This window comes from Castanea sativa, chromosome 11, assembly GCF_040712315.1.
Source record: "Castanea sativa cultivar Marrone di Chiusa Pesio chromosome 11, ASM4071231v1".
In the NCBI taxonomy this organism is placed as follows: domain Eukaryota; kingdom Viridiplantae; phylum Streptophyta; class Magnoliopsida; order Fagales; family Fagaceae; genus Castanea; species Castanea sativa.
Window position 1 is genome coordinate 1,214,952 of NC_134023.1, and position 72,089 is coordinate 1,287,040.

General features: G+C 33.4%; 4 protein-coding genes across 4 annotated transcripts; all 4 read left to right on the top strand.

Annotated features, from left to right (window-relative positions):
- The first annotated feature begins 5,048 nt into the window (after window positions 1-5,048).
- On the top strand, window positions 5,049-24,688 carry LOC142617084 (E3 ubiquitin-protein ligase RGLG4-like). The gene is made up of 12 exons (XM_075789777.1): window positions 5,049-5,223; window positions 5,305-5,582; window positions 19,198-19,282; window positions 19,787-19,927; window positions 20,012-20,125; window positions 20,287-20,384; window positions 20,480-20,559; window positions 21,370-21,475; window positions 21,597-21,724; window positions 23,356-23,527; window positions 24,051-24,107; window positions 24,204-24,688. Exons 2-12 carry the CDS (start codon window positions 5,328-5,330, stop codon window positions 24,288-24,290), a joined length of 1,323 nt encoding a protein of 440 aa, XP_075645892.1. The 5' UTR covers window positions 5,049-5,223; window positions 5,305-5,327; the 3' UTR covers window positions 24,291-24,688.
- A 4,538-nt stretch (window positions 24,689-29,226) lies between these two features.
- Window positions 29,227-34,143, top strand: LOC142615495 (E3 ubiquitin-protein ligase RGLG4-like). Its single transcript, XM_075788236.1, has 9 exons — window positions 29,227-29,336; window positions 29,490-29,562; window positions 31,341-31,425; window positions 31,800-31,940; window positions 32,023-32,136; window positions 32,299-32,342; window positions 32,458-32,537; window positions 33,809-33,914; window positions 34,012-34,143. Exons 1-9 carry the CDS (start codon window positions 29,227-29,229, stop codon window positions 34,141-34,143), a joined length of 885 nt encoding a protein of 294 aa, XP_075644351.1.
- Window positions 34,144-44,209: 10,066 nt separating this feature from the next.
- LOC142615500 (E3 ubiquitin-protein ligase RGLG4-like) lies at window positions 44,210-48,400 on the top strand. Its single transcript, XM_075788238.1, has 9 exons — window positions 44,210-44,316; window positions 44,444-44,498; window positions 45,558-45,642; window positions 46,025-46,165; window positions 46,249-46,362; window positions 46,526-46,614; window positions 46,711-46,790; window positions 48,066-48,171; window positions 48,269-48,400. The coding sequence occupies exons 1-9, from the start codon at window positions 44,210-44,212 to the stop codon at window positions 48,398-48,400; spliced, it is 909 nt and encodes a 302-aa protein (XP_075644353.1).
- An 8,128-nt stretch (window positions 48,401-56,528) lies between these two features.
- Window positions 56,529-60,626, top strand: LOC142615222 (rust resistance kinase Lr10-like). The gene is made up of 3 exons (XM_075787941.1): window positions 56,529-57,319; window positions 59,211-59,231; window positions 59,334-60,626. The coding sequence occupies exons 1-3, from the start codon at window positions 56,599-56,601 to the stop codon at window positions 60,449-60,451; spliced, it is 1,860 nt and encodes a 619-aa protein (XP_075644056.1). The 5' UTR covers window positions 56,529-56,598; the 3' UTR covers window positions 60,452-60,626.
- The last annotated feature ends 11,463 nt before the right edge of the window (window positions 60,627-72,089 follow it).

The window sequence follows — 72,089 nt, forward strand, 5'->3', positions numbered from 1 at the left end:
TTTGTTTTTCTCTTCCATTTAAATATTACCTTTTATCTCTCAAACAAAATTTATCGATTCCCCCCCACCATCCAATTAATAGCAACAACACCTTCTCCTTCCACAAAAATCCTATACATTCACAAAATACGAGTCTGTAACTTTTCCCCCACCGTTCTTCAATACTGAATTGATTGGTACCATTCCAAACCAATCCAAGCTTCAAGCTTGGATAAATTTCATACAACTCACATCATGACCAAATCCTCAGGAGTTTGGCAATAACTTCATCGTGTTGAGCTTCATTGTGATAGCTTCATTAGAGAATTTTTGTAACCCAATTTTTGAGAGTTTGGTAAGTGCCTCATCCTTAGAAGTTCGGCAAGTAGCTCATCCTTGGCTCTTCGATCTCTAATCTTCCTAGAGAATTGTGTCTGGCCTAAGTTCGTGGTCCAAGGTTTGATTCCTTTGGAGAAGTCAGTCACCAGAATGGGCCAGTTAATATTGTGACTATTTTCATTCAGGGCCCAACATTACTTGGGTTTAAAACTACTTCCCTATAGACTTGATAATGTACTTGTATTGGATTTCAAGCTCAAAAGCTTAATATTGAGTTAAAGCTTAGCTTGATTATTAAATCAAGCCAAGTTAAGACAAGCTCAAGCTTTTGGACTATCTGACAAATTCAAGCTTAAACATAGTTTGTAAGCTTGGATCAAGCTCAATCCAAGCTTGAGCAATTTATATTTGGTGTCAAGTCAAAATTGAACATTCAATACTCCACAAAACTCAGCTCGTTTATGTTGGCGCAAGCGCCCACGCATAGTGGTTTATTCACGGGAAGTACTCATTGGCCAGAAGTGGACCAAACGAAGGGTGAAAATGGAGTTACCACCTAATCATTTAAGTCTAGGAACCATATTAGGCCTTTTGGGTCACTCATTTACATGCATAGGTCTGCATACTAGATTATGGGTCTGGAGTTTGAGTATAATTTGAGAAGGTGTTAGGCACCCAAGATTGCCCGACTTATGGACTAGCCTTCATAATATGTTTCTAGACCATATTTAATTAAATAGTTTATTAAGAAAGCTCTAATCCTTAACCTAAAGATACATTATTCACTTAAATATAATAACACACATAACATGTTAAAGATCACATAACAACTAAAAAGAAACACATTAAAACCACAATCAAACATGGAAAATAATCAAACACAGTTAATTAACTTAATTAGAGTCAAACAGAATCACACATAACATGTGAAAATGATTAATTAAATAATAACAAGATTTTTGCCATAATCTGGATTTAGGGTGCGTACACATACTCAACTATGTGTACGCATGGTTGAAACCATGCGCACGCATCCTTCGCATAGAATCCAAAAGAATCACATTTTTACAAATTTAATCAAAGGCATTAACACAAATTAAAGAAGCATGTTAGAAACTGTAAATACTAAACTAACATAAAACAAATAAAACAAAGCATCAACATAAACAAACAGACACGAAACAAACCAAATAATATATTAAACAACATTAAAAGCAAGAACATGTCAAACTAACCTAGGGATTGAAATAACAATATAAGAGCAAAAAAAGAAAAGAAGAAAGAAGAAAAGATCATAAACAACCTAAAACCAAATTAATACATATCAAAAGAATTAAAATCAACAAACAAATTAGATATAACAAATCAAAGAAACTACAATAAGAAACTCATGTGAATCATATTAAACAAAGGAGAGGTTCATGGAAAGAACACTCACCTTGCATAGGATCATGGGTTTGAGGTTGTTTAATCAACTCCTTGTTGGAAATATTTTAGTAAATAAAAATTATTGATACAACAAATAATATCCTAAGTAATTAGCAAGAATATAAAATAAGAATAGATTAAAACAATCTTACAATGCTATGGAATCATGCTGTAAAAGCGTTGTCTTTAAAGGTTAATTCGTGTCACCCAGTGTAAAACTTGGTGCAACTGGTTCTTTTGGCCAAACAAACCCCCAGGATTATACTATAATGTCAACTTTCATGATGGACGTACTTCCACTAATGGAAGTTCAAGAACAACCCTTTATTGTCTTTCCTTTAAACAAAAATATAATTATAGAGAAATATGTGGGAGAGTAAGAGATTAGAAATTGTTTATGTAGAAATATAAAGTAATATAAAAGACTTATAGGAATGGTGTAGTGATAGGTATTATATAGGCTATTCATGACAATAATGGTTTGTTGTTATTGGTTATTTAATAACTCATAAAAGCTCAATAGCTATATTATCCATTATTGTTTAGCGACTATTTTTCTCATAATTTCCCAACGTCTATTTTACTCATAAATCCCCAATGGCTAGAAAATAAATAATAATAAAAATGTTTGGAACACACACCTACACAAACAATCTCCCACATGCATGTTTTAAACACAAAATAGGAAAGACAAGCAATCAAAGAAAGCATGCGTCAAAAGAAAGGGAAGAAAAAGAAAGAGAAGAAAGTTCCGTTCTCTGGCTCCCTACTTTTTGTTAGAGTATTCATATTGGTGGAGTCATAAATTTAGCAATATGGTTCTATAAAAAACTATTTTATCTATTTTACTTTCTCACTTTATAAAACGCCCAACATAAGTGGTTTTATTTTAACTTTCAATACAATAAAATAATATAAGCAATACAATAAAATAATATTTTTTTATTACATATGAGCTATAGTGTGAACCCGTGAATAAGCTATAGTGTGAACACGTGAATATTAATAGTAGAAAGTAGTGTGAACACGTGAATAATAATACAAGGAGTGTGAACACATGAATAAAATAATAATTTTTTTTTTTAAACATTTGAGCCACTGTGCACAGTCAAAAGTAGTTGTGCACGATAGCTGTAGAGCTAAATTATTGAGCTTTGGCTCTACCAATATAGACATAATTTTGTACTTAGTGTACGTTTGGATACACGTTTTTTCCTCCACGTTTGTGTCTCGTACATTTTGTATGGGTCCCGTGCACTGTTCACGGGACCCGCAAACTATTTTTTTTTTCAAAAATACAACTTTAAACTGGGCCCCACGCATTATATACGCATTTAAAAATTATCTTGTTACAGTATTTTTAATTTTTAGCAATAAACAATATCCAAACACTTTAATTGTACTAAAAATAATAATATGACTTTTTAACCCCACCTATAAAAATAGTCTTATACGGAAAACACCACCGCATCAAATTCGGGTCTATTTAGATACAACTGAAAGCTGAAAATACTGTAACAAAATAATTTTTAAATGTGTAAATAGTACCGTTTGACTGATTTTTAATGAAAAAATTATTAAAAAGTGAAGTTTGTGAGTCTTGAATACTGTTTACGAGACCCACTTATACAAAGAAAAGTCAAAAATTACGGAAAAGAAAGAAAGATAGAAATGGCAGCGAAGGCACTGCTCATACGTCTCTTTCCAAAAAGAAAAAAAGAAGAAGGCTGAAACGCAATTTCACAAAACGCGTTCAGCCTTCTCCAAACATTACCAAATGTCACCGTCAATCAAAACATTTGTTAATAAAAACTGGCCCCTTCATTAAGCTATATAACCTAAAATACGCATAACGAATAAAACGTGAGACAGAAACTGCATAAGATTTGGAGAAGAAGACTAAAGATAAGAAGCATGGTGAACCGGAAAATTTATTTCGGTCGAAGATTTTCAATTCCAAATCCAGATCCAGATCCAAATCCAAAAGCCATAGATCCGAACGGCGAGAAGGTAACGGAGCTCCGGCTGGAACTCGCCGGATCCGGAACCAGTATCACTTTCTTGGAGCTTCTGATTACCGAGTCAAGGCTTTGGATCGCCGGATCATGGTCCGCCGAGTACGCTGGCATAACTTTTCATGTGCCCGCTGTGCCTCCGACGAGTTCAACAGCGAGTTATCCGAGTCGATCGTCCAACTCAGAACGAAAGCTCATCGGATCTAGCGAGTTGACGCCGCACATACCGAGTCAACTATACTGAGTCGACTCGGATTGCTCGAGTTTGAACTCACCGGAACCGGAGTTGATTGAATTTTGTAAATACTGTGTACCTTCATGATTGTTGGGTTTTCTACTTTTCGTAGCTTTTTAAAATTGCTGAGATGTCAACTTTTAATCGGTGTGGTAGTCACTCTATAAATATAAATGCTTGTAAAGTGCGGGAAAGGGTTGGGTTTAAATCTCCAGAAGAAAGCTTCACACGTATATACTTAGGGGGCGTTAGGATCCGCGTTTGCGTGTCCACATCTATTTTTTTTTTTTTTTTTTACCCAACCGCATATTTTGACTTTTTAGCAGTGAACAGTGTACGAATGTACTGTTTATAGTCTCACAAATTTCACTTTTCAATAATCTTTTTTATTAAAAATGGGTCTCATGATACTATTTACACGTTTAAAAATTATTTTACTATAATATTTTCAGTTCTCAATTTCAATAAAATAAGTTTTATCTAAACAGACCCTTAATAGAAATTTTATTTAGTATAAAAAAAACTTACTGAAATGTCAACTTTTAATTGGTGGCACGTAGCGCACGTTTAAAAAAAAAAAGTACAGATAAGGTCTCTCTGGACCCTCCGCGGCCCAATCAAATAAACCCATCAGTGGAATATCATAAAAAGAAGAGTCCCCCACAAAACCTTTAAAAAAAAAAAATATACTATTGTTTGTAATTAGGCATATAGCATCCCATCAATTCTCACCAAACATGAGGTGCTAATTATTATTGTATAGGCTAAGTACATACTTTAGAAATTTATATACGCTAAGTTATCAACTTTCGTATACACTTTAGTCTAAATTATATATATTATAGTAAGTTTTAATTAATTTAATTGATAAAATTTTTTATAATTAAATAAAAAATTTATGATTTATTTATATCAAAAATTGATTAGTGTCTATTCTTAAGAGCCGGTGCGATAGTTAAATAAAAAATTAAAAGATAAAAGCCTGTTTACAGCAAAAACTATTAATGTCTTAGTCTATATATCTCTATATATATATATATATATATATATATATCAAAATTGGTTCTTGATTCTGACGCCTTTCAGTCCCTCCTCCCTCACAATACACGCTGACAACTCAAAAGTCACTCACTATCGAATTTGATGCTCCCCTCCCTTCTAAGCAAAGCTCATAGAACAAAGCAACACTGGGAATCTTATCTTTCTTGTGTTTTTCATTAAACACAGGTAATTTTTTTTTTCTTTTAATTTTGAACGAATAGTAAAATAGTATTTATTTTTGTGCACTCTTATATCCATGTTTGGTAGGTTTTACTGAAAGAAGATGAGAAATGGGTGGCATATTTTCATCACGTAATAATAGCAGGAGTAGAAGTAGGCCGAGAAGTGTTGCAAGTTCAGAGGAATCAAGAACGGGGTCGTCTCATCATCATCATCATCATAATAATAATCCTGTTTCAGCTGTTATATCCAGACTACCATCAATGACTAGTACCAGCCATGGACCAAAAATAGGAGGAGGAGGAAGGTCTTCAGCCAAGAAGAAATATGGTTTCATCCCTGATAATTACCATACCCTTGAAGAGGTTAGTGTCCTTTTGTCTAACTGTCTCTTTCTAATAGTCTTTGTGTGAAAGTAATCTTTGCTAAACAAAAAAATTGAAAGCTAAGAACCTATTCATCACTTTTTTTTTTTGTTGGGTTTATCTTGTTTTCAATGGCCATGAAAAATTGGGTTTTTTTTATTAGTTATCAATTGTGTGAGATTCTAAAATTTTTATCCATTTATTTTGAAGTAAAGGGCTTACAAAATAGAGGGCTTAAATTTTTTAAATCTTATCAAATGGTCTTGGATGACTTAAAAAACCAAAAGTCAATATCTAGTTATCTAGACTCAAATTTTATTTTTGAATTTTATTCTAAAATATATTATTATTATTATTATTATATTATATTTTGATTTATTAATTTTTGTATGGAAGAGGGATATCAATTCAAAATGATGTTTGGGCCCATGATTCTTTAATTTTTCTTTCTATTTGCGCCCGTGAAGTTTTCAAATTTGGATATATAAAGCTTGGTACCAAACAATGTTGTTGACTTGGTCAACATTCGTCGTTCTTTGGTTTTCTCAAAAAGTTTGTTTGCTTTATGGATTAGAGCCGTTTGCTTCTTTAGTTAATAATGATAACATAGCAACTTATGCTTCGTTGGAAAACATTTTCTGTAATTTTCTTGTTTAGTGCAGAAGAAAACATTGTCCAACAAAACAAGAGAAATATAAATGACATTTCCTTTTTTGTCTACACCTTTTCGTTCTTTTATGCGACAACCACCCACCCACCTATTGTTATTATTGCCACCACTATCTTTGAGGAAACATAAATAACTTTTTGTTTTTGATAATTTAAGAACAAGAAATATGCCAAAATTCAAAACTAAATTAAAAAAAAAAATGATAAATTGTAGTAGTATGTATTTAGTATTAACAAAAAGAAGTACACGTGAATCATTGAGGGTAGTCCTACAATGTTGACTATAGGTTTCAAACTTACGACAGTATAGATTTAGATGATTTAGATTTCACGAGACTTTAGAAACTATTAGACCAACCCTTTGAGATAAAATCAACTATTACCTTTTTAATAAACCAAATCAAAGTCCATTAAAATGTCTTTCTACCATTTTGTTACAAACCTAGTTTTGATAATATTCTTGGTTGAAAATGTTCATTCCATAGATTTCTTAGAAACTCAAAGAATTGGTAGGCTACTTAGTAAATAATTCATTAGGTAGACAAATCCACATTACCCAAATCACGAAATACCAAACTTTTAATTTGGGTCACAAATAAGCAAAAGAACTAACCTATCATACCAAACACATTTTTTAATCAAAGAATATTTTTTTGTTAAGAGATTTGCTTTTGTTTTGTTGATAGAAATGGGGATTTTTTTGGAAGGGACCATCGATCTCAAATATGGGTTATATAATATTTATGTTGTGGGTTTCATTTAGCTCAATCGGTAAGGTTATATGACCCTTAGACGCCATAGGTTGAAGCTCAATTAGAAAAAGACAAAAACATATAAGTTATATGACTAATTTAATTTTTGAGGTTTTTGGGGGACAAAAATTTCAATTTTGGAGTTGACCAATTGAAAGAAATCCAGGAGGGCATGCCCCTTCTGGTCTCTCACTAGTTCTGTCCCTACCATCATCGGTATACCCCGCCATTGTTACTACCACTTATTACCGTACCACTTATCAATTGTTTCTATTACCATCATTGCATCTATATGAATATATTAATGATTTTTCGTGTGATCTAAACAATTAAAAATATTTTCCAATCATATTTACAATTGAATATGGAAGAACAAGTCATTTTCCCACTAAAAGGAAAATACTTTCTACGGAAAACAAATGGAGCATTTATCTTCTAATTTGATTTCAATAGTCTCTGTCTTTTTGTTTTTGTTTTTATGTTTTTAAAAATATTTTGTAGAAATTTTCACTCATTTTTATTATTAAATATGCTTCTATTAATAATGAAATAAACAAAAACAATGCCATTTGTTGGGGAATTATTATAGTTGGACCATCATGGCATAGCAGTTTAAATTTACTAAATTTATTTACAAAAGTCATAAATCATGGATTTTTTTCAATAAGCTTCAACTCAAATGTGTGTAAATTCTACCATTTTTTTTATAAGGTAAAATAATAATTTAGGGATAGCTGAATATTTGATAGGCGAGAGTAGATCATATTAGGGGTATTTGACATATCATAGAACAAAGTTTTTTTTTTTGACAAGATAGAACAAGGTTAATTGAGAATAATATAATTAATTTTAATTGTTATTGTTCAAAATGGGATTTGACATATTCCCTTAAAAAGTTAGTTTTTTCTTAATTTATTTTTAAAAAATTACATTCACTCTAAAATTAATAGTATAAGTTTTCAAAGCGATATTCCCCATATTTTTATATTTAAACTTTTTATATGTATGGTCCGATATGATTCTAGATAAAATTGATATAATATAAAATCATTTTAAAATAAAAGTAGTTTTGTGTTTGATTCAATTTACACTTAGATTTGAATCAATTTTGTGACTTTGCCAAACACTTCCTTAAACCATCAAACCAAATATATAATATATGTATATCTTTAGGAACAAATCTTAGGTATATTACATTAGGTTTTCTAATTAAAATTCAAACATATTGTTATATTGAATTTAATTGTCCTTAGAAAAGAAAAGAACAGAAAAGAAAATATTGTACTATATTTAATTGAGAAACCTTTATATATTACACTTGATGCACTATATTTAACTTTTGTCCATATATTTATACGAAATAAGTGTGAGACACTAGGAAATGTCCCTGAAGCATTTACATAGAAGACACTAGGAAATATTAGTTAACCTAAAGACCATTAATCAGATCAAGACACCAATCGATTTTTAGTATAGGTAAGGATTAAACCCCAAATCTCTTATTCCATCATAAGAGATTTTACTAGTTGAATTAATTAGAACCCACAAATGGGTGAGTTACCAATCATCAATAAATTTATACCCCTCCATCCCAGTTTGTTTGTCCTCTATTCAATTTTAAGATGTCCCAAAATATTGTTTTGTTTTTAAAAATAAAAGTTATTAATTTATTAATGTTCCTATTATAATTTTATTTTATTTTCAAAACTATTTGAAAAGAAAATTAGCAAATATTTAAAAAATCAATCTAATTAGGTCACTTTTTTTAGTTGCCTCATTAAAAATAACTTAAAATAAAAAAAAAAAAGCTGATCAATTTATTTAAAGGTAATTTTACAAACTTATACATTCTTATATGATAGATAAAATGATAAATAAATTTCTCTTAAAAAGTTAGACTTTACCCACATAACAAACAAATCGGGACAGATTACAACCTTTACGTGGCGTTTGGTACGAGGGAATCCACATTACTCTTGGCATCTAGATTCCTAGGAATGTGATTCCTAGGAATCACATTCCTAAGAATGTAGCTATTCCTATGTTTGGTTTCATTGGGAATATCTTAAAATTCCTAAGAATGTGAGATGATAAATCTTAAATGAATTATTTATTTTTCCTATTCTATCCTTAGATTTGAATCTGAACTACCAAGTTCTTAAAAAAAAAAATCTTCCTCTAAATAAATAATGAAAAACCAAATATAAACTATTAATTATGAAAAATTCATTAAAATTATAGTTTAATATTTCAAAATGACAGGTACAATACAAAAATAACTATTTAAATTCTCAAATGCTTTTATTCTTAATAATAATTTTAAAAGAGTTTAATCCATAATAATTTGTTTTATATTTTATGTTAATTGCTTAAATGATAATGAAAAAGGGTTAAAATTGTCAATTTATAAAAAATACAATTTCCTTTAAGCTCAAATCCTGGATTCCCACCTGTTTTAAAGGGAATCCACATTCCTACTGAGAGGGGAATCCAGATTCCCCTGGCATCTGATTCCTTAGCATTATTTGCAACCAAACATAGGAATCTTTAAACATTCCTGGGAATCCTAAAATATTACTCCATACCAAACGCCACATTAAGGAATATACTTATTTCTTTCTAAAAGAAAGGAATATACTTATTTGATTACTTATTAAAGAACAAAAAAAGAATATATTTATTTGACTTATTCAAGCTGTAAAATATTCTACATCCACAACAAGGCACGTGATTCCTGGCGGACCACGTGGTGTATACTTTAAAATCAAATCTTCCATTCATTCGAAAAAGACTTTTAGGTAAATGACGTCAACGCGTTTCCTTTTAATAAAGGAAAGGTCCACTACACTTATTGCTAATATGATTGCATTTCCTGTAGTTAAACCAGTGTGCCTTACGTTGCTTCTCTGTGTGACCCTCCACTTACGCAAAATAATTTGAATATGAGAGACCCACAAAAAAGAAAAAAAAGTAAGAGATACCGGACGGACAAGTTTCATGACTTGGGTTTGTCATTTGATCTCTAACAACTAGCTGTGTGTTAGTACTCTTTATGTTCAATCTCCATTCCAAACAGTCCAAAAAATAATAAGTGAGTTTTTTACCGATCGGGTATGAGATCTTGTCTGAAAACAGGTAGGGTAGATTGCTACTATGATCACGTTCAAATAAGGAAGTCACACTAGTTGTCCCTTTTAACCCATTTTTTGTTAAAAAAAAAATTGTAAAGAATTTGAATGTGAGACCCACCAAAAAGAACAAGTAACGGGAAACACGTCAGTCCTCACTGTCAAAGTAGTGTTCCACAGGCCAGTTTTTATTAAAGTACCCATTGTCACTGTTAAGGCATTCTTAGGGTGTTTGGTAGAGTAGTTTGAGATGAGATTTTTGTAGTTTTTTGAAATTTGTGTGGGTAAAAAAATGTGTGTAAAGTTGTTTAAAATGTAAAAATGTGAGTTTGAGAAGATCTACTAAACAGACTCAAAATAATTAGTCCCCACCCATAGCATGAAAAAATTTGAATTAAAATATTTAAGTATAACAATATGATGCATATTTAGAAATTATGTAAAGGGAAATTTTAGTGGAATTTGTTTAGTTTTAAGTTTTTTGGGTAAATTCTAATAAATTCTCCAAAGGTTTGAGTTAATGCCAATTCGATCCAAGATTTTTAAAAAATAACTAATTTGGTCATTAAAAGACAATTGTGTCACTGACTCTATTTAGCACCATTACTTTATTTGAGGGAAGTACACTAATTAGAACAGTCTATATACATAATTACATAACCAAAATTTTTGATTGATTGTCAAGTCTAATTGAGAAAGGAATACAAGGCATCCTTGGCTTTCTCTGCATTTTTGTAATTTTGGGAGGAGAGAGATATGAAATAGGAGCAATTATACATGTTTAGCCCAATTGAGCTAACCTCAAGCATGTAAAGTGCCAAATTTAAAACCACGGGTAGGCAACCTAAATTTCAGTTAAACCACAAATGGGTAAGTTGTAATTAGCCCTATATATTTATAATGATAATGTTGAAAAATGTGAATAAGTCAAGTTCTCAATTTATTTTTATGGGAAAATTACATAAACCTCGAGAAATAATCTCTCTAAATGTTGTGATAAGCACAACATAAACAAATACATCTCCGTTTTGCCTTTACACTGTTGTTGGTTTGGCTTATGATGTTTCTGAGTTTTGGGTGAATCAGATTACTCAATGACAAAATAGAAATTTCATGGACAAGCCAATTGCAAATTAGGAACATTATCGCTTAAACCATCTTAGGTAGGGGTGTCCAGACCCGACCGTGACCCACTGGACCGACCAACCCGCCCGATCTCCACCCGAGCTCAGCCCGAACCGACGCTCTTGTAGGTCGGTTTCGGGTTTTCGCACCCAAAGCCCGATGCCAGCGGGTCGAGTGGCGGGTTTTCTTCTCCAAAACCCGAGCCACCCGACCCGACGAAGGCTCTATACAAGTTCGGTGAAATCGCGCTCAAATCCGAGGAGATCCAACAAGTTCTCAACCATATTTGGTGAGATTTAGCCATATCTAGCCATTCCCAGCAGATTTAAGCGATTTTGGTGTAAATTTCGCGCGATTTTGATGCAGATCTGGTGAGTTTTTACATATTCCGGCGATGATTTGCAGATTCCAGCAATGATTTACAGATTCCAGCGATGATCTTGTAGCTCCGACGACGACCCGATCTCCACCCGAACAGACTTGATCTCCACCCGAACCCAAAACCGACCTGACTGATTGATGCCAGCAGTCGGTTTCGGGTCACTTTTCTGTCCACCCGCCGCTGGCTGGTTGGGTTCAGACTGGGTTGAAAACTGACCCAGCCCGACCCGTGGACACCCCTAATCTTAGGTTCATCCACAAAATTTAGGGTCACTTAAGGGTAAACTAGGGATTTCATTGTTTATGTAAAGCAAAAAATAGGGTCACTCAAGAGCAGAATAGGAGTTTTATGTTTTTGTTACACATATTCACCTTTTATAAAATTATTAATTTGAGGTGCAGTATAACGTAGTATATTCCTTTTGATTGTAGATAAATTTTTCTCTTTAAAAATTAAACAATTTATAAAAGTAATTTCTATTTTTCTATTTTTACAAATATGTAATTTATCATTTTTGGTATTTTTGATTTACTCAAATAATTGACAGATACAATGACACCTTCAAATAAATAGACAAGTAGATTGTGTTTTTTGATATAAACTCAAATTCTCACTTCCAAACTAGCAAGGATTAACTAAAAAAAAAAAATCAAACCAAAGCTATAAAAAGGGAAAGAGAGAATTTGTGATGGGGAACTCAAAAAATATAACACTAAAATGTATCAATTGAAAGTAGAGATATTAAAAAAACATAAAATATGTCAAACCAAAGTAGAGTTGCAAGAAAGAATCAGAAATCTAGAGAGAGAGATAGCATAATCACATTTTTTTTTTGGGAGAAAATATGAGAGAGAATAGTAAATTTATAGAATAAAATATAATGAGAATAATATTCAAAATAAAAGGTAGGAGTTATAAATACCAAATTATCCAGATCATACTATGTAATAGAATAATATTATATTATTATAGGGTCATGTTAACAGGTGCCCTTAGGGCAACTGTGAATAATCATTTTAGGGAATTTTTTATTTTACTTTCACGGGAAATAAAAAAAGCCATAAAAAAATTAATTGCTTTTTTCTTTTCTTATAAAAATTTTAATTTTTTTTTAAACCAATGCCTTTTGGGCATCCATTAATTTTTCCCATCATTATATATCATATTTTTAATAATATAGAATCACATCTAACAATCAAAGAAAAAAAAAATATAACAATTTTATTTATTTTTAGTTTATACTCACACAAAAAAAAAAAAATCCACTATTGTATTCATTTTCATATGCTAATGTAGTATTCAAGGCCAAGTCGAAGGGTCCAATTCTGCTCCTGCTTAAAGAACCATGTCATTTTCATCAACTTTACGAGATAGAAGTAAGAGATAATTACAGTAAACCCACTTGTGGTATGACCCGTTTTTACTTTGCCTATCCGTAGTTCAATCATTTATACTTTGCCTATTTGAGGTTAGTTCCGTTAGCCTTCCGTAACCTAACTCTTCGTTTGCTATTAGAAAAACACATTTTTAAACAAGATCAAATATAACAAGAATAAAAAAAACTAGGGTTTTTCATTGCTCATGAACTTTAATGAGAACATGGAGGAACGACATACCAATCAAATGGCTCAATGAATTTTTTTTAATCCATAACAATATCAACAATTTCACAACAACTCAAAATTTTGAACCAAATTTTATCAGAAGGCCAACATCTCAAAACAACCAGCAACGTTATCAATAAAGAGAGAGTGAGATAGAAATAAGCCAACAACTGAAGTGTGAGGTATAGAAAAATCCAGCCGTGGGTTTGGATCATGGTAGATCAGCCATGGGTTTTAGTGTCATTTCCCTCAATCATTGACGCCACCTCAGCGGCAAGTTCCTCCTCAGCGGCGAGCTCCTCCATCGGACCTCCATGGTTGACCCTTCAAGCTCCCACAATAAATCTCATCAAGCCCTCTCTCTCACTCTAAACCTGAGCTCAGTCTCTCTAAGCCCTTGGCCTGAGCTCTCTCTAAACCCCTATTCTCTCATCTCTAAAACGAACTCCATGGCCGCCCCTCACATCAACGTCACCACCTCAGGCGGCCTCGCCTCATCAGACCCTCACCGAGCCCTCACCAAACCCGAGCTCCCTTTCTCTAATCTCTGAAACCCTCTCTGGCAAAGCCTCCCTTAGACTTCCATGTCATCCATCTCCAATCAACAACCACCACCACTCCACAGTGGTTCCTCTGCCCTCTGTGTCTCGGCCTAACCCGGGTTTTAGGGGTTTGTTAATGGTGGGTTTGGGTGAATTTTCCACAGGGTTTTCTTTGTGTTGGATTGTGAATTAAGTTTTGGTTTGATAAAGGGGTTTGATTGAAAGGTTGGGATATAAAATTTGAAATGGGTTGTGGGAAGAAAGGATGAGTGAGACGGATTGAGAAATCAGAGATTAAGAGAGAGGTACAAGTGAGATAGAGAAATGATGAACCAGATGTCTTATTTTGATACACATCTTGTTTCTCTACAAAACCCCCTCTTTGATCTTGTTTGGTTGAGTTTTTTATGTTACTTTTTGTTTTTAGAGGAGAGAGACATAAAAGTGAAGATAAAATACATTTTTACCCCTGATTTTACCCCTGATGTTAACAAGAAAATATTTTTAAAAATAAATCCTAATTAATACCTAAACATAATAGGAACCTAATTTGGTTTTAAAAGCACCTAAAAACAAGGAAATAATAACCCTAAACCTAAAATAACAAAAATTACATAGAAATACCAAAATTAATGAACTACAAAAACTAAATTATAGATTCTATTCTACATCAAATCCCTCAACCTGAACAAAAAAAAAAAAAACTCATCCTTTTGTTGATAATTGAGATCTAAAATCTTCAGCTCCAAATAAACAAATACTTTGAATGGTTTAGTAACTTAATATGATTTTGAAACTTGTATCCTTCATATATTGTAGCATAAAATTTATTCTCCTTTGCCTTCAATTTATTTGCAACATCAATTAACAAAAAGTTGTTGATAAAATCAAAATTTTCTACTCCAAGAAAATCAACCAATTGTGTAGTCATCTTTAGCCAATCAACCGAAACCCAGGCACTATGAGTTATGGACTCATCCTCATATTTGACCTCAATTTAATCTTCCACAATATTCTTAATAATTACCATCTTTTGATTTTCACCATTATTCACAATCAACTCAATCTTCTTTTCTTTGACGTCTTCATCAAACTTTTGAAAAGTTATATCTTCAAGCTTCAATTCAGCAAATTGTTGCAAGTCTTGATCTTTTTCATTCACTTCAAAATTTTCTTTAGAAATTGGCTGAATCTTGTCAACCCTCAAACCCTTTTTTTTACTTGACACTAGGGCTGTTTACGGGTCAGGTCGGGTCGGTTTTCGACTCAACCCGGACTCGACCCGCCGGCGGCGGGTGGAGGGCGGAGTAACTCGAAACCGACCGTCGGAAAAATAGATCGGTTCAGTTTCAGGTGATGGTAAACGTCGGTCAGTTGCCGGAATTAAAAAAGGAGTCGAAATCTGGGAAAAAAAAAAAAATCGATGCCGGAATCTGGAATTTTCACCGGAAACTGGAAAATCCCGCTGGAAACTTCAAAAAACTCGATGGAAACTAGAAAAATATCACCGGAACCTGGAAAATATTGCAGGAAACTGGAAAAATTGCCGGAAATTGGATTTTTTTTTCCTGAAATCTGCATTTTTTTTGCTAGAAACTGTTGAAATTTGGCTGGATCTGGCTAAATCCCACTAGATCTAGCTGTATCTGGTCAAGATCTCGCCGGATCTGGCTTGTTTTTGTAGGATTTGGTAGGATTTTTTTATAGCTTCGGTCGGGTTCGGGTTGCTCGGGTATTGAAGATGCAAACCCGCCACTCGACCCACCGGCGTCGGTTTTTGAGAATGGTAACCCGCCGCCAACCAATTGGACCTTTGGTTCGGGCCGGAATCGGGCGGTTTTTCCGGGTTGTCGGGCGGCGAGCGGGTCTGGACAGCCCTACTTGACACATGGATTTGGATGTGATAATGTTTTGTGGTTGACCTTTCATGTTTTGAACATATTCCTTTTTTTATGAATATACAGATCTATAATTAACACTTGTATAATCTAGTATTTTATAATAATCTTGCGGAAAACATAAATCAACTAACATCTTTTTCATTCTTTTCCAAAAGCGAAATGGATGCTTACCTCGACGCTTTCTATCGATTTGAATGTCTTACCCCAATTCCTCTACTTCATCATTCAATATATTAAATGCAAACTGTACTCTTTTTTCATCACAAATTTTTCAAAAATAAAAACTCTTTCAAATCAAGAAGCCAATCAATAAATTCCAACTTGCTCATCATCCTATCAAAGAATGAAATATTCTTGAATTTAGGAGTGTGTTTTTGAGTATATTGATTGGAGTTGCCATGGTATTATTTCCTAGCGAGAGGGGTAGCGACTGCCGGCTGTAGTTTGCATAATACTTGTTGGGCATCTTGCTGAAGTTGAATGAATTCCTTTCTAAGAACTTATGCTTTAACATTTTGGTTACTAGAATTGCTACTGTCATGTTTAGTAGCCATCAGACTAGGGTAAGATCCAGGCTTTGATACCAATTGATGTGGGGTGTGAAAGTGACATTTCTTGAGTTCACAAGGAGAGAAAGTCTAGAATCCACTAAAAAATAGAGAAAACGAAGTCTGAATTTTTATTGATTGAACAATTGTTAAAAAACATGTTTATAGGTTTGGAGGCCAATTTAAAGGTTGTTGATGCTCATTTTGGGAAGTCCAATAGAAAGAAGAAGCCCAATAACGTGGGCAGAAAAGAGTTAGCAATTGGATAGAAAAACCTTTAAGCTCAAGCGGCAGGAATAATGGATCCTAGGTCCATAAAGCAAACAAATGGGCCTTAAGGAAGCAAACAGGCCTAAAAGACACGGAAAGAGAGAAGTAGCAAACTCATGGGCAGTATGTGATGTAGAAAAGTAAGAATGAGCCACCGTAGCCACAGTGAGCCCGAAAGAATGCAAGAAAAGAAAGTAAGGGGCAATAGATAGTCCATAAACCCCAAAGATGAAGGATAGAGTAATTGGGCCAGGCCAGCCCAATGAGTTAGTAAAAACCCATGAAAAACACAGAATTAGAAAGGGTTAAGGATACCCAAAGAAAGTAAATGGGCCAAGGATGTCCAAAAGGAAATAAATGGGACACAAGAGCCCGCAAGTAACATAGTTAAAGGCCCAATGAGCTTACTGGGTTATCAAAAAAGAAATAAGCAGCAAGCCCAAAGAGGTCCAGCAATTCTGGGTCAAATAACATCATGGTAAGAATAGCAGAATGATGCGGTAGGAAATGATGGCAGGATCGCAGGAAGAAGCAAAAGAGTGGCTTGAGGGAGGGAAAGCCCACAATCAAGCAAAGCCCAGCCCCTAGGGGAGCAAGCCATAAAGAATGAGAAATCAGAAAACAGCTCACGCCATAAGAAGTTAAGGGCGAACAGCAGAATGTGCAGACGGGCCTTCAGACCGCGGCAAACGCATGAGCAGCAAGCAGATTTTGGACGACTATGGAAGTGAAGCACGTGCAAGTCCCATACACCACCAGCCTGTACCCAGCCAATATAGAAAGTGGTGGGTCATGGGTCAGAGGTAAGAGGGCATGGTTTGGCGGTGGGGAGAGGCGAAAACCTATTTTGTGGTTCCTGACAGGCTCTTTTGGGGGAAGTGTCCTGCTGTGATGACATACCGCCCAAAAGAGGTAAGGATGTGTTGGAACCACTAGGTGCATGTCGTGAGGGATGGGCAGAGAGAGCACTCACGCCGTGATAGGTAAGAATGCCACGACAAGCAAATAAACAAAATAGTCCTCTTTGTCTGCTGATGTAGAGTGGTGCAGCCAACACAGGTAAGTGGTGCTGGCTGACACAGGTAAGTGGTGCTGGCTGAGCAACTGACTAATCAGTCATGGTCGGCAAGGACACCCACACCAAACAAAGGTGGTTAAAGGCTAAAATGGTAAAAGCCATCCGCGGCAGGCATTATATAAGGACCCTTGCCATGCACAGCTAGGAGGAATAAAGTAATAGTAATTTCTAAGGAGAGAATCACAACAATTAAGTAAGCACTAAGAAAGAAAACGAAAAGAAAGAAAGAATTAGAGAGAATAAGAAAACAAAAATGGAGAGAATAGAATGGTAGACATGCATCAGATAGGTTGATTCCTTCTCTCCTTCTAAAACCCATGCTCTCTGCTAAAGGCAAAAGATCCTTCTGGGCACGAGTCATTTATGCCTGTTCCCTCAAAGCAGTTAATTTCTTCCTGAGGAGATTATTCGCATTGAGGAAATGTTTCCCTCCTTGACTTAGACCCAATGACATAACTTGGCGCGGCAAACTGACTTTTCCCTCTCTGATTCAATAAGCTTATTACTATCTTTTCCGTATTTATTTTTGCTATTTCATAAAACGTGCATTCCTTGTAATGACCCATTATTTACTTTTGTCTAAATACCGAACGTATCTCTTTTATTATCTTTGTTATATCTGCTTGCCGTAATTACAATGGTAGCTCTGTTTGCCATGGGCATGTGATCAAAAATCTTGGCAAACGGGGCATAGTTTGTGCACAAGTTAGACCAAGGTGGGTTGCAATTAGACCAGTCCTAACTCCCTGATCCAAAACACTTTAGTCCTAGTACGGCAGGAGGCAGCCCGACCCAATATTACAAAAAAGGCTCACCACAAAGGCTTTGTAAAACTTAACAAGCAGAAAATATAACCTAAAATAAATCCTAATTGATACCTAAACATAATAAGAACCTAATTTGACCTAAAAAGCATTAAAAGCACCTAAAAACAAGGAAATAATAACCCTAAACCTAAAATAACATAAAAAAAACCAAAATTAATGAATTACAAAAATTAGTAGATTTTTTCTTACATCATCTATAGGATTGTTGGATTGCATTTGACATTTTGGCTTTGAAATCAAAAATCAAATAGAGAAAAAAATAGATGTCCCTCTATTGTTGTGTAATCTTTAATCTTTTATAAGCATTGGGGAAATTTTTTTCATTGTCCACTCATTAGTTGGTTGTAATGTAGTTTTGACATGCAGATTATAATCTTAAGCAAAGTCATTTCCTATATTTCTTTTACAAAAACCTGTCGAACCACATGTAACACAAGGCCTTAATTTTACATTTAAGGAACATCTTACAGAAGGTTAACTGTAATACAGTGTTCTGGAGTTCTTGTCTTTGTTGATCTTTATGGATCAGCGGTCATACTCAATGGTCTAGTTCCTGCCCAACTATGGCTAGTATCAGAGTGCTAAATTTTAGTAACCATGGATGGCAGTTTGTATATTTCCCATTCATTAAATCATCAGATTTTTTGAATTTTTATAATCTGAGAGTTTAGAAATTATTGGCAACAATATGCATGCCACAGAATAACATTGCAAAATTATCTGATACTTAATATATTTAGAACTTTTAACATGAAGATGAATTTTTGAATCGGCTGTCTTTTCTAATAGGTTACTGCAGCATTGAGAACGGCAGGTCTAGAATCATCCAATCTTATCGTTGGAATTGATTTCACTAAAAGCAATGAATGGACAGGTTTGTGGAAGTAGATATAAACACTCTACAGTTTCATTCATTATCGCATGAGTTATTCATGGAGCAGAAATTGAGGTCCCCTGGTTAATACTTGTCTTTACAAGACCCTGGGGTTTAATCTGACTTAATTAGAAAAAAAAATGATTATATTCCTTATTATCTTCTTGAATAGTTTTTTCTCAACCTTAAGGGATATGCATTATTAGACTTGACGCTAGATAGTTTTGGTGTAGAAGGTATTTTAGGGAAGGTCACTGCATCTCTAGCAGGCCCTCTGTAACATGTAATCGGTTGTTTGTCCCTCCTCCCTGTACTTTATTAACATGCGTTTTCTACTTACAATGCCACTGCCTATCCAGTCTGGGTATAATGCAATGATCACATAGTCAAGAATCTAAAGTGGAGCAATGCATCAGTTTTGTCTGTGGTATCATTTATTTGTCAAAATGGTTTGCATTTGGTTTGTGTATCTGGGAAGCCAATGCATCGTTTTTGTTATTGAAGGCAAAATCTCATTCAACAACCGAAGCCTGCATGCCATTGGAGATACACCTAATCCATATGAGAAGGCAATCTCTATCGTTGGGAAGACTTTATCCCCTTTCGATGAAGACAACTTAATTCCTTGTTTTGGTTTTGGTGACGGTATGTCTAGTCCCCTAAAGTTGAATATCTGGGCAAGTTTCTCTGATTTTTTCATATAATCACTGGATTTATTTTCTGTTATAGCGACAACTCATGATCAGGAAGTGTTTAGTTTTCACAATGATCATACACCTTGCCATGGTTTTGAAGAAGTTTTGTCCTGCTACAAAAAAATAGTTCCTAACTTGCGACTTGCAGGTTGGTTTTTTATTCCCTTTAGTTGAAATCTGGTATTTTCACTAATTGGCAATTACTTTCCACTACCAAAACCATGGACTTTTCTTGTTTCACATCATTCTATAATATTTTGATTTTTCTCAAAAGTTGTGGCTTCATTGATTTGTTTAATTGTGTTTAAGGGCCAACTTCTTATGCTCCGGTAGTTGAGGCTGCAATTGACATTGTAGAGAAAAGTGGTGGCCAGTACCATGTACTGGTTCTCATTGCTGATGGCCAGGTTAAATTCAAAGTCATCTTTCAAAATCTCTTGAACTGACAGTGTTGCATGCACACAATCTTTCTTATTTCAAGCAATGTCTTCCTATTGTGAAGGTTACAAGAAGCGTCAATACAAGTGAGAAAGAACTAAGTCCACAAGAAGAACAAACAATCAAATCAATTGTCAATGCGAGGTGACCTTGCAGATTGATGATTTAAATTTCTCCTTTTAGGCTTCTATTAAATCACCCCCCACCCACCCGTGCCTTTTGATCTTATAATTTATCTTTAATTTTCAATAATTACATTATGAGCTATTTTGCTTTCCATTTTCTGTGTCATTCTTTAAAAAGCTAGAGTAGACTTTCTTCTGTTCAATAATAAGAAAAAAATACTGGAGATTGGAGTCAATGAAAAAAATTACTGGATGATGAATTCAAATCCATAAGGGAAAAAAAATTAACACACTGATGGTGGTACCATTAGATACGGTATGAATCTGTGGTAATGCTTAATTTTTCTGTTTGACAATTGGCTATTCTGAAGAATGTATGACAAGTAAGGTACATGTGCAGCAGTTTAGTGTTGGTCATTTTAGTTTGTAGGTTGTGATGGGCAAGGTCTGTTCAATAGTTTATGTGCCTCACTGACTGATAAATTTTTTTACTGACAAGAAAGAAGAAAAGAGGATTTTTTTTTTTGCCTTGTAGAACCACCATGTTTCTGCCTTGTGGGCTATTACTGTTATCAACTGTTTCCAAAACATGTTTGTCATCACTCTCAACGCAAGTCCTAAGATTAAGATTAAAAACTTTGCTTTGTATAGATTTCGTCTCCTTTATTTTCAGTAAATGTTGTACAATAATTTACAAGGACTGAGAAATAAGTGAATATGGTGGAGCCACTGACATCAAGGTGTCAACAAACAGACATTAAAGAAAATTGCTAAAGTAAAAGCAGTAGTGTTGAATTAAACAAATTTACCTTTAAATTTTAATTTCCAGTTCATATCCACTCTCAATTGTTCTTGTCGGAGTTGGTGATGGACCCTGGGATGACATGAAGAGCTTTGATGACAAGATCCCTGCACGTGAATTTGATAATTTTCAGGTATCACTGTACTAGCACCCGATTAGCTTTGAATGCCATATAAGTTCTCTGTATTGTTCCATATAAGTTGAATATAATTCAACATGCATAGACTTTTAATATATGTCTTCTTTGTTTGTAGTTCGTTAACTTCACTGCAATTATGTCTAAAAATGTATCACCCTCAGAGAAAGAAACTGCTTTTGCTCTAGCTGCCCTAATGGAAATCCCCATCCAGTATCAAGCAGCAAGGGAATTTGGCATACTTGGGTAGGATTGCGTATCCATCTTTTTCATTTTTTAGTTTTCTAATATTTGGTGAAAACTTGATGGTACTTATCTGATATTAGAGCTTTGCTGCACAATGGAGGTAATTGGACAACCAATAATTTATGAATAAAACTTAAAAGTATTTAAGTTCCCCTTTATATTCTACATTCGCATTAGCCAATAAGTCATATAGATGAATTTAATTATTTTTGGAAAAGAGATAATACTGTTTGTATTGCATTGACCAATGCATATATGTGGAAGAATTTAATTGAAAAACTTAAATAACAACATTAAAGTAACTATACTTAAGTTTTGCCAATAATGTATATGAGGATTTAAGATATAGTCTAAGATGCGCAAGTACGGGTATGGGTATGATATGGGATATGGCAATTCTTGAAAAAATTGGATACCATATAATGGGTATATGTGTATTATTTACTTATTAAATATATTTTAAATATATTGTGAAGCATTTATTTTTTCTAAATTATTAAGCATATATTAATTTAAAAACAATAATGGATAATAAAGTAAATCAATAGCCATTAAATAAATAAATATATATATATATATATATATATATATATATATATATATATATATATAAAAGAAAGAAAAAATATCACGTGAGAGTCCATGCAATTCTATCATGTGACGCTTTGTAAGAGTGATTTTTTATTTAGCTTTACAGCTCAACTTCTTTACATATTTGGATTATAACAAAATTCATTAATAGGATGTCACTATTTTCACTGAGTGTTTAACTTACTACTATCATACTTCAATAACATAAACGTGACATCATAAATTTTAGATGATATTTCCATAAGCCAACTAAACATTTACATTTTTCTCAATAAAAAAAACTAAACATTTACATGAAATTACAAATTCTAACTCCAAGCCAATGTAGAAACAAAAATTATTATTAAAAATTTCAGCAAAAAAATAAATGATTAAACAAACAATTAACTTATAAAACCATTTTCTTTTGAGAAGGTATTACACCACATAATAACTAATTTTTAATTTCTGTAACTTTTTCTCTATAATTTAAGTTCATCAGCCCCTTAATTTTGTATTAAATCATTAATTTAACAAAAATCTCTTTATGTTATTGCAACATTACTTCTTGTTTTTACTTTAAAATATTTTGGATATTCTATATAAGATTTTCACATAATAGCTTAAAGTATTATCCGCGTATCGCGCGGGACCATGGCTAATGATGTTTAAAATACAGACCAAGCTCTAAAAGAGTAAATAAAAGACAACTAGATAATTTTATCAAAAAGACAGCTAGATAATTGTCCAATATTGAAACAAATATATAAAAAAATATAAATAAAAATTCTTACAAGTTTGAGTTATATTGGGTTACAACAGTATGCAAGCAATATTACGGGCACGTTTGTACTTTTTCTTTAAAAAAAAAAAAAAACTAGGTACGTATCTTAGAAGTATCTATTACGATATGTATCAGAAACAAGTACTTGAGCAAAAATGGGGTATCCGTGCATCCTAGCTTATAGTACCAATTGTAGATGAAACATAAATGTGATGTGATTGAACTTAAACTAGCTTGTGCATGCTTTCTAATCTGCATTTTCTCTTTTGGACAAAAGACGTGTGACAGGAAGAGCAAAGAAAATTGTTCCACGCCCTCCTCCAGTTCCTTACAGTCGTCCTCAAATGCCAACTCCTCAGCCAAGCAGCCTTCCTTACAGTCGTCCTCAAATGCCAACTCCTCAGCCAAGCAGCCTTCCATCAATGGAGGCAGATGAACGAAACCAGGCGGTATAATTATAGTGTGTTTTGCATTAAACATGAGCATATCGCCTGTTTATATATCATTGCAATGAACATGGCCAGACGAGGTGGCCAAAAAATTATGAAATGATTAGAAATAAGACTGAACAAAATGCTTGGTTTGCTGCCCAGTTGAATCCTACTCACTTTTCAAACATTTGGGGTCACTAATTCCGTACAATTTCAATGTGACAAATGGTATGACGGTCTATAATAAGTCTCATGACAAAAAACAAAAAACAAAAATTATACTAGGTAGCATGTCGTGATTGGTGTATAGTAACAAATGTGTCAGTATTGAGCACACGATAATCTGTTAACTTAATGCAAGGTCTCTTATAGTGTAAATTATCTTTCTCGTCCATAAAGCGGGCTTAGGAGATACTTTCTCGTCTTACAAGGTCATGTTAACTTGTTGAATCTTGTTATTGGTCTGCACGAGTATTGCTTTGCTTACTGGATTTTATCAGTTTGGGAACACTTATTTATTTTCTACCCAATTTTCATACAGGTTTGCCCTATTTGTTTAACGAATTCAAAGGACTTGGCCTTTGGCTGTGGGCACCTGGTGAGCTAAACTCATTGATATTTTCATATTTTGCCTTTGTCCTCTTTGTCATTTAGGTGGTATTGTAATTATTTCGAGTAAATTATTTCATTGCAGACTTGTCAGGACTGTGGAGCTAGATTGAGTAACTGTCCAATATGTCGTCAACCAATCAGAAGCCGTCTCAGGGTGTTCACTGGGTGATGGAGAACTAATGAAGTATGTTTGGATGGAGAAAGATTTCCGTGAAGCAATCAGAAATCATCTCTCCCATCCTAACAAAAATCAAATGTACATTAGACTGCATATATCCAGGTGTTCTATCAAGAAAAATTATTCAATATTGTGGAAGTAGTGTTCCGTCTTCTTACATAATTTCATTATATGTTAATTAGTAAAATCCACTATTATGCGAGAGGAGAGAACATTATTTCATGAGTGTTGAATAATTACCCGTGTCAGAGCTTGTTTGGATTTGGATTTGGATTTGGGACCCTAGATCCTATCTGTAAAGTTTCTGTTTCATACCCTGATGTGTGGTATTATCCATTTGTAATGTTAAGTTGTTAATTATGATATCTTATATTTCATGTTCCTCTTTATCGTTTCCAAGATCCAGCCTTACTTGTGATTATGCAACCAGGACCTTACCCAAGACATACCATTGTCCGTGACATGCTTTTATCCAAATATGGGCAGCTATTAACATTATGATCTGCTCTCCAAGTCAACTATTAAACTAATGGTATCAATTCTTTCAACAGTCTTGACCCAAAAAGCAACCCTAAACCACAATTCATGTAATTGTAATTTAAGCTTAAACATATGTGGTTAGCAGCCACCGACTACAATTTACTTCCAAAACCATATTAAGACAGCCCAATTTCTAGTGTAAGACAAGGTTTCAAAGCGCTTTTTGGCCCACTTTCTTAATCTGAAGTAATTCACGGCATTTGTCTCAACTGTTTGGCACAAGAAAACATTTTGCAATTGGATTATTTGTTGAGCATGTGAAGGACTATTAAGCTTAGTTTTGTCCAAATTTAACTGAGGACATTGTCTTGGTACTTATATAGCCCAAAATTCATATTTTCGCTCTCCTATTAATATAATCGAACCCTTTCGATTTATGTCAATTTTTGTTAAACTGATAAAAAGATTAAATTATAACTATTTCATAGTTTGACTTGGAAAAAAAAAAAAAAAACTATGTAGCCTTTTTTATATAATTAGTTCATAAAGAATCTGAAAAATGCACTCATTTTAATGAGATATAACAAATTATTAGATGAAAAAAGAATTGTTAATTGTGTCTTTGACCATGAGGGGACGAAGTTGGGTGTGAAGCGATGCTTAGCAAGCAGACCAATCAGTTTGCATCTTAATTTGACAAAAAGTCGTAAAGGTTTTACCCTTGAAAGGTCCGAAATGACCAAATTACCCATTGAAAACTACTAAAATGACCAATGTATCCAAAACAACCAATTTACCACTAAAATGAGACTCTTAAAGCATTTCTAATGATTTTTTCAATCTTATCCTATTTTACCGTCCAAAAAAGTTATTTTACCCATTATACCATACTCAGGGCCGGCTCAAGATAGTTTGAGGCCTAAGGCGAAAATTTTAAAGGGGCATTTTTATATTTCACTTAAATTATATTTAGTTTATTATTTTATTATATATTTTTATTTCAATTTATTATTAATTCTTACTTAGTATATAGGTTTTACAAAGTGGCATATCACTAATAAAAAAAGTTATTGAAACATTCATTTATTATATTGTTTAAGTGACACCGATCATATTCATGTCACATCAGTTTGTAAGTTTTTTGTTATAATATTTGTATTAGCTTTAGCATTTTTCATTCACTTGATGGTGATTGGGTTGTATTTCTATTAATTTTTCTGTTAAAAAAAATGCTAAACTTACTACAAATTTGACTACGAAAAACTTACAAACTAATGTGACAATAAGGTGACATTTTAACAACAGAATCAATTGAGTATTGAATTACTCACACATCAATTTATAGGACCTATGTAATTAAACTAATAATATACTAGCATAACTCTAATATTTTAGGGCTTCTTGAGAGTAGGAATAAAAAATTACACGTAACTCTTTTTTATTTTTTCCTTAATTACCAAAAAAAAAAAAACCTTACCGCCCCCATACTTGGGGGCCTTCTATGTTTGGGGGTCTTAAGCCATGGCCTACATGGCCTAAGCCTAGGGCCGATCCTGACCATACCATTTTCCAATACTTCCAACATCCCAACTTTTATTTTACAATACTACACACTAAAATAATATAAATTATACAATAAAATAATATTTAAAGGTTATCTATCACTCCTCTCTCTTCATCCCTGTCCTTGCCTCTCTGAGTCTCTATCCCTCTCTCAACAGCCAAACAACTCAATCATTACCACACCACCACCACCATGCCTACCACGCCACCATGCCCATTGCCCACCAACATCCCACCGGAACCAAAAACTCAAAATTAAGAAAAAAAAAAAAAACACCAGATCATTGCCACATCCAACCCATCTGAACCCAAAAGATAAAAATCAATCCATGCCTCACTGCAAAACACACACAAAACCCACACAAAACTCATATCAGCGAAACCACAAAACCCAGATTGGCGAAACCATTTGACCCACAGTGCCACTAGATCAACGCCACCACCAACGCCGCCAACAGATCACACACAGACCCATGACTGACCACACAAAACAGAATGCACAGTTCATTAAAACCCATTAGTGTTTCAAACCCATTCAAGAGTTTCAAACCCATTGGAGCCCTTACGCTGATCCAAACCCAGCCCACCGACCCACCATCGTCAAAACCCACGATCTCCATCATTGTCAAAACCCACACCTCCAAAGAAACCCACCACCGATGCCTCCTTGGAATCACTATCGAAGCCATTGGTGCTCCGATTCAAACCCATCGAAGCTCTCATGCCGACCCATCAGAGCCATCCAATTCCACCGTTGTCAAAACCCACGGGGTCTTGGGTCTGAAGAGAGTAGAGAGCAGAGAGTAGAGAGCAGATGAGAAAGAGAGAAGGAAGAGAGAGAAAAGAAGAGAAATAATGAGAGAGGAGAGAGAAATTTTCGGGTTAAAAAGGGGAGAGAGAGTGTTAAATTTTTTTTTTATCCCATTCAGCTACAGTACCATCTTACATTTAAGATGGAACTGTAGCACTATGCCAAAAAAAATTTGGCCTTTCCCAATTTAACCATTCCGTTGCTGAGCATATTTTGGGTCTGAATGCCAAATATACCTTACATTTGGCATTTGACAATTCCATTGTTGATGCTCTTATAAAATAAAAAAATAAAAAAAAAGTATGAAACTGCTAAAATGACTAAAATACCTAACAACCAATAAAAAGACCAAAATACTTTAGAGTTTAGAATGATCAATAACCAAATCAACTAAAATTATTAAAATGACCAAAATACTCATAACAAATGATACATTTTAATTCTTTCAATGAGGTAGTTAAAAATTTGTATCTCATAGTAGCGGCTGCCCTTTCAACATCTGTCAAACCTTTTAACAAATTCCATTCATTTTAAACTCGGATTAAAGGACTTAAAACCAAATTTCAAATTGAATTATATGGTGTAAATTCTATGAAATATTGTGACTCTGTACGATTATGATCCCATGATCAGGGGCGGAGCTACGTTATCCCTTGAGGGGGCCATGGCCCCCCCAAAATTTTGATTTCTTCTACTATTAGGCTATGAGTTTGATAGCAAAAAAATAAGTAAGAGGCTATGGCCCCTAGAAAATAATGACCGGCCCCTCCAATTCTTTCTAGAATCTCTACTTAGTCCAATAGATAACCCAAGTCCTCAAATAAAATACTAGTTAGCTCTCCCAATTGTCCAAATGATTTGTTGTCAATCCAAATATCCAATAGACAATAATCCACACTCTCAAAATATCATCTTTTACCACTCATTTTCAAACAAATTTACTTTTTTTTTTTTTTTTCATCATTCTCAATCTCAAGAAGCCACCTACGGTATTCTCAAAGAAAATAGAAGTTATCACTGCTACTTTTTCTCCTAATACAAGCCCACACTACCCCATGTTTCTTTCCTCTCATTGTTGATTGGTCTAAACACATTAACAATGGTAGAAATCAAATAAACTCCTTTCATTTATAAATATAAAAAAAATCCATATTTGCTTTCAATTCTAGCTTTTTCTTGTGTCTTAGTATTTCAGGTTTGTTTGTTTCTTCAACATCATATGGCCATTTATAGATTTATGCCTTTTATATATATAATAACGGTCATTTAGTTTTATGAATATGCTTTGTTTATTAAGTTGTTCAATTTGTTGTATTGCTATATGATAATATATTATATCTCTTTCCTTATCATCATTTTTTTTAATTTGAAATTAAGAGCTGAATAGTTCATTAAAAAAAAAGAAAATTTTCAATATTATGGATAATGATGGGTAGATGGTGCTTAAAATAATAGTATGCAAATTTTTGTTTATGTGTATGGTAAAATAGATTGCCTTTTGTAACTTGGCCCCCTCAAGTACGAATTCCTAGCTACGCCCCTGCCCATGATTCAACTTGGCATCCCATACTAGCACTACTTCACAAACAATTCTAATATAATCCGGGTCTCTTCCACGTTGCACACTGTTTGGATTCCATTCAAGTATCTCAAAGTGACGTTTATGTGCAGTGAAAATAATTAAAAAAAAAAAATGTGTACTACATAAACGTCACTTAAATTAAAAATGACTAAAAAAATACTGTTATGAGATCATATTCCCTTTCGACACCGTTTGCGTTTCTGTATTAAAAAAGAAAGATCTCCTGAGTTAGTGACTGCTCTGCATAACGACATCGGTTAAGGGGGAAGAGGACATTTAAAAAAAAAAAATTTATTTGCTTCACCGTTGCTTGGCTTCTGTTCACTTGTTTTCACAGAATAACGTTAACTCTCCCCCAAATAGAATCTGGTCTTTCAAAAAACACGTAGTTTGAACATAAAATGAAGGAATGCAGTCCAAACAGAGTAGATCAGATTATATCTTTTCTCTGTTTCTATTCCTGCTATAATCTGATCTGCTCTATTTGGACGATGGGATTGAAGACATCTAAAAACAAGAAGGATTCTGAATTCCACACGAATTGGGATCAAAATTTCGTGAGCATAGGCATTCGTGAGTTACAAGATGATGAAGTTGACAGGTATAATATTCACTCACCCTGATTTACCTTTTATTTGTACGTACTATATGTATAAGATAACAGGGATAGCTAGCTAGCTACAAGATCTTTTTTTAGCAAGTTGTAATTGAAGTAAGTTGTTAATATATATGTACATGAATGTTTATGTTGCAGAACTCGTACTAACACCACTGGAAACACCAGCATAGTAAGAGGAATGGCGCATAGCTACTCTTCCCTTGAGGAGGTAATTTTGCTTCTCCCTCTTTTTTGTCCCTTTTCATTTTAAGTGAAGTGAAAAGGCTGTTTTTTTTTTTTTTTTGGGGTTTGGCCGAAACGTTCCTCCAATTGGTGCTGAAATAATTGATAATATATATCAGTATGCAATGGTTTAATGATTATATATATATATATATATATATATATATATTTTTTTTTTTTCATTAATTGAATGACTTTAGTTGGATTCCACTGTTTGTTCGTGAGTGAAATGTGATTTTTTGGGGTTGATATTGTCGATGACCTCAAACTCTGTATTCAAACTCATCATTTGGTTAGAAATTTGTTTTATCTTTTGTTCTTTCATACATACACTCTCCAAAATCAGTTTTTTTTTTTTTTGGAGAAAAAAATGATGTTTTCACATGTTTATTCCCACCAGAATGAAGTTTTAAATTTGAAAATTTTACATGATTTTTTTTTTTTAAACATATATGTTAGCTAAAGTTCGTTCTAATATGACTATAGACAAACTTGATATAAAGGAAAGACCGAAATACATTGGTGATCCCTAAAGTTTACTTATAGGTTTTAAAAATGAGCACTATTAGTCCTATTGTTCACTTCTATTAGTTTTTTTGTGTATGTATAACGGAGCAATGATGTGGCTTTTTTGATGTCATGGAAAATTAATATTTTATAAATTGAAACCCAATGCTATAACCCGATTGAGAGACAGACCTTACTTTAGTAAGCTTGAGGATAATTTTTGTTAGGAGTGTATAGATGTATGTGTGTGTGTGGGGTGCTGATGGGGAGTGCGTGTGGTGCTGATGGGGCATGCGTGTGTTGCTGCATGGTGAGGTGCTGCAGGGTGTGCTTGGGCTGCTGATGAGGGGTGCGTCTGCTGCTGATGGGGCATGCGTGCACAATTGATGAGGTGTGCGTGTATCAGTGCAGCCTGAGTGTGTAATGTGTCTGTGCTTTGGATAATGTTGTATTTAATTAACTGGCATTTTATACTTGTATTTTAGTATAGATATACGTAATAACTTTTATTGGTGATGTGTTTACATCAGACTTGTGTGTCATTAGAGTTAGTTGATATAGTTAGTTGGAGGGGATGGGCTGGCAGGGTGGCTACACAGCTGGCCTGGAGTTAGTTACTGAGGGGTATTAGACTAGGGAGATGTGTATGGAAAGGGAATGAACTTGATTGTTGTTGTTTTCCAGAATTCCTCTCTCCATTTTCTCTATTCTCTCTATCTCTCTGTTCTCTGTTCTTGGAGGCCTGTTGTCCTCGAATTCAACTGTCAAATTTTTCCAATTCCTAGCACTTTTTCACAATGTCCACTCATTAGTGTATTTTTGAGATGCAGATTATGATCTTGGGTGAGGTCATCTCCTATATTTTGCATACAAAACCTGTCATACCACATGTAATACAAGTTCTTGATTTACATTAAAAAGCTTATAGACGGTTAACTGTATCACAGTGGTCTGGAGTTCATGCTTTTGTTGATTCTTAGGGATCAGCACTCATAGGAAACAGTCCAGTTATTACCCAAATAGCTCAAAACTATGGCTTGTAGCAGAGTGCTAAAATTTAAGTAACCAATGATGCAGTTGTATATTTCTCATTCATCAAATCATTTCATTTTGGACTTTTTATAGTCCGAAACTGTGGCAATTTATGGCAAAAACGCGTATGCTGCAGAATAACATTGCAAAATCATCTGATTCATTTTTTTTTTCTTTCATGAATTTGAATTTTTCAAGTTTTGAATGGGCTCTCTTTTTAAACAGGTCAGTGCAGCATTGAGTAAAGAAGGTCTAAAAGCATCCAAACTCCTCATTGGAATTGACTTCACTAAAAGCAATGAATGGACAGGTTTGTGGACTAAATATAATAATCTCTTTTTGTTTATATTCCTTTCATTAATGTATGAGTTATTGATGGAGCAAAATTGGGATCCCCTGTTTATAATTGCACCTACAAAACCCTGGGGTGTAATCTGACTTGTACCAAAAACAATTACTATGTTCTGAATTATCTTCTCAAATAGTGTTTTCTCAATTTTAAGGATAATGCATTATAAGACGTGACATTAAATGGTGCCAGTGAAGAAGGCATTCTGAGAAGTTCATTACTTCTCTGACAAGCGTTTATTGGTTAAACAATAATGTGATATCATATAATTTTGAAAATGGTTTGTATTTGATTTGTATTGCCGGGAAGTCAATGCATCAGTTTTGTTATTGAAGGCAAGGTCTCATTCAATAACCGGAGCCTGCATGGCATTGGAGATGCACCTAATCCATATGAGAAGGCCATGTCTATCATTGGAACGACTTTAGCCCCTTTCAACGAAGACAACTCAATTAATTGTTTTGGTTTTGGTGATGGTAAGTGTAGTCCCCTAAATTTGGATATCTGGAGAAGTTCCTATTATTTTCTAATATGACCCTGGATTATTTTCTGTCTTAGAGAAAACTCATGACCAGGAAGTGTTCAGCTTTCACAGTGATCATTCACCTTGCCACTGTCTTGAAGAAACTTTGTCCTGCTACAGAAAGACAGCTCAAAACGCAAAACTTGCTGGTTGGTTTTCTGTTCCTTTATTTGAAAGTTAACATTTCATTAATTGGAATTTGCTTTTTGTAACCAAACTAAAGAACTCTTTTCTGTTTTGACATCAGAAAATCCTGTCAATAATATTTGTTGAGATTTATAGCTTCGTTTTTTTGTGTAAATGTGTTTAAGGGCCAACTTCTTATGCTCCTGTAATTGAGGCTGCAATTGACACTGTAGGGAAACCTCAAAAGTCCTCCTTTTTGCTCTCTCTCTCTCTCTCTCTCTCTCTCACAAATTGTTGCATGCGCACAATCATTCTTATTTACAGTAATGTCTTTTATTGTGTAGGTTACAAGAAGCAGCGATACAAGTGATAAAGATCTAAGTCCACAAGAAGAGGAAACACTCAAATCAATTGTCAATGCAAGGTAGAGCCTTGCAGATTGATGGAATTAAATTTCTTGTTTCAGGCTTCTGTTGAATCTTTACCTCCCCCCCATCCCACTCTCAGAGCTATTTTGATATCCATAAAGGCAACTCTTTTTAGTATGACATCTCCATCCTTGGAAGGCCTTTATGTCTCCAATTGTGGAGATTCTTAACAATGCTGGCATATGAAAGGTTGATAAAGTTTCTGACATTATAATGGGCAGAAATTGCTTGCAAAAATTTTGAAAATCCTTTTACTTGAAGTTCTTTGTTATTGTGTGGTTTGGCTTCCCAAAGTCAATCCCAAACATGATTGATTTGCTAGTGGCAGTGAAGAAATTATCCCTAGGGCTTTGTTGTTATACTTGAGGCCATGGAGTATGCACCATTTAGTCTCCATTTTCTTTCATTAATAGAGTCTGGAAATGGGATGCTAAAAAATCTGGCTTAAAATATGTTAGTCTCAGGTTTGAGTAATTTTGTTGAATGGGCAAATGGAAGTATGAGATAATGTTTTGGCTACCATGTCAAAAGAGATTAAAAAAAAATTATCTTTTGTGGAAGGAAAGAAATAAATGCATACCATAATGTACATACTGAATTATTTATCATAAGAACATATGTACAAACTGATAGGGATACCATTAGAAATGCCAATGATACCGTTGTAAGGCTTAACTTTCTGTTCGAAAATTGGCTATTCAGCTACTCTGAATAATGTAGGATAAGTAAGGTATGTGTGAAGCACTATGGTGTTGGTCATTTCAGTTTCTAAGTTGTGATGGGCAAGGTCTGTTGGAGAGTTTGATAGCCCTTTTGGCTGAGTTTTGAATAGTAACTATACTTCTTTTGGTGCTAATAAATTTGATTTACTCAAAAAAAGGGGGAAACATTTTTTTTTGCCTTTGCACTAGAATTGTTGGCTATGATTGTTTCGAATGTTTCAAAAACTTGTTCATATACTCCCAACCTAATATTGTTTGTAGTATATCATTAGAGAAAAATGCTGTACTTTACACTGAAAGAAAGTGTTGAACAAATTAATGAGCTTACCTGAGTCTTAACACTAAAAATTGTACTGTATAGCTTTCATCTCCTTTATTTTCAGTAAATGTTGTGCAATAATTTACAACCGTCTTTTTAATTAAGAAACAAGTGGATCTAGTAGAGAAACTGACATCGAAGTATCAATGATACATTAAAGACAATTGCTTAAGTAAAAGCAATGGTGTTGAACTAAAGGAATTGAAATTTTAATTTCATTGTCCAGGTCATATCCACTCTCAATTGTTGTGGTCAGAGTCGGTGATGGACCTTGGGAAGACATGAAGAACTTTGGTGACGAGCTCCGTGCACGTGAATGTCATAATTTCAAGGTATTGCAGTAGCAGCATACGATTAACTTTGAATGCAATATGTGTTGAATATAATTCATGCATTGACTTCTAAATAATATCTTTTCTTTGTATTTAGATGGTTAACTTCACTGAAATTATGTCTACAGATGCAACATCGGCTGAGAAAGAAATAACTTTTGCTCTAGCTGCCCTAATGGAGATCCCCTTCCAGTACAAAGCAGCAGTTGAACTTGGTATTCTTGGGTAGGGTTCCTTATCCATGTCAAATTATAATATTCAAGTATTTGGTGAAAACTTTCTGAAATGAGAGCTCTGATGTGCATAATGGAGGTACTTGAACAGACAATCATTTAAAGAGGGTATAACTAACCTTAATACTTAGAGTCTATTTCTGATTTTGCTATTTAGGGGGGGGTGGGGGGGGGGGGGGGGAGAATCTGTTTCATGGTTCCAGTTGTTCTAAACCCAATTGTGGATGAAATGTAAATGTCACGTAATTGAGTTTGAACTAGTTTGTGAATGCTTTCTAATCTGCATCTACTCTATTGGAAAAAAGACATGTGACAGGAAGAGCAGAGCAAATCGTTCCACGCCCTCCACCAGTTTCGCCAACTTGTGAGACAAGGAGCCCCTTGGTATGATTATGATGTAGAGTGCGTGTGTTGTTTTGTTTTGTGATTTTTAATGAATCAGAATCTTATATCAAAGAATCAACAAGAATTGACCCTTCTAACAGACCAATACTTCGTAAAAAGAGAGAGAAACTAGCTCACAAAGGCAAAAAAGTACATATCACTTTAGAACAGATAAGGGAATGCCTCATTCACTTCCCATCTACTAGATTGTGCGCATTTTTTACTCTGAAGTGGCCTTGATGAAATCTGCGACACCCCTGCATTCAAATATTATACAGGGCTGCCCCACAATAGTCATAGGTGATAGTGTGTTTTGCAATGAATTGAGCATGCCACATGTTTATTTTTCATTGCCATGAGTCCATGACACATACACTGAGCTAGGTTGCTAAGGAATTCCATTATAATTATATAAATATTAAATATTTGATTTATCTGTACACACTGATCCTTTTGCTTCCAGCAGAGATCAAGGATGTGTGTGCTGAAGGGGGTATGTGTTCAAGAGATTAAGACTGATAAAATGGAATCCAATATTGTTCAAAGTATTTGGGGATGCTGGGTACAGCTGGGGAGGTTTTTGATAATGTGGGAAAAAGGGTACTGGAGGAAGTTAATAGGGACATTCTTGCTGGCTTTCTTGCTAAAGAGTGTTGAAGATGGCTGAGTGAGCGTGTACCAGGGTGTCTCACCCAAATGAAAATAGTATAAGAAGTCTTACATGGGACTGATGGGAGTAGCTAAGGGGTGTGAGAGAGAGGTGGGACGCAGGTTGGTGTAATGCTGGTGAATTCAATGTCATCAGATACCTGGCAAACTAGAACATTGTACCGCTTTCTTTGTTGTGGTTACTAGCTATTGTGCAAGGATTGAAATAGTCCTACTTTTGAGAATACAGACAGATCAAAGAATCAACTAGAAGCATTGTTGATAGGCACTTTGATTGGTCTTGAGTGTGTGGTCTTACAAACTGTCGCACCCTCGCACTCACACACTTCTCTTTTGTTTTTAATATTTTGTAATTTTTTAGGTTATGAAGTTCTCATCATCATCAGCATTGATTAACCAATTTTATTTATGAATGCTTATTACTTATCAAATATTTATAAATGAAATTATGCATTATTAGTAAGACTGAACAAATGGTCTACCTGGCTAGCTGCCCAGTCAAAACCCGTTGACATTTCAACCTAGTTTTTGCCTTTTGGTATGATGGTCTAACTTTGTCCAAGCTAGTCTTTTTATCCACATGACATGAGTTTTGCTCACTAGTTTTATACGTTTTGGATCACTTATTTATTTTCAGCCCACTTTGCTAATATAGGTCTGCCCTATTTGTTTTACGAATGCAAAGGAGTTGGCCTTTGGCTGTGGGCACCTGGTGAGCTGAACTGAACTCATTGATATATTGTGCTTTTCACCCCTCGCTAATTTACATGGTATTGCAATTTTTTTGACTAAAGTTATTTCATTGCAGACTTGTAGAGACTGTGGATCAGAATTGACCATCTGTCCAATATGCCGTGAACCCATCACAAGCAGACAAAGGGTGTACATCTAGTGACTGCTCCCACAGAGTTGAAAATGTTTGTTTGAACCTTGTATGGGTAAGTTCTCCTCTCTCTCCCCCTCCAAAAATACATAGATTACATGCACATCAATGACATCATATCGCATACACTATAGATTAAATGAACATTAAACTGCAAATTGAATTTTATTGCTTACTCGGCTGCTCACTTGGTAGCATGGGATTCAATTCCAGGCCACGTGAGTGCGTGGAAAGACATGTAAATTAAGAAAAAACAGTATTTTCCGATTTGTATCACCATTAAGTGGCGTCTTAAGAAAACTCATTATTTATAAATAGTTGTTCATTTTCAATTATTCACAGATTTTGATAGTTTTTAAAGCTTTTACAGATTTTTGCAAACCATTAGAGGAAAAATTCACAGGAACCCTCAAGATTGCTACTTATAGAATCCATGCTTAATTGTATCATGAAAGTAATTTGCCTTTTGAATCCATTAACAGACTCAATTGAGTGGAGGCAAATATCATCTAAAGGAAAATAATTGTTTTATGCCTCTTGAGTCTACTTCATTTTTTTTTTTTTTTTTTGGTATTCTATTGATTTCTCCTAAAATTCCCAACACAGTTAAGATGATATTCAAAGAGTTGGAGAAAGAATTTCAAGTAAAGGCTTTTGAAAGGATAAATATCAAGTTTTGACTTATAACCAAATATGGAAAATTTCAGCAAAAAAACCAAATATGGAGAATTTTAGGGATAAAAGTCGTATTGTTAATGTAACCATGTAGACGATGAAAAATTTCCATGGAAAAATTTTTTTTTTTGAGAGTTTCAACCTAATAAAATTTCCATGGAACCAACAACGTTCGGCTTGCTCTGCACCTGCTCTCTTACATTCCACTGCATACCACAATTAAAGAAACAAATTTAAAATGAATAATTATCTTCACCAAAAACATACTAAACAAAATGAAACGTCAGCAAAATCTTATCATATGAATTACCTGCAACTCATTAATTTCCTCATCCATGAGTGAACGTTCCATCGACTGATATGCAATCCTATAACAATGACTAGTCATTTCTTTCTTGTTGGTGAAATTGTCTATCAGTTGCACCTGAAAGTCACAAAGTTCAGTTTTAGACAAGCTTCAGAGGCAAAATTCAGTCTTGGGTGAGAAGACATATCGGTGAGATATATGATCCGTTCCTAAAGAGACAAAACTTAAGCTATGTTCAGTTGTAATATATTTGAAAACAAGGTTGAAAGTATAATGAAATTATGATATTTAGTGATTTCAAAAAGTAGGACATAGATGACCATACACAAAAAATATATTACTGATATCTAATAGATAGATTTTTCATATTGCTGAGGTATAAAAATAAATTCAACTAGTTTTTAGCCCTAACTTCAAGATTGATTCCCACTGACACTTTCATGGTCAAACATTCAACATAGATGAGCTAAGAGAATCTTAGCAAGAGTTTTAAGGTAATTGCAATTGTTACTTGAGACTTTTAGAAACAACATGGCTTGCTTCCATAATGCAAATTGAGAATTGAGAATTATCCATTGTTGAGAAAGAAGGTGATGATACTGAAAAAAGAAAATGCAAAGGCAAAATGCAGCTATGAATATGTATAGCTGCAACATGTTTGAGAAGTAAGTCTAGATCCCAACTTAAGGGAATATGTATATTTGGTTGTCTTATAACATATCGCCTTACACCAGCATCCATAGTATGTATAAGTGGCAGCAAACATGTTAAATTAAGCTTGAAGTTCTATTAAAAAAATCTCAACATTGAAAGGGAACTGTACTTGATATGTAAATATTCAACTCTAATTACTCTACAATGCGATTCTTTGCTTTAACTCAAAATGAGGGATAACAGAAAGTAGCAATATGTTCAGGTATTAACTTTCAGAAAGATTTTGGGACAAAATGAAAAATGGCATAGGACACTCCTTCAGAGATGATGGGAGTATCCTTTTAGTCAAATATGAAGGGGCTATGCTCTTACTCTGCTCATCATGGTTAGATCTTAAAATCCTACAATTTTATGATCCTATGGATCAACTTAGATAATAAAAATCCAAACAGAATCCCGGTTTAGATTGTAGGATCTCGATTCCCCTAACAGACTTACCAAACCAAAAAATGCAACTTCCATGCTTACTAAAAAAAGATTTTTCATGCACCACTATAAACCCCCACCCACTCTGGCATTACCCAATAAATCCCAAAACGAAGAAAAACCATCAAAGCAACCGCAACAAGAACCCTACCACACTTCTGCAAAGAAGATCCTCTTCAGAGCATTTTTTTCCATAACCATTTTCAATAAAGCTTGTTAAAAATACCAAGCTTTCCTAAATGGGGAAACAAACTGTCTCCCAATTTACTAAATGGTACTTTACTTCATTTCCTAAGCCCCCTTAAAATTTCTGAGGCTTTCTTGTAACACTTTCAAGCATGGGAAATATTGACACAATAGGTTGGCAGAAAGGAAAGAGTACTCATAATTCCCTTTAGAAAGGTACAATTTTCCTTCCATCCCACAACCTTCTTTCTGTCCTCTCCAGTAACACATTTCAAGGGAATTTACTCATAAGGCAGAGCCTAAGAAGAAAATTTAAAACAGTAAATTTACTGACCTTACAACCAACTATAGGTGTTAGCTCCGCCATAGCCTGTACCTCCTCAACTGGAACCAGTTCACTCTTAGCAAAATTCAATTCTAAGCCTGAAGTTGCTTCAAAATATAGTAAGGTGCATCTAAGAGAAATGTCCTTCTCTTACATATCCCCATAAAGTATCACCAGCAAATTGCTCATGTTAAATCCCATCAATAGTCTATAAAATCTTACAATCCCATCAATATGTTCTCACCAATTATTTTAACCATGCTGCCTGCAGCCCATAGATCAAATATTCCACCCCCTACCCCCAACTTAAGTATTAGCTGTTAGCATTAATGAAAGATAGATAGGAAATGGGAGAGAAGTTTCCTAAAGCCTATAGATGAACCATATCAGGTCCTAATGACTTCAATGGAAAGATATTCTCTAATCTGTTTCCTGCAATCGCTCTCAAATCTTTCACCATGCATAAAATGATCTATTAAGTATCAATTAATAATGACCAAGTGACTTGCAATGCACTACTGACAACGTACCTTGCGCAAACAAACATTTGCCAAAAGAGATCGTGTTAGAGACTAATTAAAAAACCCAAAACAATGCTGTTAGAAATTTATTGAACCACTCCATGCTGCTAAAAGCTGAGTATTGAAGCCAGCTGACACAAGCTGAGTATCACGAAATGAAAGAGATGAAAGAAACTGTATTTCATTAATTACCTAACAGAGCTAACTAACTTGAAACAACCTTCACACGTGCTAGCTACAGTAATAACAGACTCTCTCACGTGTCATCACTTAAGTGCATCTATTCAATCACTAAACTACTGCCTAATAGTATGAGAAAGGTGAATCATTTGTTGGAAGTTAAAAAAGCGCCAATGTCCTTTGGGTCAAATGACACCGCCATATGTATAAGGTGATGGCTACAGTCAGAACACAATTCATATGCCCTGGACCTGGACCTGGAGTAAATTCTACCAAGAAAAAAACAACAAGAAGATCTGAATAAAACATACCTCCTCAGCAACATCTCCAGCAATTCCTCTCACAACTTCACATAATAAGTTGTTTTCAGTGAATGATTCATTGATCCAAAAACTTATATCTTTGTAATGAGGAGGCTACTGCCAACACAATACCATAATTTCAAGTTTAAAACAAGCATTTACAACTTACAAGTAGCACTTTATAAAAATAAGTGACGTAAAGCAGCCATTAAAGCCACTAACTCATTACCTCTCTCAAACCTCCACGGCATTCTTCTTCTTCTACTTTTCTTCTATACCCCTCTCTCTCTCTTTGACTTCTTTCCATATTTTAATGGCATAACTTGTTTCTAAAAAAGTAGAGGATATTTTAGTAAATTAACTCACTTTATTTTAAAAATCAGCCCACCGTCAATTCAGCCTTCCCTCCTTTTCCTTCCATTTTGGACAGACACAAAAATGTGGGCTAAGAAGAAATTTTATCATTTCATTTATCCTAATTGTAATATAATAATAACTAGTCGCTATCGTGTGATATACGAAATAATTAAATAAAAATTAAAAACATTTATTTTGCTTAAAAGTTTATAACTTGACTTAGAAAAATATATAACTTAAAAATAAATAATTTTTTATTCAATATAATGGTTTAGAAAAATTCTTTTTCTTTCACATAACACATCTCGACGTGGGCTATTCTATAGTAATGACTTCACATAATACTCAACTGTAATTAAATCTATTATCTACCACCAATCTAATCTATGTTATCTTGATAGTAGATTTAATTGCAATTGAGTATTATGTGAAGTCATTACTATCTACTATTTATCTAATCTATACTATCTTGATAGTAGATTTAATTGCAATTGAGTATTATGTGAAGTCATTACTATCTACTATCTATCTAATCTATGTTATCTTGATAGTAGATTTATAAATTGCATTCTCTTATCTTCCATCATTTAGAATTGAAGCAATGATCGTATGTAATGTATAAATGTTATTCTTTTATAATATTAAATTATTAAAATAATTAAAATAAAATCTAATTTTTTGGAAATTTTTTGAAATAGAATTTTAAATTGCTCAAAAGTTAGTTAATAGGGCTTCTATTTTACCTAAAAGTGAACTATCATAATTAATGAGAATTTAACCATTTTTTGCAAAGAGAAGATGACTATAGGCCCAATTTTTATTTTATAGCATAGGATTTTTTTTTTAGGGGGTATAGCATAGGATGTTATACTGAGATCTGTACCATGTGTAATATGTTAGTCCATTGTGATGGTTCCAAATAATATCCTAATACTTATCTATATGAGTTTTCTATTTAATGATTCCATAAAGGATGGAGTTTAATAGCAGTCATTTAAGATCCAACATATCCAATAATTTTTAAAAAAAAAATGAATATAACTTCAAAAGTCTCTTAATTGTAATTTTTTTAATCATAAAATAGAGTCTATCTAAACTCTAAATGAAAGCATTTGGAATGATCATATCATTGATACCATATCACAATGGTTGCAAATAGCAATATTATTATTCGTGATTAATAGATGAACAGTGAAACTGTGAATTAATCATTTAACAATTCTAATCAACATTAATATTAAAAAAATGAAAAAAAAAGAAGAGAAAGAAAACATAATTGATAGATATAAGGAAATATGATAGAATTTTTTTTTGATGTCATCAACATAGAAATTATCAAATTAATGGAGATATATTCCCTTTTTTTTTTAATAGATTTATATTAATGGAGTTATTATATAGTTTGTTAGGATTATCTAAAAATTCCCTGATTAGGTGATTATTTAGGTTTCCTTTAAGTATTGTAGTTGTTTGGCAGAGAAGATAACCATATGCCCAATTTTTATTTTATAGCATAGGATTTATACTTAGATCCGTATCACGTGTAATACGTTAGTCCATTGTGATAGTTCCAAATAATATCCTAATACCTATCTATATGAGTTTTCTATTTAATGATTCCATAAAGGATGGGGTTTAATAGAAGTCATTTAAGATCCAACATATCCAATAATTTAAAAAAAAAAATTACTTCCAAAGTCTTTTAATTGTAATTTTTTTTAATCATAAAATAGACTCTATCTAAATTCTAGATGAAAGCATTTGGAATGATCACATCATTGATACCATATCATGATGGTTGCAAATAGCAATATTATTATTCATGATTAATAGATGAACAGTGAAACTGTGAATTAATCATTTAACAATTCTAATCAACATTAATATAAAAAAAAAAAAAGAAAAAAAAAAGAAGAGAAAGAAAACGTGATTGATAGATATAAGGAAATATGATATATATTTTTTTTAATGTCATCAACATAGAAATTACCAAATTAATGGAGATATATTCCGTTTTTTGGAATAGGTTTATATTAATGGAGTTATTATATAGTTTGTTAGGATTATCTAAAAATTCCTTGATTAGGTGATTATTTAGGTTCCCTTTAAGTATTGTAGTTGTTTGGCATCAAATAAATAAATTTAATTTTTTAAAAAGAAATTTAATAAATTTTCAGCAATTTGTTAAAGCAAATTAAAATTAAAAAATATAAATAAAAAATACTGATGTGAAAATTTGTGAAGAGGTAGTCAAAACTTTAGTTATATATATATATATATATATATATATAGAGAGAGAGAGAGAGAGAGAGAGATAATAATAATAATAATAATAATAATAATAATAATAATAACAACACTGATTATATCATTACACTCTAGGATCAAGATATTTTCATCGATTGTATTAAATAAATAAAAAACATGTTTTCATTGATTATTTTCCCCTTTCGAAAACATAAATTGTCGTGTATAAAAGGATATTTAATGGGGTTTGACCATTTGTGTCTTTGAGCTTAGATATGACATAGTTTTGTTTGACACGACAATGCTAAGAGTATCTTTGGCAGCTCTACCTTAGTTATTCTTTCTTAAGTTTTTTTTTTAAGATTTTGTTTTGTGAATTTTTTCTCATGAGATAGAAATGTATTTTTTAATTAAGTAACCACATGGTTAAATCTTACAGGAAAAACCTAAAAAACAACATTTAAAATACTATCCTTAAGTTTTGTTTTTTCTAAAATCTGAAATAGTAATCTACGAGGATTACTTTTTCCTGTAAAAAGAAAAAAAAAGAAAAAGTATGTCTAACACGTTAACGACCAAGAGAAATAGTACATCTTAATCAATTGGTCTTCTAAGGGATGGAGCTATTTATGGATGTGGAGGCAAGTGGACTGAAATATATTGAATCAAATATTTGGGTTAGATACGTGCTCAAGGGGCTCAAGGGGAGGTGGAGGGAATTTATAGTGTCTCTCTCTTTTCAAATAAATAATATTCAAAAATACCCCTAGAAACCTTCAAAATGATTAAAATATCCCTAAATTACTAAAATGACCAAAATATACCAAGTTTACTAAATTTCTCAAATACCATTAAAACTACTAAAATGACCAAAATACCCTTGTAAAATGATCTAAATATCCCCAAACCTTCAAAATACCCTTGATCCATTGAAAATGACCAAAATACACCCCTCTAAATTGATCAAAATACCTCCCAAAAAGTCTAAAATGATAAAAAAAAAAAATTACCGGTGAAACTACTAAAACTGCTAGAGTGAGGTTTTTTGGATATACACCACTGCCAGTTTTTAAAAAAATCTTCATCCCCCTCCTTGTGTGTGTTAAAATACTTAGTATTCTTAAAAAAAAAAAAAAAAAAAAAAAAAACCTAGAATGATGGAAGCCCCAAATCAACTAAAACTATTAAGGGCCCGCTTATTTTTCTATCTTAAACTCACATTTTTACATTTTAAACAATATTACACACATTTTCACATACTTTTTCACCCACACGTATTTCAAAAAACTACAAAAATTTCATTTCAAACTATCCTACCAAACACCCTCTAAAATGTCCAAATTACCCATAACCAAAGATGCAGATTTGTATCTCATAGTCGCAGTTGCCCTTTAATTTTAAACAACATTAATCAAACCTGGCTTACCAAAAAAAAAAAAAAGTTTACCAAAAAAAAGCTTACATTAATCAAACCTGAGAACAAATTCCATTCATTTTTAAGGACTAATAACAAAATTTCAATTGAATTATATGTGATAGAATTGGTGTAAGTTCGGTGTAAGACTGTGATTCAACTTGGTATCCCACACTACGTTACAAACAATTCTAACATGATTTTGAATGCTTATGTGGTGCAAGAGAGTATTGACGTTGAGAAACAGACAGGGTATGCGTTTTTGCCGAAAATCGAAAGAAACCTTATAGAACTCTCTAAATCACATACATGATGATGGACGCAGCGGAAAACGAAGCTTATAGAGCAATTATATGGAACAAGAAGATAAGCAACACTAAAGCACAAAAACAGTGGAATGCATTTTAGAGCAATATATATCTTTCTGTATCTCTGTTCCTACCATAATCTGATCTGCTCTGCTGTTTGGACGATGGGATTAAAGGCATCTAAAAACAATAAGGATTCTGAATTCCACACGAATTGGGATCAAAATTTCGTTAGCATTGGCATTCGTGAGTCACAACATGAAGCTCACAGGTATATCTAGCTACTCGTTCGTTTTTTACAGCAATTATATCTTTCTCTAAAAGGGATAGCTAGCTACTAGTTCTTTTTTTAGCAACTTGTAAATGAACTGAGTTGTATATAAATGTTGATGTTTTAGAGTTCTTACCAACACTAACTGTAACACCAGCATAGTAAGAGGAATGGCTTACTCTGTATTAAAACTGATCATTAATTTGGTTTTAATTCTTTATCGTTTGGCACCTTTTTGGTCCAAAATGAGATCAAATATCTTTGGCTTTTCCATATATACATTCTCTGCAAAATCATTTTTTTAATTTTAATTTTTTTTGGGTGTTTTGTTGAGAAAAAAGAAGAAGATGTTTTCACATGTTTATTCCCACCAGAATTAAATTTGAGAATTTTACATGTATGTTAGGTAAAGTTGGTTCTAATATGATTCTAGACAAACTTGATATAAAGTGAAGACCGAAATACATTGGCGATCCTTAAACCTTACTTGTTGAGCGTTTTGTCCAAAAGGTTTAGAAAATGGGCGCTATCGGTCTTTTGTTCACTTCCATGTCTAACAGAGCAACGATATGGTTTTTTTGATGACATGACAAATTGTTATTTTATCAAAATATTTACACGAAATTCTATACCCAAACTTGTTTCTTTGACCCAACTCAAACCCAAAACCGGGGGAGCTTCATACTCAAATTGAAACCCAATGCCATAACCAGATTGAGAGAGAGAGACCTTACTTTAGTAAGCTTAAGTATAATTTTTTTCACAATGTCCACTCAATACTCATTAGTGTAGTTTTGAGATGCAGATTATGATCTTGAGCGAGATCATCTCCTATATTTCTCATACAAAACCTGTCATACCACATGTAATACAAGGTCTTTATTGACATTAAAAATCCTACAGACAGTTGACTGTATCACAGTGGTCGGAGTTCTTGCTTTTGTTGATTTTTATGGATCATCACTCATAGGAAACAGTCCAGTTATAACTTATAACCCAAACATGCTCAAAACTATGCCTTGTAGCAGAGTGCTAAAATTTAAGTAACTAATGATGATAGTTTGCATGTTTCCTATTCATCAAATCATTTCATTTTGGACTTTTTGGAGTCCGAAACTATGGCAATTTATGGCAAAACTGCGTATGCTGCAGAATAACATTGCAAAATCATCTGATTCATTTTTTTTTTCTTTCATGAATTTGAAATTTTGAAGTTTTGAATGGGCTCTCTTTTTAAACAGGTCAGTGCAGCATTGAGTAAAGAAGCTCTAAAAGCATCCAAACTACTCATTGGAATTGATTTCACTAGAAGCAATGAATGGACAGGTTTGTGAAGTAAATATAATCATCTCTTTTTTTTATTTTTTATTTTCCATTCATTATTGTATGAGTTATTGACGGAACAAAAATTGGGATCCCCTGGTTGATAATTGCACCTACAAAACCCTGGGGTGTAATCTGACCTGTACCAAAAACAATTACTATGTTCCTTATTATCTTCTCGAATAGCGTTTTCTCAATTTTAAGGATAATGCATTATAAGACTTGACATTAGATAGTGTCGGTGAAGAAGGCATTCTGTGAAGGTCATTACATCTCTGACAAGCGTTTATTGGTTTAACAATAATGTGATATCATATATTTTTGAAAATGGTTTGTATTTGATTTGTATCGCCGGGAAGCCAATGCATCAGTTTTGTTATTGAAGGCAAGGTCTCATTCAATAACCGGGGCCTGCATGGCGTTGGAGATGCACCTAATCCATATGAGAAGGCCATGTCTGTCATTGGAACGACTTTAGCCCCTTTCGACGAAGACAACTTAATTACTTGTTTTGGTTTTGGTGAAGGTACGTGTAGTCCCCTAAATTTGGATATCTGGAGAAGTTTCTATTATTTTCTAATATGACCCTGGATTTATTTTCTGTTATAGAGATAACTCATGATCAGGAAGTGTTTAGCTTTCACAGTGAGCATTCACCTTGCCACTGTCTTGAAGAAACTTTGTCCTGCTACAGAAAGATAGCTCAAAACGCAAAACTTGCTGGTTGGTTTTCTGTTCCTTTATTTGAAAGTTAACATTTCATTAATTGGAATTTACTTTTTGTAACCAAACTCATGAACTCTTTTCTGGTTTGACATCAGAAAATCCTGTCGATAATATTTGTTGAGATTTAATAGCTTCGTTTTTTTGTGTAATTGTGTTTAAGGGCCAACTTCTTATGCTCCTGTAATTGAGGCTGCAATTGACACTGTAGAGAAAAGTGGTGGTCAGTACCATGTATTTTCTGATGGCCAGGTTGACCTCAAAGTCCTCCTTTTTGCTATCTCTATCTCAAAAATTGTTGCATGCACACAATCATTCTTATTTAGAGTAATGTCTTTTATTGTGTAGGTTACAAAAAGCAACACTACAAGTGATAAAGATCTAAGTCCACAAGAAGAGGAAACACTCCAATTAATTGTCAATGCGAGGTAGAGCCTTGCAGATTGATGGAATTAAATTTCTTGTTTCAGGCTTCTGTTGAATCTTTACCTCCCCCCCACCCCCCTCTCAGAGCTGTTTTGATATCCAGGCAACCCTTTTTAGAATGACATCTCCATCCTTGGAAGGCCTTTATGTCTCCAAATGAGGAGATTCTTAACAATGCTGGCATATGAAAGGTTGATAAAGTTTCTGACATTATAATGGGCAGAAATTGCTTGCCAAAATTTTGAAAATCCTTTTACTTGAAGTTCTTTGTTATTGAGTGGTTTGGCTCCCAAAGTCAATCCCAAACATGATTGATTTGCTAGTGGCAGTGAAGAAATTATCCCTAGGGCTTTGTTGTTATACTTGAGGCCATGGAGTATGCACCGTTTAGTCTCCATTTTCTTTCATTAATAGAGTCTGGAAATGGAATGCTAAAAAATCTGGCTTAAAATATGTCAGTCTCAGGTTTGATTAATTTTGTTGAATGGGCAACTGCAAATATGAGACAATTTTTTGGCTACCATGTCAAAAGAGATTTAAAAAAATTATGTTTTGTGGAAGGAGAGAAATAAATGCATACCATAATGTACATACTGAATTATTCATCATAAGAAAATATGTACAAACTGATATGGATACCATTAGAAATGCCAATGAATCTGTTGTAAGGCTTAACTTTTCTTTTTGAAAATTGGCCATTCAGCTACTCCGAATAATGTAGGATAAGTAAGTTATGCAAAAAGCACTATATTGTTGGTCATTTCAGTCTCTACGTTGTGATGGGCAAGGTCTGTTGGAGAGTTTGATAGCCCTTTTGGCTAAGTTCTGAATTGTAACTATGCTTCTTTTGATGCTAATAAATTTGTTTTACTCACAAAAAAGAGAGGAATTTTTTTTTGCCTTGTACTATGAATTGTGGGCTATTATTGTTTAGAATGTTTCAAAAACTTTTTCATATACTCCCATCCTAATATTTTTTGTAGCATATCAGTAATGAAAAATGCTGTACTTTACACTGAAAGAAAGTGTTGAACAAGTTAATGAGCTTTCCTGAGTCTTAACATTAAAATTTTAAAGATTATGTACCATATAGCTTTCATCTCCTTTATTTTCAGTAAATGTTGTACAATATTTCACAACCATCTTTTTAAATAAGAAACAAGTGGATCTGGTAAAGACACTGACATCAAAGTATCAATGATACATTAAACACAATTGCTTAAGTAAAAGCAGTGGTGTTGAACTAAAGGAATCGAAATTTTAATTTTATTGTCCAGGTCATATCTGCTCTCAATTGTTCTGGTCAGAGTCGGTGATGGACCTTGGGAAGACATGAAGAACTTTGGTGATGAGCTCCATGCACGTAAATGTCAAAATTTCCAGGTATTGCAGTAGCAGCATACAATTAACTTTGAATGCCATATGTGTTGAATTTAATTCATGCATTGACTTCTAAATAATATCTTTTCTTTGTATGTAGATGGTTAACCTTGCTGAAATTATGTCTACAAATGCAACATTCACTGAGAAAGAAATAGCTTTTGCTCTAGCTGCCCTAAGGGAGATCCCCTACCAGTACAAAGCAGCAGTTGAAAATGGCATTCTTGGTTAGGGTTCCTTGTTCATGCCAAATTATAATATTCAATTATTTTGTCAAAAATTTCTGAAATGAGATCTCTGGTGTGCATAATGGAGGTAGCCAATAATTTAAATGAGAGTAAAACCTTAATACTTATAGTCTGCTTCTGAACCCAATTTGTGGATGAAATATAAATGTCATGTAATTGAGTTTGAACTGGTTTGTGAATGCTTTCTAATCTGCATCTACTCTACTGGAAAAAAAAGACAGGTGACAGGAAGAGCAGAGCAAATCATTCCATGCCCTCCACCAGTTCCTCAAACTTGTGAGACAAGCAACCCCTTGGTACGATTATGATACAGAGTGTGTGTGTGTGTGTGTGTGTTGTTTTGTTTTGTGATTTTTAATGAATCAGAATCTTATATCAGTGAATCAAGAAGAAGTTACCCCTCTAAAAGTACATATCACTCTAGAACAGATAAGGGAAAGCCTCATTTACTTCCCATCTACTGGATTGTGCACTTTTTTTTCCTCAGTTTTAAAGTGGCCTTGATGAACTCTGGCACTCCTCTGCATTCGAATATTATACAGGGCACCCCCCCCAATCCAAAATGATAGTGTGTTTTGCAATGAATTGAGCATGTCACCTGTTTATTTATCATTGCCACGAGTCCATGACACATACACTGAGCTAGTTTGCTAAGGATTTCCATAATAATTATATAAATATGAAATATTTGATTTATCTGTACACATCGATTTTTGTGCTTTTGGCAGAGATCAAGAATGTGCGTGCTGAAGGGGGTATGTGTTCAAGAGATTAAGACTGATAAAAATGGAGTCCAATATTGTTCAAAGTATTTGGGAATGCTAGGTACAGCTTTGGAGGTTTTGATAATGTGGGAAAAAGGGTACTGGAGGAAGTTAATAGGGACATTCTTGCTGGCTTCCTTGCTAAAGAGCGTCGAAGATGGCTGAGTGAGCGTGTACTAGGGTTTATCACCCAAATGACAATAGTATAAGGAGTCTTACCAGGGAGTAGCTAAGGGGTGTGAGAGAGAGGTGGGATGCAGCTTGGTGTAATGCAGGTGAATTCAATGTCATCATATACCTGAGTGCGAGGTTAAGGTGCAATAGGTTTAGCTTTGAAATGTTTGATTTTTCTGACATTATTGCGAGTTTAATATGATTGATTTGCCACTTGAGGAGGGGTATGCACACATTGTTGGAGGGTGATAGAAGCCGATGTGATGCCTGTTGTTTCTGAAGTTTTATAGGCATTGTAAGATTGGCAAATCCCTTAATGATACTTTTATTGCTTTAATCCCTAAGAAGAGCAATGCCATTGATATTAAGATTTTCATCCTATTAGTTTAGTGAAAAATGTGTATAAATTATTGGTGAAGGTGCTGGCTAATAGGTTGAAAATGGTACTAGATAATCTTATTTCTAAGTTATAAAATTCTTTTGTTGGTGGTAGGCAAATTCTTGACTTGGTCCCAGTTACTAACGAATGCTTGGATAGTCGTATCAAGAGTCAATTCCTAGCATGAACTGTAAGTAGGATATTGAAAAAGCTTATGATCACATTAGTTGTGATGCGTTCATCTATCTGTTGGGGAGTATGGGATTCAAGGAGAAATGGAAGGGTTGGATTCATTCTTGTATTTCTGCTGTTCACAGCTTCTTTAGTAATTCATGGAGATTAAGACAAAATAACCAGTTATCCATTTTGTTGTTTATATTGCTTATGGACGTTTTGGGTCTCATTCTTTGTTTGGATTGCAACCTTGGAGAAAATTCTTATTTGTGATAATCTAATCAAGTAGGGATATACCTTAGTTGGGTGGTGTTGTATGTGGCTGTGGAATGGAGAGATGATAGATCATTTGTTGATTCACTATGATGTTGCTTATGGTTTATGGAGCCTGGTGTTTAAAACTTTTGTCTGGGTGGGGGAATTAGATCGGGGCACTCTTTGGCAAACTAGAACATTGTACCGCTTTCTTTGATGTGGCTATTGTGCAAGGATTGACATAGTCATACTTTTGAGAATACAGATAGATCAAAGAATCAGCTAGAAGCATTGTTGATGCGCACTTTGATTGGTCTTGAGTGTGTGGTCTTACAAACTGTAGCACCCTCACGCACACACTTCTCTTTTGTTTATAATTTTTTGTAATTCTTTTAGGTTATGAGGCGCTCATCATCATGAGCATTGATTAACCTATTTTATTAATGAATGCTTATTACTTATCAAATATTTATATATGAAATTATGCGTTATTATTAAGACTGAACAAATGGTCTACCTGGCAAGCTGCCCAATCAAAATCCGTTGACATTTCAACCTAGTTTTTGCCTTTTGGTATGATGGTTTAACTTGTCCAACCTAGTTTTTTGATTGACATGATTTGAGATCACTTATTTTCTAAGAGTTTGGTCATTTTGGATATAAACCACTGTCACTTTCTTTAAGACTTTCTCCCCTCTATTCGTATGTGTTAAAATACTTAGAATTCTAAAAATAAATAAAGAGATCACTTATTATTTTTGCCCAATTTGCTTATAGGTCTGCCCTATTTGTTTAACGAAGGCAAAGGAGTTGGCCTTTGGCTGTGGGCACCTGGTGAGTTGAACTCATTGATTAATTGTGCTTTTCACCTCTCCCTGATTTACATGGTATTGCAAATATTTTGACTAAAGTTATTTCATTGCAGACTTGTAGAGACTGTTCAAAATTGAACATCTGTCCAATGTGGCGTGAACCCATCACAAGCAGACAAAGGGTGTACATCTAGTGACTACTCCCAGAGAATTGAAAATGTTTGTTTAAACCTGGTATGGGTAGGGGTCCACTTCTATTAGTTTAAACCTAGTATGGGGGTACAATGCTATAACCCGATTGCTACTTATAGAATCCATGCTTAATTGTATTATGAAAGTGATTTCCCTTTGAATCCACTAACAAACTCAATTGAGTGGAGGCCAATATCATCTAAAGGAAAATAACTAACACTCGCTTAAAACTTGAGGGACTAATTGTGCTCACAGGTAAATTTCAGGGACCAATAGTGTAGTTATGCATTTTTTGTATTTCATGTAAAAGTTTTATCAAAACTTTCTTAAATTTATCCATTAATAAATACTCTTAGGTTACTCATTAACTAGACTCGTCTAATAATAATAATAATTTGATAGTGGGTGTGGAAGGAAATAATTTAAACCAAGAAATTTTTATTGAAAACACAAAAAAATATTAATTACGATAATGGTCTTTTGTGAATCAATTAACTATTTGAAAAGCTATTCAAGGGGAAAAGACCTTGTTTGATGGTAAGAGGCTCACTGACAATATGAACAAGTTTGGCGTGGGCATTGTGCATGATGTTTCATGCACCTTCATATATTTAATTGAAGTCATGACTTATGAGTCAAGAAATGGATTCCATGAAGCTGCGGTTCTATGGAACAATATGTTTCAAAGTCTTTTAACACTTTTTGAAATGCAACAATATGTTTTGTAAGCTTTTATTGAATTTAAGCTTTAGCAACATCTTGTTCTGGTTTGACTAAAATTAGGTTTTGGTATTTATTTTTCTTTGTTTTTTTGTTTTTTGTTTTTTAAGAAGTAATAATTGTTAAAGTATTAGGTTTTTATATGTAAGAAAGGGTGTGAGTTTGACCAACATGTTGGTTTGGTCTAGTGATAAGGCCTTGGGCCAACATAACTCAGGGCATGGGAGTTCCCCTACTAGTAGTGCGTTGTAGTTCCTTATACTCCACCTATAAACTATTCACCTAGCTCACCAGTAACTATGGTGTGCAGTTTTAGCCTAAGAGCGGCTAGGGCTTTACTATGGTCACACCTAGGTAAAAAAGCCATACTAGTCATCACTTTCTAACATTTTTTTTTTAAATTACCAAAAAAAAGGGTGAGAGTTTGCGTTTTATGACTTGTTTCACCTTCAAAATTTACAAAGTCTTTTGCAAATATAAAGTAATATAAACACTAATAAAAAAAATAATTAAAAAAATTGATGGAAATGTGTGTTCTTGAACACGTGCGTGTGTGGTGTACTTGAACATGTGTGACATTGTTGTTTTGCTTATAATATGATAATAAAATTTTTTTAATAGGATAATTACAAATTTAAAGAAAGTTGTTTTTTTGAGACAATAAAGTGTTTTTAAGCAGTCTCAAAGTTACATTATTTTCAGGATTATTATCAATTTCCTACGCTATATGTGGTGCCTTGAAACGTCACTAGTTCCGACGATGTCGTCGGCATTGACTATAACTTTACGGAGTCCATCTTCTTGGCAGTTTAAGACATGACAAAAAAATAGGGAACATGTTGGCCACCTTGTGGAATTTCATAAAGAAATTTCATGCCAGCCTCTTTTCTTTGCTCTTCATTTTTCCTCCTTGTGGAATTTCATACTAGCTTTTGGTTTTCCTTGAAACTAATTGAATAAATGAAACTTCCTTATCTTTTTCCAAAATTCCAAAACTTGATATGAATCAAATTTAAAGATGAATTTATTAATTATAATTTTTTTTAAATGATAGATACTATAGGTTCATAAAAAAAAAACACCCATTTGTTTTGATGTAATTGAGATTCAAATTTAAGTGCCTAATTTGAATATATATATATATATATATATATATTATTAAGTTGAGGTAAGGGAACTCATGAACTTATTAACTACTTTTTCTTTTTGATAATTTGACCAAGGGATGGGAGGGATTTTTAAAAATGTAGTTTATTACATACGGAGGTTATTTTGGTTTTGTTGAGAGAATGATATATTTCGATATCAATCAGGGGCGGCCCAACAAATTTGGAAGTTGAAGGCGATATATTTAAATGGAGACTTTTTATTATCACTTAAATAGTATTTAACTAGTATTTAATTTCATAATTTTTGATAACAAAAATCTATTCCTTTTATTTTGTAATATGCTTTTTTTTTTTTGGAAAAATGCTAAAGATATAACAAATTTTACTAAAAAAAACTTTCAAACGATGTAGAAATGAATGCGATTAGTAACACTTCAAGAAGATAATAAACAAGTATTTGAATGAATGCTGTTAAGGATATTACAAATTTTACAACATGAGACTTACAAAGATATATCATTAATCACAAAAAAATAATTCAAAAATGTATTTAATAGGTTATTGACTTCCACATATCATATTAATTGTCACATCAATTTGTAAAATTTTCAAGTAAAATTAATAATATTTCTAGCATTTTCCTATTTGAGTTATTTTTTGTGATTGGTGACACATATATTTGTAAGGAAAAATGCTAGAGATACAAATTCTTTTACAAAAACTTTTACAAATTGATGATGTGAAGAATAATTATAGATAAATAAAAAAGTGATGTTATCAGTGGGTCCAGATGAGAACCAATAAGAAGTTAGCTACAACAACAGTTTGTAAAAATGTTGTAAAATAGTTTGTAAAACTATAGCATTACTCTATTTGTAAGGCCGTTGTATTTAAAGTTGTATTATCTCTAGCATTACTTAATACTTTGAGACTTCTTGAAATTAGAGGAAAATTATAAAACTAAATTTTTTTCCTATATCTCCAATTTTTATTATTATTAAATATATCAATTTTTGCTCAAAAATTTGGGGCCTTCCTCTAATAGGGGCCCTAGGCAGTGGCCTAGGCCTAGGCCTGCCCTAATATCAATTAATATTGGTATACTGTTTTGAGATTATCGTTATTTATATACTTTAATATTTCGGTGTGTATATATATATATAAAAGCCATTTCTGTACGTATTTATTTATTTTTATATCTTTATGAACATATTATTTAAAATTCACATATTTTATAATTTCAAATATTAGCCTAAGTACATGTACCTAATGTATTTGCTTTAATAAAATATTTTATAACCCCTTTTTCTTTTCATTTTTAATATTTTAATCATTTTTTGTTGTATTGGTCGAAATACTAAAAAAAAAAAAAATCTCAGATACAATTGGTTCTTACTAATACAACATGATATTTTATCCGGTTCATTTTAGAGGAATAACAATATGGTAATATGGTATTGACTTTCTTGACGTAAAATCCTTTTTTGTTGTTGGGTATTTTGTGTAGATTTTTATACGTAAGAAAGGGTGTGAATTTGACCAATATGTTGGTTTGGTCTACTGATAAAGGCTTGGGCCAATATGCCTTAAGACATGGGTTTGAGTTTGACCAATATGTTGGTTTGGTCTGGTGATGAGCATGTTGCAATTTTTTATATCCTACCTGTAAGCTATTCACCTAGCTCATCAATAACTATGGTGTGCAGTTTTAGCTTAGGAGTGGCTAGGGTTTTACTTGGTCGTGCCCAAATAGAAAAGCCATACTAATCATTTCTAATTAATCATTTTTTTTAAATTACCAAAAAAAGAGTGTGGGTTTGTGTTTTATGACTTGTTTCACCTGGAAAATCTACAAAGCCTTTTGCGAATGTAAAATAATATATACACTAATGAAAAAAAATAATTAAGAAAATTGATGGAAATATGTTTTCTAGAGCACATGCGCGATGCGCCTGTGTGGTGTACTTGAACATGTGTGATTTTTTTTTTTTTTTAAGCAGCCTCAAAGTTACATTATGTTCAAGATAATTATCAATTTCCTTTGCTAAATGTGGTGCCTTAAAATGCCTGTCACTAGTTCCCATGATGTGTTCGGCATTGACTAGAACTTTATGGAGTCCATCTTGGTAATTTAAGACTCGGCATTGACTAGAACATGGAGTCCATCTTGGTAATTAAAGACTCAGCATTGACTAGAACTTTAAGACTTGGCAAATAAATGGGGGAACAAGTTGGCCAACTAGTCATGTACAATCAATTTCATAAAGAAATTTCATACCAGCTTCTTTTCTTTGCTCTTCATTTTTTCCTCCTTTTCATACTAGCTTTTTGTTTTCTTTGAAACATCGTTATCATAATTTGATAAATGAAACTTCCTTATCTTTTTCCAAAAGTCCAATTTGATGAATGAAACTTCCTTATTTTTCCCCAAAAGTCCAAAACTTAGTATGAACCACATTTAAAGATGAATTTATTAATTATAATTTTTTTAAATGACAGATATTATAGGTTCATAAAAAAACATCAATTTGTTTTGATGTAATTGAGATTTGAATTTAAGTGCCTTATTTGAATAGTTTTTTACTTTTTTTTAGTTGAGGTAACAAGAACTCATGAATTTATTAACTACTCTTTCTTTTGATAATTTGACTATTGGAATGGAAGGGATTTAAACAAATAGAGTCAATTAATTACGGGGTTGTTTCGGTTTTGTTGAGAGAATAATATATTTCGATATCAATTAATATTGGTGTATTGTTTTACGATTACAGTTATTTATATACTTTAATATTTCTATATATAGTATATATTTTAAAGCCAACTTTATGTATTTAAGTATATAATTAATTAATTTTTTTATCTTTATAAACATATTATTTAAAATTCGCATATTTTATAAGTTCAAATATTAGCCTAAATACATTTACCTAATGTATTTGCATAAATAAAATATTTTATAACCTTTTTTTCTTGTCATTTTTAATATTTTAACCATTTTTTTTTATTGTATTTACTGAAACACAAAAGAACTCAGGTACAATTGATACGGACTAATACAACATGATGTTTTATTCAATTCATTCTAGAGGAGTGGCAATATAGTCAATATGTTAAAACCCTACATTTTCTTTAAAAAGCACTAAAATGTGTCAATTAACTGAATTAAGTCACAATACTTTTTTCCTAATAAAAACAAAAAAAGTTACAAGGTTTTAGCTGAGTTTATTTATTTTAACCACTTGGAAAGCTGGGTAAAATAACTTTTTCCCCCCCTGAAATTGTCAAGAAACAATATGGGGAAATGTTTTTGAAGACTGTGCAAACGATGAAGACTCACTCGTATGGAAAAAATGAAAAAAGAAAAAGAAAACAACGCCAGTTTTTAGTTAAATGCTCTTTTTTGTAGTACGGTGAAAAGAGACATTGAGACATTGAGAGTGGCGTAGCATAAACGACACGAGAAGTTGGGCAACACACGGAAGAGAGTCACAATCATTGAAAATTTGGTCAGAGGAAATTTCTTGGTCGCTTCAACGTATTATTGGAGAAGGAGCAAATCCCATATACATAGTAGTCACTGGGAAAAAAAAACTCATAAGCAGTATGCAAACAACACAGATGGAGAATTCCTTACAATTGAGCATAATTCTCTTTTGCTTTGTCCTGTTAGCAAATGCATCTGAGTTTGGAGGACTAGAGCCAGATGGGTGCAAGGAAGCAAGGTGCGGAAATGATGGCCCAACCATCCAGTTCCCATTTTGGCTAAAGGACCAACAGCCAGAACACTGTGGATACCCCGGGTTTGAGCTATCTTGCGCCGAGGACGACCGTACCATGCTTGAGCTGCCACATTTAGGGAAGTTTTATGTAAATAATATCAGTTACTCAGAGCAGTGGATTGATTTATTATATGATCCAGATGTTTGCATTGATCCAAGACTGGTCCCCAATTTAACTTCATCTCCTTTTGCGTTTTACCACTCATTGTCTAACTACACCTTCTTCAATTGTTCAACTTACAAGGATTCATCTTGGGCTGATGTTATTCGTATCCCTTGCTTAAGCAGTACCCATCATTACCAAATCGTAGCTTTACCGTCTGATAAAGAAGCTAGGTATGCGCCGCAATCTTGCTGGAAGATGTATGACTCAGAGTTATATCCTTATTTTCGGAATTATGACGGTCGATATCAAATTTTATTGGGGTGGAACAGTCCAAATTGCCAATTTTGCTATGCAATCGGCAATAAATGTATACCGGCGAAGGGAAATACGGGAGCCTCAGAAACTCTATGCTTACCCAATATTTCCAAACAAAAAAGAGGTATTTACTACTTAATTTCTTCAATTTATTTCAGGAGGTATCCCTCAATCTATGTGAAAGCGGAATTTGTTTAATTTTGAGGGGGATAATTAGTCAAGCCAGATTCCACCAACCATTGGCTTGCAATTATATGAGAAAATTCTTTGCCCAGACAATAGTAAATGGAAATTCGTAAATTTTTTCAGATTGATTTAATACACTAATGATCACAGCCTACATTTATTTTAACAATAGATGGAAATTAGTAAATTTTTTCCAATTGATTCAATAGAAATCTAACCAAACTACCATTAATGATCAATTTCTTATTATTCAACTCCGGTCATCCAATATTATATTTTATCTTTCCTTCCCCATGAGTGCCTTATCCAAGGTATATTAAAACTCTTTAAAAAAAAATCATATTTTTTTATAAAATTTTACGGCTGATCTATGATGTTGGATTTTCTAATTAAATTTTGTTTCATTAGTATTATTTCATCGATTTTTGTTTTAAAATCTTTTTGTATTTATTTATTCATGTTGATGTTGTTGGGCAATCATTTTATTAATGAAATTTACAATAGTGACTTTGATAACTAGATACTATTGTTCCAAGCTTTAATATTTATTTTAGGCTTATCCTATTATAAATTTCATGCTGTAGATGGTATTTATTTTATTTATATATTATTCAATTCTAAATGCCTACCAAATATATCAATTTGAATACGAAAAATTTAAATAAAAAGAAAAAGAAAGAATAGGAGAAAATTTAATTGACTTCCAAATAGAATCTCTTGATACAACTATTGTTAGAAAAATAATTGAGAAATATAAAAATAAAAAATATAATGTAAAATCTCACAAATCAACTAAAAATTAATCAAAATGACTTATAAGATAATGAAATATTATAATTGGAAGATGCCAAGAGTCTTGTAATTTAATAGTATAACCTAGTATTCCCTAGGATGAGAACTAACGTTCAAATCTCACCTCTCTCACTTGTTATAAAAATTATCCTTAGAAAACGAAAAGGTAACAACAACAACAACAACAACAACAACAACAATAACAAATTTTAAATAATTTTTTAGAATGAAATAAAAAATTTTAAATAAAAATGCCTCACTTAAAATTTTCACATATCTCAAATTATTTTGAGACAACCTTGGTCTGATAGAAAAGTCCAGTATGGTGCAGCCATGCATAAGCAGGCAATTTGCCAATTTCTTCCACTGGCTTCAAGAAGGCAGAAGTGAAAAATATTAAATTACCATAATATCTGGGGTGGTTTATAAGATTCACCCCTTCAGAATGAAAATATAAACTTGGTCAAGTTGAGAAATCACAAGATATGAGAAATAGTTATTTTTGTTGTTAATGTTGTTAATGTTGTAGTTGTTGAGAATCAATATGAGAAATAGTTACAATACAAGCAAGGATCCATAAATGAATATAAAACATTGGAAAGAAACACAACAATTTAAGCTATAGAATTATAAATTTAGGGCAGAATTCTGATAATAAACACAACAATATAAGTTTGTATTTCATTTTTGTTAATAACTCAATAATTGGGAGAGGAAGAATTTGAACCCTCCATGTTTTCTTTTGGAACATCTAGAAGTGCCAATTAAAAAAAAAAATATTTTAATAGGAGTAAGAAGAAAAAATTAATTTTTTTTAGCTTTCAGTACAGTATACAACCATATATAGCTGTGCACTGTAGCAATGTAGGTAAAAAAATTACCTATAACACCACTATTGTAGCCCCTTTTTGTATATGTTGATGCTAAAAAATTGTTAGCACCACCGTTGGGAATGCTCTTACAGTGGTTTTCAAAGCTATGAACTTAATTTGGAAGTATGACTATTTGATGATTCTTTTTCTTTTACATCCGTGCAGGTCCACTGGCAAAGCTAATAGGTAAAGTTGTTTATTCATACTTTGTTTCTTTTCTTTTCTATTCTCTTTTGGTTGCCTATGTACATTTATAAAGGATTCATAGTTGAAATCGTTTACATGCAGGATCACTCCTAGGTTCCTTTCTTCTTGTACTAGTCTTCATTGGCCTCTACTATATCTTTCGCTCAAATATACTTGAAAAAGAGAGTCAAGTTAAGATGGAGAAATTTTTGCAGGATTACAGGGCTCTAAAACCCACAAGATACACTTATGCCGATATTAAGAGGATAACAAACCAATTCAAGGACAAATTGGGACAAGGTGGTTATGGCACTGTGTTCAAAGGAAAACTTTCCAATGATGTCTTTGTAGCTGTTAAGATCCTCAACAATTCCAAAGGAAATGGTGAAGAGTTCATTAATGAAGTGAGATCAATGGGGAGAATCCACCATGTTAATGTGGCTCGCTTGGTAGGCTATTGCGCTGATGGAGTTCAGAGAGCTCTCATTTATGAATATTTACCAAACAAATCTCTTGAAAAGTACATATTCTCTGCTAATGGTAAGAATCATACACTTGGTTGTGAGAAGCTTCAAGATATTGCTTTGGGCATAGCCAAAGGAATTGATTACCTCCATCAGGGGTGTGACCAACAAATTCTACATTTTGATATCAAACCTCATAATATTTTGCTAGACCAAAACTTTAACCCCAAGATCTCTGATTTTGGTCTTGCCAAGTTGTGTTCCAAAGAAAAAAGTGTGGTTTCTATGACTGCTGCAAGGGGAACAATGGGATATATTGCACCTGAGGTTTTATCTAGGAATTTTGGGACGACCGTGTCACATAAGTCAGATGTATATAGTTTTGGAATGTTACTATTAGAAATTGTTGGGGGTAGAAAGAATATCGATACTACAGTGGAGAACACAAGTCAAGTATACTTTCCAGAATGGATTTACAATCAATTGGATCGTGGAGAAGATCCAGGAATTCAACTTGAAGAAGAGAGACATGCCAAGATAGCAAAGAAACTTGCGATCGTGGGACTTTGGTGTATCCAGTGGTATCCTGTTAATCGCCCTTCTATGAAAATTGTGGTTCAAATGTTAGAAGGAGAGGGGGATGATTTGAAAATTCCACCAAATCCCTTTGAGTCCACACATTCAATGAATCAGAGTTTAATCGCGCCTGGTAGACGCTCTCATATAACATTGAGTGTTATTTCTGAATCAGAATGAAAACAATATGCAGCCACGGTCTAGAAAGCAGTATCTAAATTTTTCTACCTAGTTCAGAATGAAAGCACTATAATTAATAAGTAAATGATTTTTGTTAAGACTGTTAGATTACATTCTCCTCAGGCCGAAGCTCAAGTGGGCCCATTATAATTTATATTGTTTTTATTTATGAGAATTTATATTGTTCTAGTTGTACTACGTACCGTAGACTAATATATTTAAGTTTAATATGTACATTTTAAAGTGTGATTTAATAATATATGGTCAAGGTTTCCTTCAAATTCCTCCTATATTTTTTAAGTGAATATGAATTTTGAAAATTTAATTGTTAGATTGTATGTTCTTAATGTTCTTAATATGATCTTCAAATTTCATGCAAATAAAATGTTATTCACTATTTGATCTAGGGGTGTGCAGTTAACTTACCAACCCGCTAAAATCGACCCGACCCAACAATTTTTAGTGGTTGGTGGGTTGGGTTAGGTTATGAAAATTTTTTTAATAGCGGGTCGGGTTGGCTGCGGGTCATAACAATCACAAACCCGCTTAACTTGACCTGGCCCACAAAAATATTTAAAATTTAAATTATACATATTTAGAAATATATTATATAATTAATAATGTTTTTTCATATTCGACTCTTTCTATCTAAAACTCAATTACCTTACAAATCCTAACAATCTTATATCTCTCTCTGCCGCCTCCCACTCTCACTCCTACTCTCATTCCACTCCTATTTGTTTATAACTAAGTTGTGATACTAGTTCATGTATATTTTGTTTATCTACTCAGTTGGATATGTTTTGTTTATAATTGAGTTAAAATACTTGTATATGAATATTTTATTTATCAACTCAGGTTGCAGGTGAGATATATATTTTTTTTGCTCAAGTTAATAATAATAGTAATAATAGAATAAAAATAAAAACTGTCAAACCCATGGGTTCAACCTGATCCATGTGGGTTGAGTTGGGTTGTACCCCTGTGATGGGTTGGATTCTTTTTAACCCACCATGGTGGGTTGGGTTGAAAAATCCTCTCAACCTGACCTAACCCGACCCATGTACACTCATAATTTGATTAATAAACTTATTTCTTATGCATAATTTTTTTATCACAAAAACCTAAATTTTAAATATGTCTTTGATGACATAATTATTGATATTTGATCTTCTTAAAATTTTGCAAGCATAGAAAATATAATAAGAATATGCAATTTAATGGTTATATTTTCAAAATTCACATCTAATCAAAAGATATTGAACCTCTCCAAACTAGTTTAGAGATAACTAGCACATTATTTAAAATTTCAAATGACATTGTAGTCTATAGGTAGTAAGATCGAAAAAATATATCTTAATTAAGAAATAGATGAATTAAAGGGATTTAAAATGGAGAGGATCTTATTCCAATTGGAAGTTTGTAGGAAAATGAGGGTGGAGGGTAAAAGGTTAAGGAGAGAGATAGGGGTAATGATGAACACTTCCCCTTATTTGGATGTTTTAAAAATTAAGTAGGGGGAGCGGAATAGATACCACTCCCTTTAAACATTAAAAGGGGAAGGAGAAGTAGTTATAAGAGAGGTGAGACGTTGGGGAAGAGAGAGATAAGGACAAGGCTTTAGACATAGAGAGAGAAAGATAGAGTGAAATAAAGAAATGAATATTTTTGTTGGGTTGTTTATATTTTTTAATGGATTGACTATTTTATTTTGGGGTAATTACACTCCACTCCCTTAAGGTTTCAGGAAATGACATTCCACCACAAACTTGAAAAGGAAAAAACATTTCCCTCCCATTGATATTCAATTGACCAAATTTTGTTGCATTATTATTGAAGATGTTGTGTACTAACCTGTCCTTTGCTTAAGGACAATTTTCAAATTATCTTATTTTGTGATTAAAATTCATTGTTTTAAATTTTTTACTAAAATGTATTTTAAAATAGTAAGTGTGAATTTTGCTTATTATTATTTTTTTTTCTTTTTTCAATGGGTTATGGAGAGATTTGTTGTTGCAAGTGTTTTGGTGCTTAATGATGATGCCGAAAAATCATTAGTGAGCTATATGGTCCTCACGTGCTCCAAGCAAGACTTGCACAACACAAAGGGAAGAAGAAGAACCTACGAATAGTACCGGCCAAATACCCTCCGATGGTCAAGTTAAAGAAATCTCTTGTTCACAACTCTAGAATGCCAGAGCTGGGATGATTTAAGCGTACCTTAGTTTGTGAGGGTCTTGGGGTTTTTATAGTAGCATAGGGTTGACATTCGTTTCTTGGCTTAGAAGATCTTTCCTTATGGGAGAGATCTTCTTTAATTCGTGTATCTTGCGGAATCCTTTCCTTGTAGGTGTCTTTTGATTAGAGTTTGTTATGGGGCACAAGATATTTCCTTACATATTACTACGTGGAGCCCAAGTAAAAGACATACTGGACCCATCAAGAGTTGCTTTTACCCTTGTCAGCTTCAAGTCGTCAGCTTCTCATTCCGTCTATGTCTTCTGGTCATCTCATAAACACACCAGGGATCTTAAGGCGCACCCGTCAACTTTGGGATGGACCCGTCATCTTTATGGTGTCGTTTACAGGTACACGAGCAAGATCGTCAAATACAATCAAGTCCGTCAGTTTTACTTAGACTTCAAGAATTACCCCTATCACTTAATATATACTACATTTTTATTCTAAATTTATAGGCTATTATTTTTATTAACCATGGTTAAATTTATATAAAGAGATTCTTATAAAAATTTAGAATATATCATTACTAATATAAACAGAGGGGAGAGGAGGGGAGAGGGGGGGGGGGAGATGAGCGTTAGTTTCTTCAAACCTTAAGGGAGGATAGTGTTTTTTTCCTTCAAGTTTAAGGTGAAGTTTCATTTTCTCAAACCTCAAGGGAGGAGAGTGTAATTACCCCTATTATTTTAATGTATTGAATTTTAAAATAAAAGATGTGACGTTGGGTGTATTGTAAAATTGTGCGTTAAAATAGATAAAAATAGGTTTTTGTATGTTAAAATAGCATTTGGCCTAGCACAACTGATGCTAGTGCTCTCATAAAATTCTCACACGAAGAATATTTTAAAAAAGGAAGGACGTACTTGCTATAATTAACGGCATAATTGTCATAATTCATGTATTGAATTTTATATTTGAATAATTATGTGTGTGTTTGGATACCGCTTATTTTGTTGAAAACTGAAAATAATAAAAAATAAATAAAAAGTTACTGTTCACACGCTTGACACTATTCATAAGCCTTATTGCACTGTTTATGTCCCATGAACAGTATAAGAGGCGTTGAAAAAAGAAAAAGAAAAAAAAAAGCCAAACGCAAGGAGTATCCAAACAGATGCTATGTATTGAATTCTTTATTTGAGCGCGAACGTGTTATAACTAGATGGCATTAAAAGTACTTACAATAGTCATATCATAGTTACAATTGCCCATTTTAAGTTGGATTTGGTTAATGTATGCCCTTAACCGGACATTAAGCCATCAATTGCACATTAATTACAATTGCACATTAAACCATCAATTTTTGAAAATATTTTCTCGAGAATTGAAAAACTGTCAATACTTTTTCAATCTCCAATAAATTTTTTTTCAAAAATGAAAATTATTGTATACCCTTAAAAGCACTCACAACAGTGGTGCTATATTATTATATTGGTATTTTATTAGCTTCTCAAACACCAAAAAGTATGCTCCAGCAGTGGAGCTATAGCAAAAAAAAATTTGCTTCTAGCTACAGTGCACATCTAAAGATAGATATGCACTATAGCTCAAAGATAAAAAAAATATATATATATTTTATTAAATTTCTCTCTCTTCTTTCATTTAAAAAATATTTTCTCTTCCTTTCTTTTTCTCTCTCTCCGGCTTCTCTTCTTTCTTCGTTTTTCCTTCTCATTTTTTTTCTCTCCCTCATCTACTCTCTGCTTTGCCAATCTATTCTAGATCATCGATCTTCATCGCCAACCTGTTCTGGATCGTCGATCTTCATCGCCGACCCATCTTGCCCAGTTCTCCATTTCACTGCCGATCCTCATCTTCATCTTCATCGCCCACGTCGTCGTATGCCGCCGACTCATCTCGCCCAGTCCTCCATCTCACCGCCGATCCAAGCTCCATTGCCGACCTAAGCTTCATTGTCGATCCAAGCTCCACCGGCACCGCCTTCACCGAACTCAAGAGCGCTCCGGATTTCGTGGCGTGGTGGTGGCTGGATTTCGTTGGTTTCTCTGTGGTTGTGTTGGTGATGATTTGTGTGGTGGTTTTTGGCTAATTTGGATTTTTGGCAGTGGTTGTGGGTGGTTGTTCTTGGCTTGCTAGTTGTTGTTGGGTGGTTGTGGGCAGTTGTTCTTGGTTGGTTGGCAGTGGTGGTGGATTGGTTTGTGGTTTTTTTTTTTTGTGGGATGTATTATTTTATTATAGTAGATATATTATTTTGTTGTGATGTTTATATTATTTTATTGTATTGAAAGCTAAAATAAATCTACCTGCAGCATGTTTTGTAAAGTAAGTAGGTAAAATAAATAAAGTAACTTTTTATGGAGTTAAATTGCTAAAATTTTAACTCCACTGTTGTAGATATTTTAAGACACATATTAGCAAAATCATTTTTTAAGTTATGTAAATGTTACGTGGGCTTAGTGGGAGACCAAGAATGCAAGTTTATCTCCGTTAGGAAATAAACAATTGCTCCTTTTGTTTTTTGTTTTTTTTTTTTGAGAATCAAGATCAATGAAGTTGGTGGTTCTGCATCAGCTGTGTTTGTGTAGGTGAAGTGGGATTGGTGTTTTGTGTAATCTTGTAAAATATAAAAAGTAGTCTATTTATATATTTTGAGCAAAAAAATATTTACATAAATAAATGTAAAATTGTGCATAAATATATAAGTGTTACTGTAGTTCTTGTATTTATTATTTTAGTTTTTTTTTTTTGGAGTGTTGGGTTTGAGAGAGAGATATTGATTGAGGAAATAATTAAAAAAATTTAAAAATAAATAAATATTTTATTAAATCGATATTTAGAATAAATAGAATAACGTGAGTATTTTATAAAAATGAGAATATAATATAAAAAAAATTAAGTTTTTTAAAGGTAAAAAAGACGAAAAATTCGACCGTCCTGATGCGGTGCTTTGAACAGAACAGACATAGAGAACTGAAAAGATATTTTTGAATATATGGTGGGATGAGACTTTGGGATGTTGAAATATTGGGATTTGGGTTGATGAACTGATGTGGTGCTTTTCAAGAAATGAGACGAGAGAAGTCATCAGAACTTTGAACAGAACAGAGGATTGAGATCCCGTGCAATACCCTAGGTATTGCACGGTGTGCAATTGCTTTAATCCTAACCATTTAATTGATCTAATGCTCAAAAATTGGACAGCTCATTTGACACGTCAGCGATTTGTGGGAGCTCTCATTTTTCTCTGCTCTTACACTTTCTCCTCTCTCTTCTTCACACTTACCTGTATTCAAAAATTTCAGAACCTCTCACTCTTCTGGCCGAACATGCATGCCTCAGAATCTCTCTCTCTCTCATGCCTTAAAATAACCGACGATGCTTCCGTTACCTCTCCACTGAAGAGCGAATGTGCACCAACAGTGTTTCAGCTACCTCCAAATGTGATTAGATCTGGTAATGAAATTTAAATATCAAATTTATGAAATTTTTTCTTCTTCTTTATGTGATTTCTTTGCCAAAGGTCATCCCTTTGTTTCATTTATAGCACTAAAGATTATCTATTTCTTTCATAGCATTTTTATAAATCTAATTAATTTATTGTTAAATTTTATTGAGATTTTTATAATGGGTATGAAGCCCAGTACAGTGTGTGTGTGTGTCAATGGCCAAGGACTGGCTGGTGGAGATTTTGTGAGGTTGTGTCCTCTGATGCCGATGTTTGGTTGTTGGCTCTATCAGTTCCCTGTGTTATGTTTTTGTTTTCATTTCATGAGTTTTAAGGGGGAAAAAATTAGAGTGTTTACTGTGCAATCTTGTTCATAGCCAGGGATTTAGTTGTTACAGATCAATTCTCAAACATCAATGATCAATTGAATTGCATAAAAATTTTGTCACTTAAACATGCAATACAGATTAGCATGTCAGACTTAATCCCACAATTATGGATATCCAGTTACTCTTCTTGCCCTAGATTTACAAAAGAGCATGGGATGGGCCGCTTTTGTGACTATTAACCAAAACCTAAATATAACAATGTTTAAATTTATTTATTTTTTGATGAACTTAACAATGTTTTAAATGAAGTGATGGCTAGTAATTCTTGAACATGAGCTTGGCTCTTAGGGGCATTTATGCCAATTCCTAAGGATTGGGGTTAAACTTTTGAGTGTTGACATAGGTGTGGTATTGGAACAATGGCAGCGAATATTTCCCAGGCATTCCCTCATGTGTAGTGCATCTTGTTTGACCTCCCGCATATTGATATTGTTGCTTGCCTGCCCAAGAGTAAGAGAATGAACTATTTTGTAGGTGATATGCTTATGTCTATCCCTTTTGTTGATGCCATTCTAATTAAGGTGTGCAATTTTGTTCCTTGCCTATAATCAATCCTTTTATTTTAGATTGTGGTGGTTTCTTTCTTTGCACTGCTTATAGTGGTCATTGGTGTAGTTGGGTTGTAAGTAGGGTTTCATGGAGCTCTACTGATAAATTGAATCACTATGGTGATTTAGGTAACGTTATTGCAGAATGTGATTTCGTTTGCTATTATAAGGGAAATTAATTGCAGTCTCATTTATATCTTCGATTCAGACTCTTATGCAGTAGCTGATATTTCAATTATAGACTTATAGTATCATGCTTTGGCTGACAAATCTATACTAAACTTCTCTTTTCTCTTCCTTTTATTGCGTTTATATTTGAGGCACAAATTAGATATGTCACACAATAAAATGGGAGGGCATTTCCAAAACAAAATTAAAATTAAACAAAATAAGGAACTACCACCAATCCCAAACCACAATACAAGGGATTATATTAAGCCCAAACCATGATAGGATTGGGTAATGGGTGAATCTTAGAAAATCAAACAAAATTGTTAAATTCACATGTTTCTAAGCTTCCCTACATTGAACTCAAACCAAATTGTTAAATTTCAATGAAAAACATAACGCAGGGAACCGATAAAGCCAACAACCAAAATTGGCATCAGAGGACACAACCTCACAAAATCTCCACCAGCCAGTCCTTGGCCATTGACACACACACACACACACACACACTCTACTAGGCTTCATACCCATTATAAAAATTTCAATAACATTCAACAATAAATTAATCAGATTTATATATAAAAAATGCTATGAAAGAAATAGGTAATCTTTAGTGCTATAAATGAAACAAAGGGATGATCTTTGGCAAAGAAATCACATAAAGAAAAAAAATCATAAATTTGATTTTTAAATTTCATTACCAGATCTAATCACATTTGGGTGGGTAGCTGAAACACTGTTGGTGCACATTCATTCTTTGGTGGAGAGGTAACAGGAGCATCGCCGATTATTTTGAGGTGTGAGAGAGAGAGAGAGATTTTGAGCATGTTCGGCTGGAAGAGAGAGAGTTTCTGAAATTTTTGAATAAGGGTAAGCGTGAAGAAGAGAGAGGAGAAAGTGAAAGAGCGGAGAAAAATGAGAGCTCACATGGATCACTGACGTGTCAAATGAGCTGTCCAATTTTTGAGCATTAGATCAATTGAATGGTTAGGATTAAAGCAATTGCACACCATGCAATACCTGGGATCTCAATACCAGAACAGACATAGAGAACTGAAAAGATATTTTTGAATATATGGTGGGGATGAGACTTTGGGATGTTGAAATATTGGGATTTGGGTTGATTGACAAGACTTAAGAGAAAAAGTTGAACAAAGGCCCTAGGGGAAGACACGTGAGAATCAGATACAAGAAGAGAAATAAAAAAAGGATGTGGTGGGGTGGTGGGGACGGTGAGAGGAAGTGATGAAGAAAAATTGAACTAATTTGAAATTCAATGAGGCAAATCAAGAATAAGACAAATGAACGCCGGAAAAGTAGAAATTGCAGCCGCATTATTGTGGTGGGTGGAAAGGTGAGAGGAGAGAAAAAAGTGGGAGAAGAGAGTAAAAAAATGAAGTAAGAAATAGAATATGAATCCGGTTAACATGTTAAGTTATTTATTTTTAAAAATATTTTTTTTAAAATTAAAAAAATTATCAATATTTTTTTAATTTTTAAAATCTTTTTTAAAATTGAAAATTATTGTGTGTCTTTAGAGTACATGTTAACAAAATTCATAGAATATTGACTATTGAGTCTATTGCTCCTGTAGATAAAAAATATGGATAGTTAAAACTATAAAAATTAAAAAATTTTGGATTAATTTAACTGAACAGTTGATAAGGCTAAATATTTGGAGTAGTTTACAACTTTCGCTAAAATTTGGGATTTTTCTTCTAGGAACTTTAAAAATCATGATGGCTATAGGCTAAGTTAAGTTTTAACTTTTTCTTAAAAAAAAAGAAAAAAAAAAATTTAAGTTTTAACTTCTTCCGTGGTTTTTCAATTTCTTACCACATGTTCTTAAACCATTTTATTTTTGTGCATGCTTGAATGCTACCCATTATAACAAGTGCGAAAGTAATTTATTTATGTTTTGCAGTTGTAGGCTTGTAGCTTTGGGCATCTTTAGAGCAAGCGCACCAGCAAGTGTAAAAATTTATATTTATTTTACAAAAAGAACCTATATGTTTTACTTTATGCAACCATTTTTATAAAATACTCCAATCAAATTATTATTTTAATAATAATAATAATTATTATTATCTTTCTCATGTTAATAGTCAATATACGCGACTCTCACTTTCTCAAATCTTTGCTTCTCTCTCATCACAAACCACCCCCCACACACGACTTTGGTGACATCGACAACATCTCTAGAGACAGCAACAATATCAACAACTATGGCGACATCTGCCTCTCTCTCTATCTCTCTCGTATGAGTTTGATTTTTAGTTGGATTTAGGATGGGTTTTCTGGTGGAAATTGGGTTGATTTTGAGTTGTTTTTGGTTTGATTTTGTGTTTGAATTACCAAACGTTGAAATGGGTTGTGGTGGTGGACCGGTGATAGTTGGGTGGTGCTAGGTTAATGTGGTGGTGGTGGTTGGGTGGTGATGGGTTGGTGGAGGTTGATGTTGGATTTCACGATGAACGTTAGATCTGTTCTTCTTCTTCTTCTTCTTCTTCTTGGTGAAGAGAGCACTAAGGGAGCATAGGTGAGAGAAAAAAAGAGAGAATAAGTTACGTCCGGAGCTGGCGTAAAAGATGCGTAAAAGACATCTTTTACGCCAGCCAATCCTGGAGCAAAACGTCAGCTAAAACATTTAGACCCAATACATCTTATGACACGCAATTATAACCCAATTAAAACCCAAAATATTCCTCAAACACATTCAAAGCTTCTTCTCCAAATGCCAAACCAAAGGCAGACTCTCCTCCTCCTCCTCACACTGGAGCTCCATTCCGCCACAGTCATCACCGGAGTTGTTTTTAGAGCCTGAAAAAAATGTCGAATCCGCCGTTAGTCTAGTGTCACAATCTCAAGGTTTGTTTTCTCATGATTTGGTTTAATTTCGAAATATCAATAGGATTGGTTTTTTTTGGACGTCAATCACTTGATTTTGTATGGGTTTTGTTGATTTGGTTTGGGTTTTGCTGTTTTTCTTATTGGATTCTTAAATCTTAAGTGGTAGGTTCAATGGGAGGGAGATGGATTGAATATGAATGTGGTCAATTTTTCTTCATTTTTCCAGAAAAATTATAAATCTTAAGTAGTTTTTTATTGGATTCTTTATCTTAAGTGGTAGGTTCAAACCCATCTGATTGTGGTTCTTCAGTACTTTTCCAAGCTAGTCTGGGTTCTTATGAATCGTGTTTTGGTTCCAAATCATGATTTTTGTGTGCTTCCTTTTAAAGTTATGAAACTTTTTTTTTGTGTGGAGGTTTCCTATGTATTTGGATCCCTAGTATTGCTATGTTGTTGCTCTTTTGAAAGGATTCATTTAATTAGTTGAATTGTTCTTTATGTTAATATTTACATACATACCATTCATTTACTTAAACCAGATTATGCCTTTGTATGGAAACCAAGAACAACAAGATTCAGTTATATCTTCTTTTGTGTGGCTACGCTTGTCCTAATCGGCTTTCTATATTAGATATGATTGAGCTACCCTGTTCTCTCCCTAATGAAGCTTTTGCTTTAATTTCAATTGGAGATGTGGGGTCCGTTTGGATAGAACTTATTGCTGAAAACTGAAAACTGAAAACTGAAAACACTGTAGCAAAATAATTTTAAAATGTGTGAATAGTACCGCGGGATCCATTTTTAATGAAAAAGTGGCTGAAAAGTGAAATTTGTGGGTCTGTGAACAGTGCACGAATGCACTGTTCACGGAAGACTTGGTCAACAACTGCGGCTGGGAAGAAAAAAAAAAAAGAAAAAAAAAGGGAGCCCAGACGCTGGACGTGGACGTGGACGCACTATCCAAACACATTCGTGGAGTCGGTGTCATAGGTCCCAAATTGTTTTGATCAAGATATGGCCAATCCAATAATTTGGCAAGTTTGTTCTTTTGTTCTTCCCTAATAGGCTTTTTATTCATGAAAAATTGAAAAACTGATTTGAAATGGCCGAGTTGTGAATTTCTGATGTCCATTAGTTAGCCATATAGGTTGATTAAGTGTATTAAGTACTGTATGAATTCTTATCATGCATCCAAATGGGAAGTTTTAGTTTTGAAGGTACTTATAAACAAAAATAGTTTTAGTTTTGAAGGCAGGTGACCTACCCTGCAGTTGTCATCCTGGATAATATATAATTATGTTATCTCATGTTCATACTAATAATATCTTTATGTGTCATAATGTTTTTAGCTCTAAACTCTATTTTTTTGGGTAAACTTTTTAGTCATAAACCTGCATTCGTTATACTAAGTAACACTGAAATTTACATGAGAATGAATGACTAAAAGGAAGCACAGATTAAAACAGAGTTTCTAATGCTCTTTTTGGGTTTTTTTTTTTTTGGAGGGGGGGGGGGGGGGGGAGGGTGGGAAGTTTGGTAGTTGTGCCCTTTGCATTACATAGCCAACAAAGTTTTTGTTAATGGTTAGAATGAGTGTTCTCAAGATGTATATGACTTTTCATTCTTTTTTTTTTATTTTTTATAATGACTTCTCAAGATTCAAGTGGGTTTCGAAGTGTTTTTATTGTCTGAATTTTTTTTTGCTAATGTTAGCTGCAACTTATTCTGTTTTTGTGGCTAGAGTAATTAATCTTGATTGAAATCTTGGAGTATGTGGCTAGAGTTAGTGAACACTTTGGGTCCGTTTGGATAGAACTTATTGTTGAAAACTGAAAACTGAAAACACTGTAGCAAAATAATTTTTAAAGGGGGTAAAAAACACTGTTCATTCCAAAAGTTACTGTTCATTGGCCTAAAATCACTGTTCATGGCCAATGAACAGTAACAAACACGCGTTGAAAAAAAAAAAAAAAAACGTGGACGCAGCTAAAACGCTGGATCCAAACGTATTCTTTGTCATTCAAAACCAGCATGGA

Coding starts and splice junctions, on each gene's coding strand:
- LOC142617084 (XM_075789777.1), top strand. CDS start 5,328: ATGGGTGGCATATTTTCATCACGTAATAATAGCAGGAGTAGAAGTAGG. Junction 5,583..19,197: donor ATTACCATACCCTTGAAGAG/GTTAGTGTCCTT, acceptor CTTTTCTAATAG/GTTACTGCAGCATTGAGAAC. Junction 19,283..19,786: donor TAAAAGCAATGAATGGACAG/GTTTGTGGAAGT, acceptor TTGTTATTGAAG/GCAAAATCTCATTCAACAAC.
- LOC142615495 (XM_075788236.1), top strand. CDS start 29,227: ATGGGATTGAAGACATCTAAAAACAAGAAGGATTCTGAATTCCACACG. Junction 29,337..29,489: donor CAAGATGATGAAGTTGACAG/GTATAATATTCA, acceptor TTTATGTTGCAG/AACTCGTACTAACACCACTG. Junction 31,426..31,799: donor TAAAAGCAATGAATGGACAG/GTTTGTGGACTA, acceptor TTGTTATTGAAG/GCAAGGTCTCATTCAATAAC.
- LOC142615222 (XM_075787941.1), top strand. CDS start 56,599: ATGCAAACAACACAGATGGAGAATTCCTTACAATTGAGCATAATTCTC. Junction 57,320..59,210: donor TATTTCCAAACAAAAAAGAG/GTATTTACTACT, acceptor ACATCCGTGCAG/GTCCACTGGCAAAGCTAATA. Junction 59,232..59,333: donor TCCACTGGCAAAGCTAATAG/GTAAAGTTGTTT, acceptor GTTTACATGCAG/GATCACTCCTAGGTTCCTTT.
- LOC142615500 (XM_075788238.1), top strand. CDS start 44,210: ATGGGATTAAAGGCATCTAAAAACAATAAGGATTCTGAATTCCACACG. Junction 46,615..46,710: donor ATGTATTTTCTGATGGCCAG/GTTGACCTCAAA, acceptor TTTATTGTGTAG/GTTACAAAAAGCAACACTAC. Junction 46,791..48,065: donor CAATTAATTGTCAATGCGAG/GTAGAGCCTTGC, acceptor TTTATTGTCCAG/GTCATATCTGCTCTCAATTG.